Source organism: Oryctolagus cuniculus, chromosome 18 (assembly GCF_051225735.1).
Source record: "Oryctolagus cuniculus isolate XC-2025 breed Fujian yellow rabbit chromosome 18, ASM5122573v1, whole genome shotgun sequence".
Taxonomy (NCBI): domain Eukaryota; kingdom Metazoa; phylum Chordata; class Mammalia; order Lagomorpha; family Leporidae; genus Oryctolagus; species Oryctolagus cuniculus.
Window position 1 is genome coordinate 21202125 of NC_142884.1, and position 69851 is coordinate 21271975.

The 69851-nt window shown below is 54.7% G+C and overlaps 1 protein-coding gene across 1 annotated transcript; it reads left to right on the forward strand.

The window, feature by feature from the left end:
* The first annotated feature begins 33854 nt into the window (after positions 1-33854).
* Positions 33855-57217, forward strand: LOC138843142 (uncharacterized). Its single transcript, XM_089319081.1, has 5 exons — positions 33855-33861; positions 36098-36147; positions 37330-37485; positions 54463-54562; positions 55908-57217. The coding sequence occupies exons 1-5, from the start codon at positions 33855-33857 to the stop codon at positions 56657-56659; spliced, it is 1065 nt and encodes a 354-aa protein (XP_089175207.1). The 3' UTR covers positions 56660-57217.
* The last annotated feature ends 12634 nt before the right edge of the window (positions 57218-69851 follow it).

The following is a 69851-nucleotide window of genomic DNA, read 5'->3' on the forward strand; positions in this document are numbered from 1 at the left end:
CCACTTCCAGGACAGCTTCCTGCTAGTGCCCTAGGAGACAGCAAATGGTGGATCGAATCCTGAATACCTGCCACCTGTGAGGGAGACCTGAGTGGAGTTCCGGGCTCCTGGTTTCGGCATGGTCCAGGCCCAGTTGTTGGAGACATTTGGAGAGTGAACCAGTAGATAGAAGATTTCTCTCTCTCTCTTGCCCTCTCTGATGCTCTGCCTTTCAAATAAATAAAAATGAATAAACATTTAAAAAACTAAAATAACTCTTGAAGTATGGTGGTAGCATATCTGATAGATCCAAACAAGAGAAATGTAAAATATATTATTCTGATCTTGACTTTTTATTTTATTTTTATTCCTTCTAAATACTGGTTTCTCCTGATTTTCTACTGCCTATACCGTTTCCTATGATTTTCTTTCCAAAGCATAGGCGAGATGTAGAAAGGTTAAGTTGATAGAGATCAAATGGGAGGTGGCGAATGGGTGCTCTAGTGGGCAGAGTGAGGACCATAGCAGCCGCTTCCCCACAGCTGCCCCTACACTGTTGGCTTAGCCGACATGTACTGATCCTTCTCTGTGCCAGCCTGTGGAGACGCAGTGATCTCAGAATCGCTGCCCCAGGGAGCTTGTGTTTTGATTTGTCACAGGTAACTGATGTTGCAGCAGACAGTGCCAGGTGGTGAGCACAGGTCACCTCACTGGGGCCCTGGGATGTGAGTTTGTGTTGGTGCAAGCAGCAGTGTGGAGAGAGGTGTGTCACAGGAAGTAGCTGGGGTCTTTATCCACCCGGAGCAGGGCCAGAGCTATGCTCTCTGCTGTGTGCATCGTGTGCTTGATTGGTCATGCAGAAAGAGCCCTGTGTGTGGTTTACAGAGCAAGATAGTGTACTAACTAAAGTGTCCTTGGCCCTCACCGGAGTGTTGCAGTGTTCCCACTGGTTTCCTTTTTCTGGTCCAGGGTCTGAGCCAGGCCTCCAGCTTGCCTCCAGTGTCCTGTCTGGTTAGTCTCCCAGAGTCTGGGACAGTTCTTCAGTCTTCCTTCATGGCCTGGATGCTTCTGAAGAGTCCTGGTCAGTTATGCTGCAGAGGAACGTTCAGTTTGACTTGGCCTGATGTTCTCATGATCAGACTGAGGTTGTGCATGTTGGCAGAGAGAGAGAGGTCTTCCATCCACTGGTTCACCCCCCAGCTGGCTGCGACGGCTGGAGCTACGCCGATCCAAAGCCAGGAGCTTCCTCTGGGTTTCACACACAGGTGCAGGAGCCCAGGGACTTGGGCCATTTTCTGCTTTCCCAGGCCATAGCAGAGAGCTGGATCAGAAGTGGGGCAGCTGGGACTAGAACTGGCACCTGTATGCCATGCCAGCACTGCAGGCAGCAGCTTTACATGCAACACCACAGCGCCAGGCCCTATCAGGCATTCTGAATTTTCTTCAGTGAGGTTCACTTTTTCCATCATTCCTTCTACAGTTTTAAAACTTTAATTATCTTTTTTTAAAAAGATTTATTTATCTATTTGAAAGTCAGAGAGAGAAGGAGAGACAGAGAGAGAGGTCTTTCATCTACTGGTCCACTGCCCAACCAGCTGCAATGGCCAGAGCTGAGTTGACCTGAAGCCAGGAGCCAGGAACCTTCCCTGGGCCTCCCACATGGGCACAGGGGCCCAAGGACCCGGGCCATCCTCCAGTGCCTTCCCAGGTCATAGCATAGAGCTGGATTGGAAGTGGAGCAGCCAAGATCTGAACTAGCACCCACATGGGATGCGGGATGCTGGCACCACAGGCCTAGGCCCTAATCCGTTGAACCACAGTACTAGTCCTTTATTTATCTTTTTTTAAAAAGATTTTATTGGCCAGCCCTGTGGCTCACTAGGCTAATCCTCTGCCTGCAGCGGCGGCACCCTGGTTTCTGGTCCCAGTCAGGTCGCAGGATTCTGTCCCAGTTGCTCCTCTTCCAGACCAGCTCTCTGCTGTGGCCTGGGAGTGCAGTGGAGGATGGCCTGAGTGCTTGGCCCCTGCACCTGCATGGCAGGAGGAGGCACCGGCTCCTGGCTTCGGATTGGAACAGTGCGCCGGCTGCAACGTGCTGGCCGTGGCAGCCCCTTGGGGGGTGAACCAACGGAAAAAGGAAGACCTGTCTCTCTCTCTCTCCCTCTCTCTCTCTCTCTGTCCTACTCTGCTTGTCAAAAGAATAAAAATAAAAATAAAAATACTTTATTTTTTTTTAACTTTTATTTAATGAATATAAATTTCCAAAGTACAGCTTATGGATTACAATGGCTTCACCCCATAATGTCCCTCCCACCCGCAGCCCTCCCCTTTCCCACTCCCTCTCCCCTTCCTTTCACATCAAGATTCATTTTCGATCCTCTTTATATACAGAAGATCAGTTTAGCATACATTAAGTAAAGATTTCAACAGTTTGCTCCCACACAGAAACATACAGTAAAAAATAATGATTTTTTAAATGATGATGAAATCAGATCAGACCTATTGTCATGTTTCATCCCAGTGAGAGTCAAGTTGGGAATTGATAATTTCTTTTTTTTTTTTTTTACAGAAGATCAGTTTAGTATACATTAAGTAAAGATTTCAACAGTTTGCACCCCCATAGAAACACAAAGTGAAATATACTGTGTGAGTACTCGTTATAGCATTAAATCTCACTGTACAGCACATTAAGGACAGAGATCCTACATGAGGAGTAAGTGCACAGTGACTCCTGTTGTTGACTTTACAAATTGACACTCCTGTTTATGGCATCATAATCTCCCTATGCTCCAGTCATGAGTTTCCAAGGCTATGGAAGCCTTTTGAGTTCTCCAACTCCTATCTTGTTTAGACAAGGTCATAGTCAAAGTGGAGGTTCTCTCCTCCCTTCAGAGAAAGGTACCTCCTTCTTTGAAGACCTGTTCTTTCCACTGGGATCTCACTCACAGAGATCTTTCATTTAGGGTTTTTTGTTTTTGTTTTTTTTTGCCAGAGTGTCTTGGCTTTCCATGCCTGAAATACTCTCGTGGGCTTTTCAGCCAGATCCGAATGCCTTTAGGGCTGATTCTGAGGCCAGAGTGCTGTTTAGGACATCTGCCATTCTATGAGTCTGCTGAGTATCTCGCTTCCCATGTTGGATCACTCTCCCCTTTATTCTATCGGTTAGTATTAGCAGGTACTAGACTTGTTATGTGATCCCTTTGACTCTTAGACCTTTCATTATGATCAATTGTGAACTGAAATTGATCACTTGGACTAGTGAGATGGCATTGGTACATGCCACCTTGATGGGATTGAATTGGAGTCCCCTGGTATGTTTCTAACTCTACCATTTGGGGCAAGTCAGCTTGAGCATGTCCCAAATTGTACATCTCTTCCCTCTCTTATTCCCACTCTTATGTTTAACAGGGATCACATTTCAGTTAAATTTCAACACTTAAGAATAACTGTGTATTAATTACCGAATTAAACCAGTCATATTAAGTAGAACAGACAAAAAAAATACTAAGAGGGATAATGTATTAAGTTGTTCATTAACAATCGGGGCTATGCTGATCAAGTCACCGTTTCTCATAGTGTTCATTTCACTTCAACAGGTTTCCTTTTTGGTGTTCAGTCAGTTGTCACCGATCAGGGAGAACATATGATATTTGTCCCTTTGGGACTGGCTTATTTCACTCAGCATGATGTGTTCCAGATTCCTCCATTTTGTTGCAAATGACTGGATTTCATTGTTTCTTACTGCGGTATAGTATTCTAAAGAGTACATATCCCATAATTTCTTTATCCAGTCTACCGTTGATGGGCATTTAGGTTGGTTCCAGGTCTTGGCTATTGTGAATTGTGCTGCAATAAACATTAGGGTGCAGACCGCTTTTGTGTTTGCCAATTTAAATTCCTCTGGGTAAATTCCAAGGAGTGGGATGGCTGGGTCGAACAGTAGGGTTATCTTCAGGTTTCTGAGGAATCTCCAGACTGACTTCCATAGTGGCTTGACCAGTTTGCATTCCCACCAACAGTGGGTTAGTGTCCCTTTTTCCCCACATCCTCGCCAGCATCTGTTGTTGGTAGATTTCTGTATGTGGGCCATTCTAACCAGGGTGAGGTGAAACCTCATTGTGGTTTTGATTTGCATTTCCCTGAGTGCTAATGATCTTGAACATTTTTTCATGTGCCTGTTGGCCATTTGGATTTCCTCTTTTGAAAAATGTCTATTGAGGTCCTTGGCCCATCTCTTAAGTGGGTTGTTGGTTTTGTTGTTGTGGAGTTTCTTGATCTCTTTGTAGATTCTGGTTATTAACCCTTTATCTGTTGCATAGTTTGCAAATACTTTTTCCCATTCTGTCGGTTGTCTCTTCACTCTCCTGACTGTTTCTTTTGCAGTACAGAAACTTCTCAATTTGATGCAATCCCAGTAGTTGATTTTGGCTTTGACTGCCTGTGCCTCCCGGGTCTTTTCCAGAAACTCTTTGCTTGTGCCAATATCTTGAAGGGTTTCTCCAATGTTCTCTAATAACTTGATGGTGTCAGGTCGTAGATTTAGGTCTTTAATCCATGTTGAGTGGATTTTTGTGTAAGGTGTAAGGTAGGGGTCTTGCTTCATGCTTCTGCACGTGGAAATCCAGTTTTCCCAGCACCATTTAGTGAATAGACTGTCCTTGCTCCAGGAATTGGTTTTAGATCCTTGATCAAATATAAGTTGGCTGTAGATGTTTGGGTTGATTTCTGGTGTTTCTATTCTGTTCCACTGGTCTATCCATCTGTTTCTGTACCAGTACCATGCTGTTTTGATTACAACTGCCCTGTAGTATGTCCTGAAATCTGGTGTTGTGATGCCTCCAGCTTTGTTTTTGTTGTACAAGATTGCTTTAGCTATTCGAGGTCTCTTTTGCCTCCATATGAATTTCAACATCATTTTTTCTAGATCTGAGAAGAATGTCTTTGGTATCCTGATTGGAATTACATTGAATCTATAAATTGCTTTTGGAAGTATGGACATTTTGATGATGTTGATTCTTGCAATCCATGAGCATGGAAGATTTTTCCATTTTTTGGTATCCTCTTCTATTTCTTTCTTTAAGACTTTGTAATTCTCATTGTAGAGATCTTTAACGTCCTTGGTTAAGTTTATTCCAAGGTATTTGATTGTTTTTGTAGCTATTGTGAATGGGATTGATCTTAGCAGTTCTTTCTCAGCCATGGCATTGCTTGTGTATACAAAGGCTGTTGATTTTTGTGCATTGATTTTATATCCTGCCACTTTGCCAAACTCCTCTATGAGTTCCAATAGTCTCTTAGTAGAGTTCTTTGGATCCCCTAAGTAAAGAATCATATTGTCTGCAAAGAGGGATAGTTTGACTTCTTCCTTCTCAATTTGTATTCCTTTAATTTCTTTTTCTTGTCTGATGGCTCTGGCTAAAACTTCCAGAACTATGTTAAATAGCAGTGGTGAGAGTGGTCATCCCTGCCTGGTGCCAGATCTCAGTGGAAATGCTTCCAACTTGTCCCCACTCAATAGGATGCTGGCCATGGGTTTTTCATGAATTGCTTTGATTATATTGAGGAATGTTCCTTCTATACCCAATTTGCTTAGAGTTTTCATCATGAAAGGGTGTTGAATTTTATTGAATGGTTTCTCTGCATCAATTGAGATAATCATATGGTTTTTCCTTTGCAGTCTGTTAATGTGGTGAATCACATTGGTTGATTTGCGAATGTTGAACCATCCCTGCATACCAGGGATAAATCCCACTTGGTCTGGGTGGATGATTTTTCTGATGTGTTGTTGTATTCTATTGGTGCGAAATTTATTGAGGATTTTTGCGTCTATGTTCATCAGGGATATTGGTCTATAATTTTCTTTTAGTGCTGCATCTTTCTCTGGCTTAGGGATTAAGGTGATGCTGGCTTCATAGAAAGAATTTGGGAGGATTCCATCTTTTTCAATTGTTTGAATAGTTTGAGAAGAAATGGGATTAGTTCTTCTTTAAATGTCTGGTAGAATTCAGCAGTGAATCCATCTGGTCCTGGGCTTTTCTTTGTTGGGAGGGCCTTTATTACTGTTTCGATTTCTGTTTCAGTTATGGGTCTATTTAGGTTTTCTATGTCTTCATGGTTCACTTTTGGTAGATTGAATGTGTCCAGGAATCTATCCATTTCTGATAGATTTTCCTGTTTGCTGGCATACAAGTCCTTGTAGTAATTTCTGATGATTCTTTTTATTTCTTTTTTATGGTGTCTGTTGTTACATTTCCTTTGTCATCTCTGATTTTATTGATTTGGGTCTTTTCTTTTTTTAGTTAGTTGGGCCAATGGGGTGTCCATTTTGTTTATTTTTTCAAAAAACCACCTTCTCGCTTGGCTGATTTTTTGTAATGTTTTTTTTGGATTCAATCCTGTTAATTTCTTCTCTGCTTTTAATTATTTCTCTTCTCCTACTAGATTTGGGTGTGGTTTGGCTGCAGTTTTTCTAGGTCCTTGACACGCTGAAAGCTCATTTATTTGGTACCTTTCCAATTTCTTGATATAGGCACCTATTGCTATTAACTTGCCTCTCAATACTGCTTTTGCTGTATCCCATAAGTTTTGATATGTTGTGTTGTGAAAACTTCTAAATGTTCTTATCATAAATTTTTTGAAATCCATATCTTGCATTTCTTCTATCTCATCATCTTCATAATCTTGGCTTGGGGTGTTTTGTTTATTTGGAGGCATCATAGTGTCATCGTTGATCTTGTTCCCTCGATTTCTGTGTTTGTTGCTTGGCATAGTTAATTCTTCTTTCGTCACTGTGTGTGTGTGTTTGTGTTTTTTAATACTATGTCTGTGTTAAGTGGACTGCCTGCTGTTGGAGAAGCCTTGGAGGCTTGAGATGGGTGTGGCCTGAGAGCTCTGCTTGGTTCTTCTGGGTTACGGGTGTGCAAAGGTGACACCCTCAGGTTATGCGTGGTAAATCTCTCCTTTTTATTTATTTATTTATTTAGGAGGTAAGTAATACCGCACCGCACTGCTGTGCAGAATTGATGGTATTTAGCTTCCGATCTCTGGCTTCTACCCAAAGAGTCTGTGCAGGCTCTGTTTCTCCTCTGGACTCCCACTGGGTTGCCTAGGCTACTGAATTGTAGTGACTCAGTTCCTTAGCTCTCCCTAGTTGTTATCTAAATCCAGAGTGAAGGCCTGCTCTTTGTCTCTTGCTTGCCTTTGCAAGGTTGGCAGAGAGAGAAACTCCTCTGTACCAGTACCCCCCCACCTTTTTTCCTTCTCTCCTGTAGTCAGTCTGGTGAACTTTCCCGCTCCCCTCTAGATTCTGACCGCTATTTCCCCGCCAATGTCTCAGGTTACTGAGCTCACCTCCCCTTCCAGCACCGATGTGTGGACTCAGAGCCCTGGGCGTCCCTGCTCTCCCTGCTGGTGTCTGTGTGACATCCACTCCCCTTCCTGCACTGGCGCACAGACCATGCAGCTCCTGCAGCTCGGCTTCCGCACGGTGGGCGACCTTGTTCTCCCAGTAGGTCCTCCGAGTCACAGCCACTCGATCCGGAAGAGTTTCCTCTGCAGTTTTTTCCTGATCCTTTTTCTGAGGCTACCATAACTCCACTTTTATTAAACTAAATTTTCCTGGACTATCGGTGCGTGCCCTCACTATTCCACCATCTTGGCTCCACCCCGTCCTTCAATAAAAATATTTTATTTATTTGAGAGGTAGAGTTATAGACAGAGAAAGACATAGAGAAAGGTCTTCATCTGCTGGTTCACTCCCCAAATGGCTGCAGTGGCAGGAGCTGAGCTGATCAGAAGTCAGAAGCCAGGAGCTTCTTCCAGCTCTCTCACAGGGGTGCAGGGGCCCAAGCACCTGGGCTATCTCCCACTGCTTCCCAAGGCCATAAGCAGAGAGCTGGCTTGGAAGAGGAGCAGCTGGGATGCAAACTGGCCCCATACAGGATGCCGGTGTGGCAGGTGGAGGCTTAGCCTACTGTACAGAGCACAGGCCCCTATTGATCTTGCTATTTCTTTGAAAGGCAGAGAGACAGAGATCCTCAATATCCTGGGTCACTGCTCCTGGAGTCTCCCCCTGTCCCCTGTAGTGACACTGCACACCCACCCCTGTGGGCCCTGCTGAGGCCCTGACGGCGGGTCCTCCAATGCCTCTGTCCCCAGGTGCTGTTCCCCCTGGCTCTGAGGATGCGGGACATCTACATCCTGGAGGGCGAGCACGTGCTCCCAGCCATGGCATACACGGCCCTCAAGATCCATCGCAGTGAGTCCTCAGGGCCCACAGAGGCCCGATTGCTGGGGACGGAGGAGCTGGGGGTCCCCCTGCCTGTCCCTCGTGAGCAGGACTTGAGGGAGGGATGAGGGGGTTTGGGAGGCCTGGGTTCCCTTCAGGAGGGCACTGAGAATCCCCCTGTTGCATCCCCAATCCCAGGCCCCCACAGACCACAAGGAGAAGTGGCTAGGGTCATCCCACTGTCTATTGGCCCCTGAGCAGTCCCTCCAGTGCTTGGCTTGATACCCAAGACATACTGGCCCAATGACCACAACTGTCTGCACACAGGACCCTCCTAGGACAGGTGGGTGGGTTCCCACCTGGATGTGGGCAGGGCTAGAGGGAGGTGGGGCTGTGGGAGACCCTGTGCAATGAGGGGGAAACAGTCCGGCAGAGAATCCCCTTCAGCCATCTGAGAACTCCTGGAAGGCCCAGGTGCCCTGAGCCCAGTTGTGGGGGCCGAGTACACTCCTGTGAGCAGGGGTGGGCACAGAGGCAGGCGCTGGGGGCCCCCGCGGCAGAACTCAAGGGCAACTGAGTGTGGGCTCTGCAGCTCTAGCCTCGGGCCAACAGAAGTCAGCGGGACCCGGAGCATCACTGGCCTCTGGGCTCTGGTGGGGAGGGGTCCCTGTGCTCCTCCCCTGCTGCTGCTGCCATCAAGGACCTGAGCGCCTGGGTCCCCATGCAGAGCAGAGATGGGCTTGTCCCAGCTCTAGAGGCTCTAAGTGGGGGTCCAGGTGCAGGCTGTCCAGGCACTGGGAAGACCCCACTGCGCCTCCAGATGCTGCCTCCTTGGGTGCTCATGGGACAGTAGCAGTGACAGCCCAGTCTCACCAGGAAAGAGACAGTGGTCCAGGGGCAGAGGACACAGGGCACCCCTGCCACCTCTTTAGAAACTGCATTCCCTGTTCCCAAGGGCCTAATCCGATCTCCATGTCTGCCCCACAACCCCAGCTCTCACCCCCATCATCTTAGGCTCAGTTCCTTTCCAGCCATGTAGGAGGGACTCAGATGCGGGAAATCAGCCAATGCACTGTTAGGGCGCAGCAGGTCAGGTGGGGTAGGTGACGGAGTCCTGAGTTGGTGCCTCAGTCCCCAGAGATGAGAGTGAGGTGGGGAGTTCAGGGCCATCCACCCTGTGGGGCTGTGCAGGAGGAGCCGGTGGTGTCCCAGGGCTCCCCTGGCCCGGGCTGCACACACCCTCCCGTCTGGGGCCAGCAGCCTGGAAGAGTCCTCAGCATCACACGTGGTGATGGGGACCCCAGGGTTTTGTCGGGGCAAGCACCGAGCAGGCCAGACCGGGGCTGTGGTAAACAAACCGTGTCTCTTCTTGCAGCCAAGGCTATAAAACGGTGCAGCAGGCCCCTGGGGCAGGCACGCGTCTCCCAGATGCACGTTCCTGCCCCCACTGCTCCGAAGGCCAAAATCACCATTCAGGACACAGTGGCAGTGTGGGAGCAGACCAGGGGTCCCGCTACCCGTGCAGTGATGATCCGTCCTCCAGGAAGCTTTGGCCTCCGCATCACCAAGAGGGAAGGCATGGAGGAGGAGGAGAGCTGGGAAGGCAGCCCAGAGCCCCTCGGCCTGGGCTCCCCTGTGGGGACCGCAGAGTCTCCAGGTTCTGCCAGCCCCACGGAGTCTCCAAAGTGCTCGAGGTGGGGAGGCCTGTGCCAGTGCGCCAGTCTCCCTAACCTGAGCGGGCCAGAGCACAGGGAGGACGACTCCTCCAACGCTGGCAGCCGGGAGGGCCTGTGGATGTGGGCTCCTCCACGGGCCTCAGAGCCCCCGGAACCAGGGCCCATGCAGGCTGTCCCCGCCTGGGGGCCACGGCTGAAGACTCCCCACTACTGGCATGGCAGCCCCACGCACTCTGGGGAGAGTCACGGGCTGGAGCCGGCCAGAGCCAGCCCTGGGCTGGGACACCAGGCCCACGTGCCCTCCCTGGCCAGAGGCCTCCTTACCTCTTATTCCTTGGGGCACCTGGATGATGGGTGCCTCCTAGAAGAGAGGCCGAGTCCAGCATCTGTCCTGCCCAGGCTGGGCAGCAGCCTTCCGTGTGTCTTCACGGCATCCTATGCACTTGGTTGAGCCCCCACCGCCCAGGCTCTTCCTGGGGCCAGGACACCCTGACACTGGAAGACAACAGCCATGCCAGGAGCCACTGTACTCTCCTCCCCGCCCCCTCCCCCACCACCACCCTCAGGTGGTGCTGAGCCTGTATTAAATTGTCCCATGGAAAGGAGTTTGCTCCAGTTTGTGACCCCGGTGCCCAGCGGCAGCAAGCTTCCCCGTGTTCCTGGGGAGATGGGTGGTTCCACAGCCCCCATCCTCAGGCAGAGACCCGCTCAGGACCCTGCAGGCACAGAAGAAACTCCTGGCTCCTGGCTTTGGATCGGCACAGCTCTGGCGGTTGTGGCCATCTGGGGAGTGAACGAGCAGATGGAAGACCTCTCTCTCTGTCTTTGCCTCTCCTCTCTCTGTGTAACTCTGACTTTCAAATAAATAAATAAATCTTTTAAAAATGTATTATGTAAAAAATGAATTATGTATTCAAAATGTAGAGTGGCAGTGAAAGAGAGACAAATCCTTCATCTACTGGTTGATTCCCCAGAAGTCCTTGAGGTCCAGTTCTATGCCAAGCGAAGGTCAGGAACCAGAATTCCAACTGTGACTCCCATACGGGAGCAGCGGCCTACATATTGGGGCCGTCTTCCACTGCTTTCCCAGGCCTGTTGGCAGAGAGCTGGAGCCGAAGCTGAGCAGCTGGGACTCGAACCAGCTCTCCACTATGGGATGCCATCATTGCAAGTTAGCACCACCCTGGCCCGTGCACTTTAAATGCTAATATCCATGAACTTATTGAAGTCCTCTCCTACCCATGTGAACGTGTCCTTGTTTAGAGACTTCGGAGAAGCAGGCCACGCCCTCAGCTCCTCTGACAGCCCTCATGTTCCTGGTGTGGAGGGAAACCATGGAGAACTGAAGACAGGAGGGCGAGCCCAAGCGCACAGGGGCGAGTGTGCACTGGGGCTGAGCCTGGCTGTCACTCCTACTGGCCTCCCAGCTCCTGCTGGGCTGCACCCTGGGGAGCCCCAAGCACATCAGCGCTCCCCACCAGGCCCTCTTGCTGCTCCTGGCCACAGTGGACAGCAGAAGGCAAGCGTGTGCAGGTGGACGAGAGCAGAGCAAGCCAAGGAAGCGGAACTCGCCTTAGCACAAGCTTCCCTCTACCAGCCCAGTCCTGCCACAGCAAGAACTCACGTGCGGGGCAGGTGCTGGGGCACAGCGGGTTCCACTGCTGCTTAGGATGTGGGCATCACAGGTCAGAACGCCTAGAGTCCTGTCCCACTGCTGCTTCCTGGCCAGCTTCCGGCCAGCCTCAGCTGTGCTCCCCTGTGTGGGGGAGGTGAACTTGCAGCTGCAAGACTTCCCTCACCATATGGGTGGTGGTTCCAGTCCCAGGCATTCCTCTTCTGATCTAGCTCTCTGCTATGGCCTGGGAGAGCAGTAGAAGATGGCCCAGGTCCTTGGGCCCCTGCACCCACATGCGAGACCCTGAAGAAGCTCCTGGCTTCGGATCGACGCAGCTCCGGCTGTTGTGGCCATCTGGGGAGTGAACCAGCGGGCAGAAGACCTCTTGTTCTCTGACTCTGTCAATGCTTCTCTGCAACTGTGGCTTTCAAATAAATTAAAAAAAAAAAAAGGGAAGGAGGCCATGGAGGGAGGGAGACTGGGGCAGGAGGTGGCAGAGGCAGCAGGGTGGGAGAGGGTGTGTGCGGGGAAGCCAGGGACAGAAGGGAGCTGGGCTCCCCTGGGGCGTCTTTCGGGGAGCACAGGTGCGGGAAGAGATGGAGAAGTCGTGCACGACCCCTGCCTTTTGACAAGGCTCCACTTCTCTGTGTGTCCTGGTTCTGTTCTCCCCACGGGAAGACAAGGACCTGGGCATCTCTCCCAGCCCAGTCAGGGTCCTCGACACCCAAAGAACAGAATGTGGTCAAATGCCAAGTAGGTGTTTAGAGACAACTGGTCTACCCCGTGTCCCCTAGCCTTCAGAGCCATGAGTGCAAGAGAGAAGCAGAGGAGCTGTACTCCGGCCTGCCCGCCACACTGGCACTGGGTGTCCTGCAGTTCCCATAGTCACAGCAGCCAGTCGTCAGGGTCCCAGCCAAGGTGCGAGAGGCTGAGCTGGCCCAGGGCTCCAGAGGCCCTGTGTGGTGCTTTCTCCCCTTGCCCAGGCAGGGTTTCCACTGGTTCTGCACCTTCCCTGCACCCAGGCATGGGCCCATGGTCAGGTCCCTGGGAAGAGAGAGGGAGAAGGAGCTAAGCCCTGTGTTAATCCAGGGCTGGACTTGGCCAGTATCAACACACACACACGTGCGCCCTCTGCAACTGCAGGTCATGCAAGCTGTGGCCTGGGTTGGGCGTGGAGCCCCCCATCCCCGGGAGGACAGGCCCCTCCTGTCCCACTGGGGACACAGAGCAGGTATAAAGGGCCCCGCGATGGCAGCGGCTGTCCCTGCACCATGAAGCCTGCTGCTTGCCTGGTGCTGCTCGGCGCTGCCTGGCTCCTGTTCTCTCTTGCCAGTGGGTGCCAGCCACGGACGCCTGGGCTGGGGGTGCTCTGGGGGCAGGGGCCAGCTTTCCAGGGCAGTGCTGGCTCCCAGGGCGGGTGAAGGGACGCACCTGCCATGACCCATGCCTTCCATTTCTCTTCAGATTGTGACATCTGCCGGCTGTGCAGACAGCTGTTTATGAATTTCTGTCAGGACCCTCCGATGAGTATATTTCCTATGTGCAAAATTACCAAAGTGACCCGCTAGTGCTGCAAAACGCCCTTGCGCTGAAGCAGTGGGAGATGGGAAACTGACAGCAGAGGAGAAGGGGCACGCGATCAGTGCTGTGGTGAGTCCAGCTGGGCCTGGCCCAACACCGGCTCCTTCCGGGGCCCTGGGGAGGGGCACTGCTCGTGCCCACCACAGCCCAGCCTGGGACTCTGTGGGAAGAACCTCCAGATGAGGACGCAGAGTTGGGGGCCGCCCCCCCCCCCACGGTGCGGGAAAGGACAGGGAGGGAGACTGTGTGGACCCGGAGCCCTGGGCTCCATGGCTGTTCAGCTCCCCCAGGCAGGCCCAAGACCCTCCAGGGCCGCTGTCCCCACGGCAGCCCTGCCTCTGTGTAAAATCTCAGCTCTGGCCTCCCTGGACACAGCCTCTCCAGCGCCCGAGTCGAATCTTCTCCAAGCGGTGACCACTGGGTGCTGTCTGCCTTCAAATCTCACTAACTCACCCTGACCCCTCAGGTGCCCTCCTCCACCCCCAGACCTCATGTTTCCTTCTCCCTGGACCCCAAACGGCCATCTGGGGCTCCGGAGCCTGGAATTAGACCTCCAACAGCCCTTCCTGTCCTCCCGGGCCTGGCAACAGCTGGGGAAAAAGCAGACCAAACCCTGACTGCAGGTGGAGCACAGTTGGGGACGGGTACTGCTAGGCTGCAAGTGTGCCAGAGACAGAAGGGGCCAGCGGACTGGGGTCTGTGCATTCCTGGAGGCCCCCGGTGCCACTGCCACCTTGCCAGGCCTTCTGTGTAGCCCCTGCCTGTCCCAGCCTCGCCTGCACCCCCCACAGAGAACCTCCCCCCTCATTCCTCATCAAGGGAGGGATTTTTAGGAGAGCTTCTCAGGCACCCAGGGTGTAGGAGAGGATCTGACTTCAGCTGCCCAGATCCAGTGCCAGGCTGCAGCTCCTCCCCAGGAAGTGCCCTGTGCCTGTGCCCTGCAGGTGTCTCTAGGCCCCGGCCTCACCAGGTGTCCCGACTTCTCTTTGCAGAGTAAAATCTTCTCAGATCCTCTTTGTTAAGGGAGCCCTCCTGGCCAGAAGACCCAGGGCCACCCTGGGCCTACATTCTCAGCAGGTGCAGCCCCGCGCACTGGCGGCCTCTCAAAGGAGGAGGCAACAATAAAAGCCCGCATTGCACAGAGTCTGCTCAGTGCTGGACCGGGCACCGGGCAAGGGTGTGGGAGGCGGGCGGTGCAGCGGGGCCGGCTGCCGTGACTGCCAGTGGCGGCTGGATCCAGGGCTGTCCGTGTTGTTCCTGCAGGGGTGCAGTGTGGGGCGGGGTGGGGGGGTTGTGGTCTCCGTCGGCATGGCCGAGATCCGCAGGACACACGCTTCACTGACCAGGCGTAGCCGGCTAGCCAGCTTCAGAGCGGCAGTGAGAGTCCCAGCGTCACCGTGAGCACACTGCGGCTCAGAGCCGGGGCGCGTGCCCAACTGCACAGCAGCTGCCACTCTGCTGTCCCGCCCTCTGCAGGGAGACCCGCTCGGCTGCTCATTTTGTGGCCGTGCACGGTGGCAGTGGTGCCCAACTATAGATGGATATGAGACCTCCCACCTCCAGGCCCAAGGGACATAAGGGGTGGGAAGGGGTCCCTGACCAGACAGAAGGACCTAATGGTCAGGGGGCATGAACGCCCCTGGCCATGATCCAGAAATCCTCTCTCGTGCCTCAGCTGGTCCCAGTGCTAACCCCCAACTGTGGACGCAGCTGTGACCCCGCAAACACACCCCGCGTGGGGTCTCCCGCACAGTGGGCCCAGGGTCTGGGTGTCTGCGGTGGCTCAGCCCTGTGGTCATGATGCTGCCGCCTGTCTCAGGCCCCCCGCATTCCTGTCTGTGCCCTCTGGGCCTGGATCTGCCACCTGCCCCCTGCTCTGTCACAACTCACTGAGGGCACTCGGCACAGGGCTGTCTCGGGAGGAACATCTGTGTCATCCTGGTGACCAAGGAGCTGCTGGGAGGCCCAGACAGTGGCCGCTCCTGTCACCGGTGGCTTGCTGGAGGGGGGCAGGGTGGGCTGATTCTTTTCCTGTTTCTCCCACACTTGTACCTGGGCTGGCTTCACAGAGAGAAGAGGTCGGGGTGGGCGCTCCAGGCAGCGGTGAAGTCCCGGATTGGGGTGCCCACATCCCCAGTCAGAGGGCCTGGTTCTACTCCCAGCTCCTTGGCTGCCATTCCAGCTCCCCGCTAATGCACACTCGGGGGTTCAGGTGGCACCTGCAGGTGGTGGTCCAAGCACTGGGGTTCCATCACCCAGGAGGGAGGGAGACCCAGATGCATTTCCTGCCTTTGGCTGGCCCAGCCCTGATTCTGGGAGCCCAGCACTCATGCCTTCCCAGGGCCCCACCCCATCTCACCTAGCAACCTCCTACTCTGCCCACCTCTTAAAGGTCCCACACCCCTCTTGGTGCCACAAACTCTGTCTAAAGCACTTACCCCAGGGGAGACCTGCTCTTTGTGCTCACTGAGCTCTCTCCACAGAGGAGCAATGGGGGACCCCTGCCTCTGCAGGAGTGAAAAGGAGCCCAGGCGACGGGAGGGCTTGGGGAGCAGAGACCCCCTCATTACCCCACCTCTGGGACCCTGGGGCTGTGTCCCACCAGACTCCGTCCGACAGATGCAAATCTATGTGCAGTGAGGACACAGGCGACACCAGGTGTCTCGGTCAGCTCTCTGCTGCTGTGACAGAATCCCACAGACTGGGGCGATGTCCAAGCCACACGAGCTGATTGGCTCACGTCTCTGGAGGGCCTTCATGCTGCATCCAACATGGTGGCCAACATCCCATGGGGGTGCAGGGAGAGGCGGGTAGAGTCAAAGATGTAGAGAGAAAGAGGGAGAGAAGTAGAGGAACTTGCTTTTATTTTGAACTTTAATTTTTATTGTTTAAAGATTTATTTATTTTAAGGCCTCAGCCACTGGCCACTGCAGGCCCATGCTGAGGGGAACAGTGGATGGAAGCAACCACACCCCAAGATCCATGAATTAAACATATGTAACAACACCTTGATGATAAGGAAACATTTGTAGCAACAACAATGGGAACTCACCCCTGTGCACCCTAAGCCACCCCAGGAGGCCAGCATCAGTCCATGCAGGAGCTGGGTTGGGGCCCATGCACCCATGCTCCCTGCACACGGACTCTGGGAAACAAACCTCCCCCCGAGTGAAGGAAAATGCAATGTGGAGAACACTAAGCCTAGGCATCTGGAGTTTGAACTCAGGCAGAGAAAGGAAAACGAATGGGCGTCTTCCACCCAATTAGGAACATTACACTGCTGAAGCTGAGTGGTCCCCATTCAGCACTCGCTGTGTTATTTTACAGCACTTTGTGAGTCTTCCAAAGAGTTTACAATGCAATTTAAAGCAGAGACGCTGAGTGGGGAGGGGGAATAAAAGAATCAGTTAAAACCCAAGTGTTGCTGGACAGCATCTCTGGACACGACACAGCGGTGCACTCATTCACACTCCACAGAGGAGGCCAGCAGGTGTGTGGGTGACCAGGGCCCTGCACCCTGTGGTCTCCATGCCAGGGCAGGGGAAGTGGGCAGGGAGGCAGAGCAGTGGGCCCTTGAAGGGAAAAGAACCGACTGTGGCCCCCAGGTGGCAGCCTAGGGGCAGTGTGGGGCCCAGGACCAAGGAGGTGCTGGGGGAGGGCTGAGCCACTTTCCCAGGGGGAGCAACCTTGCGATCAGCACCCCGGGGAGCCGCGGGCTTGTGGCTACTCCTGCCTGCGGCCTGACGCGTGCTGTCCCTGTCCTTATGGTCAGCAGCAGCCCGGTGTTACCAGCATGCGGCTCAGGTGCTGGTGCCCAGGAGTTCTCAGTGCTCTGTGCCTGAAGCCCTGGCCCGTGTCCAGGACAGGGCCCTGGTTCCCGCTCTGGACAGGCTGGGCCATGCTGGCTTGAGGTGCTCAGTGGGAGGCTCCCCTGCCTCCATCCCAGAGGACCCCTGTGTCCACCTCCTACAACTCCAGGGGAGAAGGGCTGGAACAGAGCAGGAGGGGCAGCAGAGGGTGGCAGTGCTGGGGTGGGGCCTGTGGTAGGACAGGAGGCTGCTCCCCCGGGAGTCTCAGTTCAGGTCATGGCAGGGCAGCCCCGAGTGTGGGGACAGGTCTATGTGGGACTCCCTATGCGACCTTCTGTTCTAAGAAAGAGGCCTTCACAGTTGGGCTGTAATACAATTGCAGAGGCAGAAAGGAGGGGCGGGAGGTGCCGGTTGCCTGAGACTTGGGACCGTGACGGCAGGTGGCAGAGGGCCCTGGCACCCCTGGTTCCAGGGCAGTTCTGCCAGAGCCCTGCCCTCTTCACCTGGGCCCTGGGGAGAACACAGGCCCCACTTGTGGTGACCTTTAATGAAGCCAGGCCTGAGGACCCTGAGCCCTGCCACAGCAGAGCCACTAGGGATTGGCTGGCAGGCTTCTGTGATGTCACAGTCACTGAGATGCGCACTCTGGGCTGGGAGGCGACCAGAGGCCAGTAGTGCGTCTACTGCCCAACTGACCAGTTGGTAGTGTAGGCAGCAGGCGCATTTCAGAGAATCACATGGATTCGCGATGGAAGTGAGTGGCACTTGCTCTAACGAGCTGTGGCGTGGGGAAGGTCCCGCCAGGGGGGCGGCCCTGGTCTCCCACACCGGATTCCATGGGCGATGTGGTGGAGCTCTGAGTGCTGCCCCTGTGTGCAGAGTGTGTACACAGTCGTCTCATTCCTCCCGCTCTGCTGGTCACCAGTGTTGAATGGGCCTGGGTGTGAGTCTGTGTCTGGACACGGGTTCAAGACTAGGTGTCGGGTCAGCTGGTATCAGGTGGGCAGGGAGGCCGGCTCTGAGAGCCCCAGAGATGCGGGAGCTGGGAGCAGGCCAGGGAGCCCCGTAGACTTGGGCCCCCTGGAGGACACGTGGCTGCCAGCCTGGGGGAGGAGCATCCTTTCCAAGGGCAGGGGAGGCAAGGTGGGGGCTGTCCTTCCCCAACCGTCCGTAGTCAATGAGCTCTGCACAAGTCATAATCCAAGGACCCGGCCACCAGGTGCCCGCCTGCCTGGCTGTGTGGCTGCCCCACCTCTGACCAGGGGGACAGCCCTCAAAGCAGCATTCCTGTGGGCTCCCCAGTGCTGGCTCCCATGTGCGTGTGTGTCTTACAGATTGGATATGAACGCCCTGAGGTCCCGGAGGGCCCAGGAGCGAGCAGAGCTCATCAATAAATATGAGCAGGTACTGGCCAGGGTGCTGGGGGAGGAGGTGGGGCCCTGCCTCAAGGACTGTGCCTGTGAGAGCCAGACCCCGCCTCCCTGGGGACACGGGGGAGGGGGCAGGTGGACAGCTCCCCCAGTGACTTCTCATCCGGGTCCCCTCTCGGCTGCAGGGACGCCGAGGAGCGGCACTGTTGGTGCCCGAAGAAGAGGACGATGAGGGCGGCTGCCTCGTCCCAGACAGGCTTGGGTTCCTGCAGTGAGTCCTCCACACCCCAGCTCACCCCAGGGCGGGACTGGGGTCAGAAACCCCAACATGAGGCGGCACACCTGTCCCCGGCCCCGACCTTGAGCCCAGCTGTGGTCACAGGCAGTCACTGGTCAGCATTTGGGGGCAGGAGTCGGACGTGGAGGCTGTTCCCACAGATGTCGGGGAGAGAGGCCCCGTTGCTGGAGGGTGGGCTCCGGTGACCTGGAGGGATGGAGCCATCTCGGGCCATCTCTGGCATGACTCAGCAGCCCACCTTAGCACGGGGATAAGGGCTTCTGCCTCCATGTTGTGCCAGAACCTGGAGAAAAAGCAGGAGCAGAGTGGTGGAGAGATGGCCAGGGTCCGGGCTGACAGAGGAGGGGGTGAGGTGGGGCGCATGACCTCAGGAGGCCAGGGCACGGGGGGAGGGTGGGCAGTGGGGGACCCTGAGGGGTGTGGGGGTCCCAGGTGCCTCGAGCCCCAGGTGCACACTCACAGCACTGAGCATCTCTCAGGCAGGCCACCCAGACTCGGTCAGTTCCAGGGTGACGTCCTGGGCAGAGCTGATGTGGGGATATAGCTGCCTCAGCCCTGGGCAGCCTGGCCCTGCTCAGGACAGCCAGCCCCCAACCGCTGTGGGGGGCTGCCACACACCCACGAAGGTGGACCTCTGACAGGCCTGGAGCCCCCCACTGGCAGCAAGGGCCCCTGCCTGGCCCTAGGCTCCCTGTGCTCATGGTCACCAGCCCCTCCCTCCCCATCTCAGTCCCCTGGGCTGAGAGGATGAAGCTGGTCCTTCCCTGGCCCACTAGGGAGGTTGCGGTGCCTGTTGTGGTCCTGTCCTCACCTCTCCGCCTCCCTTGCTTTCCAGTGAGCAGAAGCTGCCCCAAGACAGCACCCCGGGGGCAAAGGTAAGGACAAGTCCTTGGCCATGGGCCAGTCATCTGGAAGCAGAGCTGGGCAGAGGGGGCACGTGGGGCTCGGCAGTGGTGAGTGGGAGCGCCATAAGGTCCTGCGATGCGGTACTTATACGGCACCTGCTGACATCTTACCACACTCACCTGTCCCAGAAGTGAGCCGCAGCTCAGGGGTGTCTGCTGTCGGCCGCCCTGACTCATTGGCATGGTTGGGAGTGACCTGGCTGGAGCTCAGGGGCTCTCCTTGACGAAGGGGCAGCTCGGGTCAGAGGCCAGGCCACCGATGCTCCCCCAGACAGAAGATCTGGGGCTCACGGTCTGTGCCTTTTCTGGCTCCTTCCATTTGAGCGCCCACAGAGCTCCTGAGCTGCATCCGAGGGCCCCTCTCAGAGCCCCAAGCTGGGCTCACGCCATCCTGTCTCGTTTTCCAGCGTAAACAGGAGGTAAGAAGGATCCAGAAGTGGATAAAGATGATCAAGAACCATAGTAAATACCGCGGCAGTGACAAGGTACCGTGGCGATGAGGGCCCCTCGGGAACACTGAGAGCTGAATTGGGGTTTGAGCAGTGCCCATTCCTGTGCCAGGCACCGCCTGCCTCTCAGATGCCCAGGGGCAACTGTCCAGTCCCTAGAGACACAGGTCATGGGCACACCTCCCCATACACACAGGACACTGTCCTGGTAGAAAATCTGAAGTCACTGCTGAAGACAATCCCGGATGCAGGGCAGGCGTGGTTCCAGGAGCCCTGTAGCGGCCACTCCGTACACGGCAGAGCCGGTGCCCCTGAGCCCTTGGCCCTCCAGTCACTGTGGGTCATAAGGCCCCCATCTGGGCAGATACTCCCTCTGCCAATACACAGGGAGCCCCTGGCTTCTCCCTCTGCTGTCTCACCCTGCGCTGCCTCCACGAGTGGCCACGTTCAGCACTCACCAGAGCCTCCTCTCTCCTGTAGTTTCAGCGCAGAATCTACAAAGGCATCCCTGCCCAGGTGCGCGGGAAGGTGTGGGCCGTGATGCTGGAGGTGGACAAGAGGAAGGCCCAGAATGCGGGCAAATACGCGGTACGGCTCTGCACTCAGCCCAAGGGGGCCCGGCCTGCTCGGGCCTGCTCAGGAGCCTGAGTCTCCGTGGAGGACCGTCCCTCACTGAGCCCTCGGGAGCCTCCTCCCCATCCTGCCTTCCTCTCCCTAGATCCTAGTCAGTGCCTCCTCCACGTCTCCTCAGACCCAGCTGGGACTGGACAGGTGTGTTTTGTGCCAGAGGCTTTAACCTGCTCTCTGCTGAGCTCACCTGGGCAGCTTGGCATACGGCCAGAAGAGAGGACTTGCTGGTCCCTGATGGGCGGGGGTCTCCCAGGATGAGATCACAATGGTGTGAGGTAGGGAGCCCCACAGGCTCTGTGCTAACATGGCCTGCCCGCAGCTGGCCGGCCCTCACCTAGGCCTGCCCACAGCTGGCCCTGCCTTCACATGGACTTGCAGCCCCTGGCATTGCCCTTGCCTGGAGAGGCCGCTCCAATGGTCAGACAGCTCTCAATGCTTCTGGGAAAGGAGGGAGTGAGGACTGGTGTGGGCAGAGGGCTGTCAGCTGCAGCTGGCTCTCATGGCCCCTGGCTGCCATCAGGGAGCAGGGCCCAGCTGTGTGGCCCACCCTGCCTCCCCCAAGTCTGCAGTCTGGGGCTGGCCCTGGGAGCTGGGCCTGGAGACAGTCATTGCCCAGGCTCAGCTCCAAGCCAAGGGCGGCTTGCAATGTCGAGATGGAGATGGGCCCCTCCAGCAGGGGGCAGCATGGAGCAGTGGTCAGGCTGTGGCTGACTCCTGGAGGGCAGGGCCTGAGATGTCAGTGAGAAGGCTCAGAAGCCTGCCTGGGGGCAGACCACGTCGTGCTGAGAGCTGAGGCAGGCAGGGGGAGTGCACAGGGACCTTTCAGAGCCCCTGTCTGCTGCTGACCGTCAGGGTTACGTGGGCACTGAGGCAAGTTAGGGAGCCCATGACCCTCCCTCAAGGCGGGACCCAGAAAGGAATGAGCGCTTGCAGGGAACTCCCTGTCAGCCAGAAGAGCTGACGTGGACTTGAGGTCCTTGTGTGGCAATGGGGCTTGTGCAGTTCTTGAGGCTGCCCCTCCCCCTCGTCCCTGCCCTGCAGGAGATGAAAGAGCTGGCCAGGCTGGGCGCCACTCACTTCCATCACATCGACTCCGCCATCGCATGGACTTTCAGAAACCACCTCATGTTCCGGGAACGTTACGGAATGAAGTGAGGCCTCTGGGCTGGGGAGGACCCGCGGGTGGGAGGAGCAAGGGTCCTGGGGCACATGGGGTCCCTAGGGAAGATTGGGTGCAAGCCTAAAACAGTTCATTGAGCACAGAAAACAAACTTGCCTTTTCTATAGTACACAAACTTTCCCAAAGACACTGTGGAGAGAATGAAATGAAAAGAAACACCAGGGGAGACAATAGTAGCAATCTATCTAATAAAGGTGTTGTTTCCAGAATATTCAAGGAGCCCTTCAACTCAGTCACAAGGAAGCAGTGGGCAGCCCCCCAGTACCCCGGGAACACAGGCTCGGGGGGGACCCTTCATGAAAGCACACACAATTCACCTCCTCAGCGCATGAACACACGCTTATTCCCTACACCACAAAGGGGCACCAGCGCACAGCTGTGGGAGGGGGGAACTAAAACCACTGAGGACGCCGGGTGCTGCTCCCTACAAGGCTGAACGTGCATGGGAGGCTGACTCTCCACAGCTTGGACACACGGGACTGCACTCCCACAGTGGGACGCTCACCTGTGCCCTGAACACCCACCTGGGAAATGAAAGTGCACGTGACTGCGCCCTGGGAGGTGTGCGTGTCCCTGCAGGCGGCGCTCACCCACATGGTGGACAACACGCAGGTGCCCTGACGACGTCACTGCACATGAGCAGAGTGTCACGGGCCCTGCGTGTGGCTGTCAGGCTCTGTTAGGCAGAGCTGCACTGAGAGCCTCGGCAGCACAAGACACACGGCCTCTGTCCTCTCTCTTCCAGCCAACAGGCCTTATTCCACATACTGATGGCCTATTCCGTCTACAATCCTGTGAGTATTCTGGGATCATAGCGCAGGTGCTATCCCGGCAGTCCCTGCAGGGCACCCCTGGTCACAAAGATCCCAGCCTGGGTTGAGGGGGCCTCGCTCATCCACAGCTCTGAGGAAGAGCGGTGGAGGCCAGGCTCTGAGCCTCTTGGACCCAACCTCAAGTTCTGGGAGGAGAAAGGCAGCCTTCTCCTGGCTGGTCTCCAGACCCCAGGAGCTTGGCCGTGTTGGGAAGCCCCTCCCAGGACTAGCATTCCACGCAGTGGGGCGGGGGGCGAAGGCAGGGCAGATCAGGTGTACGACTTTGCTCTGGGTCCCACTGATGCCATTACACCCACCAGCCCTGTGGTTGGACCCATGGGCCTGAATCCCACTCTGTACAGCGCCACTGCCACAACCACCCACTCAGACTTTCCCATGAGTGGAGCAGGCGCAGGGCTCCATGGGTGACCCAGCAAGGCCTGGACATCCCCACCCCCCTGACCTGCCACTGGCCAACCCTGCCTGGTGCCCTGGTTCCCAGGGGGGCCTGGCATTCAGGAAGCCCAGGCCTGCACCCATGCCAGAGGCACACCTCCTGTTCCGGTCCTGGTAGCACTTCCTGGCTTACTTCTTCCTCATGTGAGAAAGGGCCACCGGCTCACCTGCAGAGCTCAGGGGTCCAGAAGCTTCCATGGGCATGGATCTGGATTCCCACAGCAACCTGGCCCATGCTGACATCTTGGGGGTAACAGGTGTCCATACTTGAGCTCTCCCCCTGTGCTGCCTAAGCTCAGGCCCTGCAGGATTCCCTCCAGGAACTTGGAGAACTTCTCTGGGCTCCAATTCTTGGGCAGCTGACACCAAGTGGCAGGATTCAGGCACAGGGGCTCCCTGTGCCTAAATCTTCCTGGACCCTTCAGTGGGTGACCCTGATCTGCCTGAGAGGTGGGCCATCCTAGGATATCATTCTTGCCAGGGGAGGTCTCCTAAAGGTATTCTGGGATCTTGCAGGAGGTGGGCTACAGCCAGGGTCTGAGCCATGTGGTGGCGCTGTTGCTCATGTATATGCCCGAGGAGGACGCTTTCTGGGCCCTGGTGCAGCTCATGGAAAGCAGGAAGCACGCGATGCACGGTAGGTGGATGGCGTGTGGGGCCCAGTGCATGCAAGTCCGTGCACGGCCCTTACTGGCTCCTGAATGTGCAGGACAGTGTCACAGTGTGGGGGGGGGGGGGCTCCCAGGAAGCCAGGGCTGGCAGAGGCCTCCCAGACTGAGCCAGCCCCCTTCTTTTACCACCACCCAAAGGCCCTGCAGCTTGGCCATGGCCGTCCTGGGTGTGAGAACCTTCAGAACAAGGGGTCCTGTCCTTGTCCAGTGACTCAGGTCGATTCTGACTCTTCTGCCTCACATGTCTGTACACAACTCTCAAGCACAGAGCCACACCCAGGGAACTTGTGGAAGGCAGCATCCCCTGTAGGGTCACCCCTCCTCGCTCCTGAGTCTTGGAATGGTCAGGAGGCACCCAGTCTGACTTGCACCCACCCCAGCGGGCTCCAGGGGGCAGCCAGGCCTGGGCTGCACACAGTCACCCACCTGCACCCACCTCCCAAGCAGATCCTCTGCCCTGGCCACGTTCATCCCCACCTGCCCCTGGTCCAGCCTCCCCTGACCCTCAATGCTCAGAAGCACCCCACCCAGGCCTGGGGCTCTCCAGCCTTCCTAGGAGGAGGCTCTCACATGAGGGTGTGGCTGATTCTACTCAGGTTTCTACAAACCAAACACCCCCAAACTGGAGCGATTCCAGCAACACCTGGGGCTCATTGTGCATCGCGTGCTCCCCTCCCTGGAGAAACACCTGGTAAGTTAAGCATCTCCTTTCTCCTCTTGGGGGCTCTGGGCTCATGGGACTGCTTCCTGAGCCAGGGGAGGCCACATCCTCACCAAAACTTTCCTTGGTTACGGGGGTCCACGGCAGCTTGGGTGTTGGTTTGTTGTCCAGCACTTGGTCCCCCAGAGTTGGCGTAGATTGAAGGGAGACGCTGTCCCCAGAGCAGAGTGGAAGGAGGGACCTGTGTCCCTTCAGGAACCTGCATGGCTGGGAGGGGGGATGCCCCTGCTGCTGGGCTTCCTGCACCCAGGGGCTCTGCCCCAGGGCTCAGATTAGAGGGAGTCAGGCCTGGGCCCTGGGCCCTGGGCCCTGAGCCCCCTCTGCCTCTGCCTTTTCTTAGGAGAAGGAGGGTGTGTGCCTGGAGGACTCCACCACCCACTGGTACATCCAGTGCTTCCTGGATGGGGTAAGTGCCCCGGGGACCCCTTGCCCAGGGAAGCTCCTGCCCCAGTGCCTGGTTCTCTGGTGCTGGTGGCCTGTGACTCTGAGCTCCCCCAGCCCCAGCAGACACAGGAGGGAGCCTGCTGTGCAGACCAGGCAGGCCCTGTCCAGCCCTGCTAAGGGTGGTCCAAGCTGAGGCTGAGCCTCAGAGCCAGCAAGGAGGGGACAGGTCCCACCAGGACCTATCCAGAGAGCCTGGCAAAGGCCAGAGCCCTACAGTGAGAGGCAGGAGATCCATAGACCCCCCGAGGCAGAGGCTGGTGGCAGCACAGCCCAAGGGCTGACCCCTCCCCAGGTCCCTGGGGTGTCTGGCATCTCCAGTGTGGCTTCCAAAGTGTGCAGACCCCCAGGGTCCAGGACAGGACATGGTCATCCTCTGTGGGTCTGGTTCGCTGAGTGGGCAGGGATGTGGCCATGAGGCATGGCCTCCCCTCCCCTCCCAGGAGGAGCTCTGGCCTTCTTGTGTGATCAGCCTCCTGGAGTCTCCCTCTGTCCTAGGGGAGTGACACTGCACACCCACCCCTGTGGGCCCTGCTGAGGCCCTGATGGGCGGGTCCTCCAATGCCTCTGTCCCCAGGTGCCATTCCCCCTGGCTCTGAGAATATGGGATATATACATCCTGGAGGGCGAGCACGTGCTCCCGGCCATGGCATACACGGCCCTCAAGATCCATAACAGTGAGTCCTCAGGGCCCACAGAGGCCCGGGTGCTGGGGACGGAGGAGCTGGGGGTCCCCTGCCTGTCCCTCGGGAGCAGGGCTTGAGGGAGGGATGAGGGGGTTTGGGAGGCCTGGGTTCCCTTCAGGAGGGCACTGAGAATCCCCCTGTTGCATCCCCAATCCCAGGCCCCCACAGACCACAAGGAGAAGTGGCCAGGGTCATCGCACTGGAAATTGGCCCCTGAGCAGTCCCTCTAGTGCTTGGCGTGACACCCAAGGGTGTCCAAGGGTGTCTGCAGCCCATGTCTGGTGCTGGGACAGGGCTTGGAGCAGCCATGGTGGCTGCGCCATCCCTAGGGCCCCTCCCAGCCTGACACCCACCCCCATGTCTAGAGCGCCTGCTGAAGATGCCCCGGGACCACCTCCGGGAGTTCCTGCAGGTGACCCTGAAGCAGGCCTGGTCTCTGAGCGAGGACGCGGTCATCAGGCAGCTGCGGGCCTCCATGCGTGAGCTGGGGAAGCTCCAGTGCCTCCTGCCTCCCGAAGGTGAGTCCAGCACACGGCCCCGTCCCATGCTCCCTTGGGGGAGTCAGTAGTGGGAGTGCCAGGCCCTGACATCCCCGCCCAGGGCCTCACCTCTTCCTGGTCCTCCTTGTCCTCCGCGGGCTCAGCAGTTCTGCTTTCTGAAGCTCTGTCAGCATGGCCTGGCAGGGCCTCGGGCAGCTTCCCAGAATCCTCCTGTGGGTGCCGGCTCTCCCCCCACCACTCTGGGGCCGGGCCGTGGAGCTGTCCTCAGGACATTTGTGGCTCTGGCTCCTCGGCTGACCCCCACTCTGGAGTGGATTGGAGGCCCCGCCTTGAGCTACCCTGCCCAGGTCTGGAGCAGGTGCCCTGGCTCAGTGCCCCCAGGAGCCTGGAGCACAGCTGGACCCCCACTCCAGCAAGATGAGAAGTGGCCCTGCCTGCCCAGGGGGCCCCTCCCCAACTGACCCCACACAGGCTCCTGGCCCGATGACCACAGCTGTCTGCACACAGGACCCTCCTAGGACAGGGGTGGGCGGGGCTCCCACCTGCATGTGGGCAGGGCTAGAGGGAGGTGGGGCTGTGGGAGACCCTGTGCAGTGATGTAAAGGCTACCGGCACTGGATCCCCTTCAGCCATCTGAGAACCCCTGGAAGGCCCAGGTGCCCTGAGCGCAGTTGTGGGGGCCGAGTGCACTCCTGCGAGCAGGGCTGGGCACAGAGGCAGGGCTGGGGGCCCCACGGCAGAAAACAAGAGTGTGGGCTCTGCAGCCCTAGCCTCGGGCCAACAGAAGGCAGCGGGACCCGGAGCATCGCTGGCTTCTGGGCTCTAGTGGGGAGGGGTCCCCGTGCTCATCCCCTGCTGCTGCTGCCATCATGGACCTGAGCGCCTGGGTCCCCATGCAGAGCAGAGATGGGCTTGTCCCAGCTCTAGAGGCTCTAAGTGGGGGCCCAGGTGCAGGCTGTCCAGGCACTGGGGAGGCCCCACTGTGCCTCCAGGTGCTGCCTCCTTGGGTGCTCCTGGGACAGTAGCGGTGACAGCCCAGTCTCACCAGGAAAGAGACAGTGGCCCAGGGGCAGAGGACACAGGGCACCCCTGCCACCTCTTTAGAAACTGCATTCCCTGTCCCCAAGGGCCTGAACCAGACTCCATGTCTGCCCCACAGCCCCAGCTCTCACCCCCATCATCTTAGGCTCAGTTCCTTTCCAGCCATGTAGGAGGGACTCAGATGCGGGAAATCAGCCAATGCACTGTTAGGGCGCAGCAGGTCAGGTGGGGTAGGTGATGGGGTCCTGAGTTGGTGCCTGGGTCCCCAGAGATGAGAGTGAGGCAAGGAGTTCAGGGCCATCCACCCTGTGGGGCTGTGCAGGAGGAGCCGGTGGTGTCCCAGGGCTCCCCTTGCCCGGGCTGCACACACCCTCCCCTCTGGGGCCAGCAGCCTGGAAGAGTCCTCAGCGTCACACGTGGTGATGGGGACCCCAGGATGAGGTCGGGGCAGGCACCCTGCAGGCCAGACGGGGGCTGTGGAGAAGCAAACCGCGTCTCTTCTTCTTCCAGCCAAGGCCATCGAACAGTGCAGCAGGCCCCTGGGGCAGGCACGCGTCCCCCAGATGCACGTTCCTGCCCCCACTGCTCCGAAGGCCAAAATCACCATTCAGGACACAGTGGCAGTGTGGGAGCAGACCAGGGGTCCCGCTACCCGTGCAGTGATGATCCGTCCTCCAGGAAGCTTTGGCCTCCGCATCACCAAGAGGGAAGGCATGGAGGAGGAGGAGAGCTGGGAAGGCAGCCCAGAGCCCCTCGGCCTGGGCTCCCCTGTGGGGACCGCAGAGTCTCCAGGTTCTGCCAGCCCCACGGAGTCTCCAAAGTGCTCGAGGTGGGGAGGCCTGTGCCAGTGCGCCAGTCTCCCTAACCTGAGCGGGCCAGAGCACAGGGAGGACGACTCCTCCGACGCTGGCAGCCGGGAGGGCCTGTGGATGTGGGCTCCTCCACAGGCCTCAGAGCCCCCAGAACCAGGGCCCATGCAGGCTGTCCCCGCCTGGGGGCCACAGCTGAAGACTCCCCCCTACTGGCATGGCAGCCCCACGCACTCTGGGGACAGTCACGGGCTGGAGCCGGCCAGAGCCAGCCCTGGGATGGGAGACCAGGCCCGCGTGCCCTCCCTGGCCAGAGGCCTCCTTACCTCTTATTCTGTGGGGCACCTGGATGATGGGTGCCTCCTAGAAGAGAGGCCGAGTCCAGCATCTGTCCTGCCCAGGCTGGGCAGCAGCCTTCCGTGTGTCTTCACGGCATCCTATGCACTTGGTTGAGCCCCCACCGCCCAGGCTCTTCCTGGGGCCAGGACACCCTGACACTGGAAGACAACAGCCGTGCCAGGAGCCACTGTACTCTCCTCCCCGCCCCCTCCCCCACCGCCACCCTCAGGTGGTGCTGAGTCTGTATTAAATTGTTCCATGGAAACGAGTTTGCTCCAGTTTGTGACCCCGGTGCCCAGCGGCAGCAAGCTTCCCCGTGTTCCTGGAGAGCGTAGGCAGCTCCACAGCCCCCAGCCCCAGGCAGAGACCCACTCAGGACCCTGCAGGCAATGCCTGAGATTCAGCTGTGCCCTGTGGGAACTGGGTCAGGGTGGGAGAGCAGCAGCTGTGAGTGCCCATGACCTCTGGGACAGATCAGCACAATAGGAACAGCCGTGGTTGGAGGGCCTGTGTCACCTCTGTGCTCTCCCCTAGACCTGGGCGGCCGTGGCTGCAGCATCCCTGGCTTGACCCCACATGTCTCTCACAGGTATGGGATACCTGTGTCACACTGTATGTTCCAGGACCTCAGGAAGGAATTAAATTCCTGTGGTGTATACGCTGGCCCGTTATCAGTCTTTATTTTCCAGGGGACACCGAGGACCAGCAGGGCTGACTTAACCGCCTTTATCACATTTCTAGCCTTTTCTCCGGATTGGGCTGCTGCAAATACAGCCTTTGAATAAGTATCTCCCACCACTTGGACAAACTTAAGTTGACCCAAGGAGTGAATGTGGGTGAAGTCCACTTGCCAGAGCTTCTTAGGAGCAAGTCCTCGCGGGTTCACTCCTGCTTGTAGCAGTGGGGCTGACGGGGTGAGGGGGCACAATTCTTGCAAGAGTGCACTAGGTGTTTGCATTGGCTCATTGTTAGCTCCGGGAAAAGTGATTTTGTGTTGCTTTCTGCCATATGAAGTTTTTGGTGTAGAATAGGGGCTTGTTCTAGGTGTCTGATGGCAGCCAAGTTGCAGGAGATAAGATGATCGACCTTTTCATTGCCTTGGGAAACTCACATAACAAGCAGCAAGTATGACCTGCAAACCAGCGTAAGCACAGCAATGGAGTTTTTTTTCTGAACTTGAGCCTTGAACCCCCTGGGCGGTTTAAAGGGCCCTGTGCCTCCATCAGCACCAGCAGGTGGTATCGGGAGAGAGGCATCTCCCCAGACTGAGTTGTCCCGAGCCCTTCCAGCCCCTGAGGCTGCAGCCCTACAGGCCCACACGCCGGGTCACCAAGGGGCGGTGCTGCTCTGCCTAGACCCTCCAGAGAGCTCCCCCAGCCTCCGATGCAGGAGCACAGTGTGTTGGCTCCAACAAGACGAGGGTGTCCATGGAAACGCTAGCAGAAGCGAGCCCAAGACAGCTGCTTGTGCTCTTATCTGGAACCCGGTGAGCAGCAAGAGGAGTAACTTAATATCGGGTTATAACCATGAATAAAACCCCACATGTGAGTGCATCCTGATACAAACAGATAACTGCATAAGCAGACGGATGGAGAAGAGACAAATACTCCTGAGAGAGACCCTAAGTAGTCAATGGCTGACTCCGCTCCAGCAGGGGGAGCTACTGCCCCTCCCTGACAGATGTGGACAGTCCTCTGGTGATAACCCGTGGTCAGCCACAGCTGTCATGCACCTGGATGCCAGGTGACAAGAAGGGACCTGATTTCTTTGGTTTTCTTTCCAAACTCCCCAACCCTAGTCCAAACTCCAAAGAGAGCACAGTGTAGGGGACATTGGGTCATCCCTGGCCAGGCCTCCCCTAGAGTGGCAAGGTCAGAAAACCCAGGACAGGCTGAGAAAGCTCCCAGCCCCAAGGACAGGTGGACAACGGGCAGCTGGCACTCAGCTCTGGGTGCTTCTTTGCCTAAAGCAGTTGCCGGATGTGAATCCTGTTTGGCACAGGGTTCTCCCTGGGCTCGAAATAATTGTGTGTCTTTTCTGCTCTGATGCCCAGCAAACCGTATTCTGTCATTGTTGGTGATAGAGTGCCTCCAGCCAAAACAAAACAAAAGTGCTTAATCTTGAATTCACTTGGAAGGCAGAGTCACAGAGAGGCAGAGAGAGAGAGAGAGCGAGCGAGAGAGAGAGAGAGCAAGAATTTCAGTCCGTTGGTTCACTCCCCAAATGGCTGCAATGGCAGCTGGGCCTCCTCTGGGTCTCCCATTTGGGTGCAGGGGCCCAAGCACTTGGGTCATCTTCCACTGCTTTCCCAGGCCATTAGCAGAGAGCTGGATGGGAAGTGGAGCAGCCGGGACTGGAACTGGAGCCCACATGGGATACCGGCACAGCAGGCAGCAGCTTTACCCATTAAGCCACAACATGGACCCTAATTTTGACATATTGTGACATGTAAAACCTGCACTTTTAAAAATGTGAGGGGCTGGCTTGTGGCTCAGTGGGTTTAAAGCCCAGGCCTGTGGTGTTGGCATCCCATATGGGTGCTGGCCAAGTCTGGCTGTTCTGCTTCCAATCCAGCTCCCTGCCATGGCCTGGGAAAGCAGTAGAAGATGGCCCAAGTCCTTGGGCCTCTGCACCTGCGTGGGGGACCCAGAAGAAGCTCTTGGCTTCTGGCTTCTAATCAGCACAGCTCCGGCCATTTTGGTCATTTGGGGAGTGAATCAGCAGATGGAAGACATTTCTCTCTCTCTCTTTCTCTATCTCTCTAACTCTGTCTTTCAAATAAATAAAATAAGTCTTTTTTTTTTTAAAAATTAATGTGAGGCAATATCTACACATTCACAAAAGACCTTCAAAAACGTAGTGGGAGCTGCATTTTATGAAAAAGTCATGTGACTTTCGAAATTTTTGCACTGAAATAAGCTTACTGTTTTTTTTTTTTTTAAGATTCGTTTATTTATTTGAAAGTCAGAATTACACACAGAGAGGAGAGGCAGAGAGAGAAAGAGAGACAGAGGTCTTCGATCTGCTGGTTCACTCCTCAACTGGCCCCCATAGCCACAGGTGTGCCGATCCGAAGCCAGGAGCCAGAGCTTCTTCCTGGTCTCCCACGCAGGTGCAGGGGCCCAAGGACTTGGGCTATCTTCTACTGCCTTCCCAGGCCATAGCAGAGAGCTGGATGGGAAGTGGAGCAGCTGGGACTCAAGCTGGCTCCCATATGGGATGCCAGCACTGCAGGAGGAGGCTTTAACTCACTACGCCAGAGCCACAGCACCAGCCCCAGCTTACTGTGTTTAAAAAGGAATTATTGGGGCCAGCGCAGTGGCCCAGTGGGTTAACGCCCTGGCCTTAGGGACCGGTGCCCCATATGGGCACCGGTTCTAGTCCCAGCTGCTCCTCTTATGATCTAGCTCTCTGCTATGGCCTGGGAAAGCAGTAGAAGATGGCCCAAGTCCTTGGGCCCCTGCACCCGTGTGGAAGGCACAGAAGAAGCTCCTGGTTCCTTGCTTCAGATCGGCTCAGCTCTGCCTGTTGCGGCCATCTGGGGAGTGAATCAGTGGATGGAAGACCTCTCTCTCTCTCTCTCTCACTGTCCACTCTGCCTGTCAAAGAAAAAAAAATAGAGTAATTATCCAGACTTACTTCCTATAATTAATTGACTTTGACACTTATTATCAGGACTTCTACCATGCACTGCTCATTCAAAATATTTGATTCTGATTAATTTTTAGAAGCCTATAGTATTTCTTTTTTGTTTGTTTTTTCATCTATAGTATTTTGAGCAGGAGAATCTTCAGAGCCCATGATCCAGAGAATTCTTTCTGTGACTATCACATATTGGTTTTTTTGTTTTCCTTTTTAAATATTTATTTATTTATTTATTTATTTGAAAGGCGTAGTTACAGAGAGGCAGAGATAGAAAGAGAAAGAGAGAGAGAGAGAGAGTCTGCAAAATTACTCTTTTTTTTTTCTTTGACAGGCAGAGTGGACAGTGAGAGTGAGAGAGAAAGAGAGAGAGAGAGATAAAGGTCTTCCTTTGCCGTTGGTTCACTCTCCAATGGCCACTGCGGCTGGCGCACCACGCTGATCCGATGGCAGGAGCCAGGTGCTTCTCCTGGTCTCCCGTGGGGTGCAGGGCCCAAGCACTTGGGCCATCCTCCACTGCACTCCCGGGCCACAGCAGAGAGCTGGCCTGGAAGAGGGGCAACTGGGACAGAATCCGGTGCCCCGACCGGGACTAGAACCCGGTGTGCCGGCACCGCTAGGTGGAGGATTAGCCTGGTGAGCCGCGGTGCCAGCCTGGATAATTGCTCTAGATAAAGACACTGTAGGGGCTGGCACTGTGGCGTATTGAGTAAACCCGCTGCCTGCAGTGCCGGCCTCCCATACGGGCACTGGTTCCAATCCAGCTCCTCTCTTTTTTTTTTTTTTTTAAAGATTTATTTATTTATTTGAAAGAGTTATATAGAAAGATAAGGAGAGAGAGAGAGAGAAAGAGAGAGAGGTCTTCCATCTGCTGGTTTACTCCCCAACTGGCCGCAACAGAGTGAGCTATTCCAATCCGAAGCTAGGAGATAGGAGCTTCCTCTGGGTTTCCCACATGGAAACATGCAGAGAGCTGGATTGGAAGTGGAGCAGCCGGGACTGGAACCAGCACCTCTGCTGTGGCCTGGGAAAGCAGAAGATGGCCCAAGCCCTTGAGAAACTGCACCGCATGGGAGACTGTGGGGAGCAACTCGGACTAGACTGTTACTGGAATTAAGACTTATTCTATGCATCTGCTCTCCCACAATATGGCGCTGAGAAGGGAGAAACAGCTTCTACGCAGCTGCCTCCAGTTCAACCAATAAACTGTAGGACCTGCTCCTGATTGGAGGAGAGCAGCGTACTCGGCGTGTGGGTAGCAGAGTTGGGATTGGCGGAAAAGGACTATAAAGGAGGAGAGAGACAACATGCACCAGGAACATCTATCTGAAGGAACACCTGTGCAGCCCCTGAGAGAGCCGGCCGGCGGTGTGCCGCTCCCCCGCGGAAGTGGGGAAGGTGGCAGGGGGAACTGCCCTTCCACAGAGGTGGAAGGGACGGTAGCCAACCCGGGAAGAACCAGCAGCAAACCCGGGGAGGGCCGAGCAGACAAAAGAACAGCGCAGGGTCCTGTGTCGTTCCTCCACAAAGAGGGGCAGCGACAGGAGACTGGTAAGAAGCTCTTGGCTCCTGGCTTCAGATTGGCACAGCTCTGGCTGTTGCGGCCAACTGGGGAGCGAACCAGCAGATGGAAGACCTCTCTCTCCCTGCCTCTGCTTCTTCTCTGTGTAACTCCGACTCTCAAATAAATAAATAAATCTTTTTTAAACAAGACATTGCAAATGTTAAAAATTAAAATTTAACCTGTTTTGTTAAAAACAACCTTTTAAAGATAAAAATAACGTGGTTTTTGTTCAATTATTCCAGACTATATTCTCACATATAGGGGTAGTGCTAGAAAGAATAGGAAAAAACATGAGAGGACAGAGTAAATACCTGAGATAATAGAGAAATATCTGTTCAAGTGCTTTTCAGTGCAAGAGTAGCTGGTAGAATTAAAGACAGCGTGTGATGTTACAAATCAGTCAGAAACAAGAGTGTAACTCCTCATGCAAAAGGGAGAGCACTGAAAGTAGCCATGAAACGTAAGCCAAAACCTTAGAAGAGAGTGACTGAAATTAGAACACACCAACCACAACCACAAAAAATGGGTTAAATTTATTATAAAAATCTCAGAGTAAAATTTTTTTTTTGACAGGCAGAGTGGAGAGAGAGAGAGAGAGAGAGAGAGTGAGATCTTCCTTTGCCGTTGGTTCACCCTCCAGTGACTGCTGCGGCTGGCGTACCACGCTGATCAGATGGCAGGAGCCAGGTAATTGTCCTGGTCTCCCATGGGGTGCAGGGCCCAAGCACCTGGGCCATCCTCCACTGCACTCCCGGGCCACAGCAGAGAGCTGGCCTGGCAGAGGGGCAACCGGGACAGAATCCGGTGCCCCGACAGGGACTAGAACCCAGTGTGCCGGCACCGCAAGGCGGAGGAATAGCCTAGTGAGCCAGGATGCCGGCCTGAACTCAGGTATTCTTATATAGGACCTGGCTGCAGCGGCTTTACCACTGCACCAAGGGCCTGCCCCCAATGTTTTTCTTAAGGTTTAGGTGTCTTCGCATCAGGAAAGGAGTGGCAAATCCAGACCCAAAATGCAAAGTCATCGTAATCAGTCATTGCTTTCTTTTTCCACTTAACGTGGCCAACTCTTCCCTGGGCTCTTCTGGGGGTTCCTACAGACCACAGAGCCTGAACCCCAGCTACTCTGCTCCAAAGTGGCCCAGACACCCAATGGGGACGATATGGCAGCACCATACTACGTCTTCCTTTTTTCCACAACCTTGTTCTCTTTCTACCTTTTTATGTTGTAAAGTTTTAGAATTTTTATTTACATTTGTTTATTTGAAAGGCAGAGAGACAGAGATCTCCTGGCCACTGATCCATTCCCCAAATGTCTGCAACAGCCAGGGCTGGGCCAGGCTGAAGCCAGGAGCCCCAAACTCAATTTGGGTCTCCTGTGTGGGTGACAGGGATCCAAATATTTGGGCTGTCACTTACTCCCTCCCAGGGTCTAGGCGAGCAGGAAGCTGGAATTCAAAGTGGAGCCAGGCCTCAAATCCAGGCACTCTGATAGGGGCTACCAGCATACCAAGCTGTGTCTTAACTGCTGCACCAAATGTCCAAAACAATGGTGCAAGGTCTTTTAAAAAACAAACAAAAAATCTGCCCATTAGCATCAGAGTTGGGGGAGGGGGGAGCAGGTTACAGGTACAGATTCTGAAACTCTGCAGTCTTAAGAGACTGGGTGGCTGCAGCCTCATTTTGAGTATCCATCCCAGTGCAACAGGAGAGAAACAGGACTCATTTAGAAAAATATCAAGCTCCTCACAACTGGACACGTGTCCATTTCTAGCTCCAAACCAATCAGGAGCGAGGAGTGTCAGATCCTCACCGGCAGTGACCCCTGCTGCCCTGGTAGGGACTCCTGAACGTTCAAGCATGCCCAAAATGGCCTCATGTGAACTTTCCGGGGTGATGGTATCAAGCACCATTGCTGTGGTGTGTCGTGTGCAAAAACAGTGAAAGCCAAATCAGCGGTGCCTGTGCAGATCACCTAGCTGGGTGCCAAATGCTGTCCTGTGCCCAGGGGTTTGAGCCAGATTGAAGTGCCGTGTGTACTGGGGGAACGGGCATGCCTTCCCACCCCCATGAAAGCACCTGTTCGGCTCCCATAGGACAGCAAGTTGATGGAAGCTCACCCTGCTGTGCTGTCCCTGTGTTGGAGCATGAGCGCCCCATAAACCCTTCTGGGCTGCATATTGGCCCCTTGTCAATTTCTATCTGCAAGTGAGCCAAAGACCCTGGGCTTGGTAAGGCCACTGTGATGTACAAATAGTTCCACTTTCTGGAAGCAGGTTTGTGACAATGTTTCAGGATCACCTTTTGCAGCATGAGTTAATCAAAGAAAAAAAGACAAAGGTTGTCCCTTGCATTCTTCATTAAAAAAATTTTATATATTTGAAATGCAAAATGAGAGAGAGAGAGAGAGCAGGAAGGAGGAAGGGAGGGAGGCAGGGAGGGAGAGAGAGAGAGAGAGCTTTCATCCACTGGTTCATTCCCCAAGTGCCCTCAGTAGCAGGGCCGAGTCGGGCTGAAAGCAGGAAATACAGCTGCATCTCCCACGTGGGTGGCAGGAACCCAGCACCTGGGCCTTCCCCTGCTGCTTCTCCTGCACATCGCAGGAAACTGAATGCAAGTGCAGACGGACACCGCACGCAGGGGCTCCAGCCACCGCGCTGGCACATCGCCTGCCCGTGTTCTCCACCTCCTTTCAGGCTCGGGACCTTCCACGTCTCACCTGTCGACAGGTGTGCTGGCCTGCCAGGTATGTAGCCTGCTTCCTCGCCACCCCCCCCCCCAGCACCAGGTGAACACCATGCTCCCCATCAGCAGCTTCCTGCCTGACTCGCAGGCGCACACCTGTCCTTTCCCAAGGTCCTCCTGGGGGACGTCAAGCACACACCTGTGGGGCCTGTAGAATCAAGCTTTTTTTTTTTCCTTGAATTTTTATTTTTTTTAAAGGTTTACTTGAAAGTCAGTTACCGAGAGAGTCGAGCTTATTTTTTAAAACTAGAGGCTTACCTGAACATCTTGCTCCCCCAAGCACAGAACCTAACAATTCCCATGCTCTCTCTAATCTGGTCTTCTACTATTTTGTTGGTTGCCCCAATCAATTAACACATTTCCACATAGAGCTTAAGAAACCTTGTGCCCACCCCCACCCCCCATTGAAATATTAAGGAATTCAGCTGTAAAAGCTTCCTGGCCCAGGATTTGTGGGGGGGGGGGTGTCGAGGTTTCTTTCATTTTTTAAAAAAATATTATTTATTTGAGTGCTAGTTAGAGAGAGAGGGAAAGACAGAGAGAAAGGTCTTCCATCAGCTGGTTCACTCCCCAGATGGCCAGAGCTGGGCCAATCAGAAGCCAGGAGCTTCTTCTGGGTGCGGGGACAGAGCCTTCCAAGTGAGAACTCTGGTGGCTGCTTCAGTCACAGGAGCTGCAGACCCCGGCCCACTCAGAGGACGGGGTCGTGCACACTTCCGCTAAGACAAGCAAGCCCAGCACAGAGACCTGGGGAGCGCGGCCCGCTGGACGCTGGGGGTGGACAGCCCAGCAGGCCCCGCGAGCTCCCGGCGGGGAGGCCAGCCCAGGTCCCCAAGCCCCCGGGCGCCCGGCGGCCCAGGAAGCGAGCCGCGCGCCCAGCACCGCGGGGCCCCACGCCCCTCCCCGCCGCACGGCGGCGCTGCGCAAGGCCGGCCGTTGTCCGGGCCGTTGGGCGCCCACGTGGCTTCTGGACGCCTCGAGGCCGGCGCGGGGGCGGGCGCCATTACGAGAGGCCGGGGGCGCGGGGTGGAGCCGACCAGGAGCCCAGAGCGCGCCCGCGGCGGCGGCGTCGGGTGGGAAGACGAGGCGCGGCACTGGGGGGCGTGGCGGCCGGCCTGCAGGCGGGCGCGTCCAGGGCAGGAAGCTGGAGTCCCCGTCGAGCTGGTGGGCGCGGCCCCCGCAGAGGCCTGAGGCGTCTGGCGCGACGGCAGGGGCCGCCCCCGGGGCGACGGCAGGGGCCGCGCGGCTCGCCACGCCCGCCACGCCCGCCGCCGGGCGCGTCGTCCAGGGCGAGCGGGCCAGAGGCGCGGCGAAGATGCTCCAGGTCCTGGTGCTCCAGGTGAGCGAGCGGCCCGCGCACGGACGGTCGGGCCCGGGTCGGTGCAGGCGGGGAGGCTGGAGTGCGGGTGGGGGTCGCTTCAGAAGGGGGCGCGTGCGCTGTTCCCGACGACCCCGGAGGGCGGTTGCTGCGAGCTGTCCCGTACTAGGTGTGCGTTCCTGACTCGAGCACGTTGGCAGGTGTGTCGGAGCCCCGCACACCCCAGCCCACGTCCGCCCTAGGTTAGGGCCCTCGCGGGGAACCCTGGACCTGGCTCCCGCCCTTCCCCCGCCGCCCTCGGGGCTCGGCTTCCGGACCCCCCCCACCCTCTCCTCACGCGGGTGTCCTGGTCCCCGGGCGGGCATGGGCCGCCACCTTGGAGACTTGAGGTGCAGGGAGGGCTCCCGAGGAAGCCGGAGGGGAGGCGCTGGAGGAGGGAGTTTACAAACCGGAGCCAGGGTGTGGGATGGGGAGGGGCGCCGCGAAGGAGGGGGATGGGTGGTGTTTGTGTTCTGTGGATTCACCCGACCAGAGCATCACACACCCCCGAAGCCACTGACTCCTTGCAAGGAGGCCTGGCTCTCAGACTTTTCAATCTGTTTTATTTATTTGACAGAGTTACAGACAGTGAGAGAGACAGACAGACAGAAAGGTCTTCCTTCCTTGGTTCACCCCACAAATGGCCGCCACGGCCGGGGCACCGCGCTGATCCGATGGCCGGAGCCAGGAGCCAGGTGCTTTTCCTGATCTCCCATGGGGTGCAGGGCCCAAGCACCTGGGCCATCCTCCACTGCACTCCCTGGCCACAGCAGAGAGCTGGCCTGGAAGAGGGGCAACCGGGACAGAATCCGGCGCCCCGACCGGGACTAGAACCCGGGGTGCCGGCGCCGCTAGGCGGAGGATTAGCCTAGTGAGCCGCGGCGCCGGCTATATTGTTTTTAGATAAATAGTATACCTTTATGGTTGCAAATACCTAACACAAGTGCAACTTGTTTGACCAGCAGACCCAAATGCAAACATGTCAATAACTTAAAAAAAATTTTTTTTTTAGTTTTTCTGTACCAACAAATTGAGAACAGCCTATTTATCATATTTATTTAAGTCAGGTGCACCAGAAAGGTAATTTGTGTTAAATTAGCCGTTTTTAATAATTTTTATATAGACACACAATCTGCACATAAGTATCTGGCTCCTGCCATCGGATCAGCCCGGTGCGCCGGCTGCAGCGGCCATTGGAGGGTGAACCAACGGCAAAAAGGAAGACCTTTCTCTCTGTCTCTCTCTCACTGTCCACTCTGCCTGTCGGAAGAAAAAAAAAGAAAAGAAAAGACAAAAAAAAAAAAACAATTAATGGGGCTGGCTCTGGTGCAACAGGTTAACGCCCTGGCCTGAAGCGCGGACATCTCACGTGGGCGCCGGCTCCTGGCTTCAGATTGGCACAGCTCCGGCCATTGCGGCCAATTGGAGAGTGAACCAGCAGATGGAAGACCTCTCTCTCTAACTCTGACTTTCAAATAAAGAAATCTTAAGAGTGTTAATTTTTTTTATCTATGACGTCAGTAACCACCCGAGGCTCTTGACATGAGCTGCATAGGTTAAGGAAGCCTTTTGAGTCCACAACTCTCAGTATTTGGACAAGGCCAGAAGCAAAGTGGAAGTTCTCTCCTCCCTTTAGAGAAAAGTACATCCTCTTTTGATGGCTGCTGCTTTCCACTGGGGCCTCACGGAGATCCTTCACGTAGAACATTTTTTGCCACAGTGTCTTAGCTTTCTATGCTTGACATGTAAAACAAGTCCATATTTAAACAGACTTTTAAAACTTTGAAACTTAGCCGGCGCCGTGGCTCAATAGGCTAATCTTCCACCTTGCGGCGCCGGCACACCGGGTTCTAGTCCCGGTTGGGGCGCCGGATTCTGTCCCGGTTGCCCCTCTTCCAGGCCAGCTCTCTGCTGTGGCCAGGGAGTGCAGTGGAGGATGGCCCAGGTGCTTGGGCCCTGCACCCCATGGGAGACCAGGAAAAGCACCTGGCTCCTGGCTCCTGCCATCGGATCAGCGCGGTGCGCCGGCTGCAGCGGCGGCCATTGGAGGGTGAACCAACGGCAAAGGAAGACCTTTCTCTCTCTGTCTCTCTCTCTCACTGTCCACTCTGCCTGTCAAAAATAAAAAAAAAGAACTTTGAAACTTTTAGAACTCAGCTGTTTTTAAAACAAGTAGAACTTAATGAGACAAGGATTATCTCAGTAGGATACAAAAAGACTATTTTCCCAAATATCTATTAACACATGTATTTCATCAATCTCATTGCTTTTACAGAGGATCAGATTTTAACCTTACGTCAAAAAAAAAAAAAAAACAGATTGATAACTTTTGAAGCTAAAAAAAAAATTTTATAACCATGTAAGGCTTCCACACACCTTTTGCAGCTTACCTAAACCGTTTTATCTTTTCCATTCCAATTTACAATCTATGTCCTTTCTTTATTATTTCACTAAGAAGCACAGTTTTGACTTGGCAACCTTTTTTCCATCTGTTGATTTTCTTGATTTACATTGAAAATAGCAATTTAAAAGCATATCCCGAATTTCAACCTTAGTTACTTCTGAGCAGTCTTGAATTATGTTTACTTATAGACACCTTATGAAAACCTATTTGTCAACAAATCCAGAGTTTTTCATAGACTGTAAGGTGTTAAGAGTACCTAAGTTTACATGTAGACACATGTATCTCATTTACCTTTACCCAATTTACATTTAGCAACTACACAGATTGTTAGGGTTGGAGTAGCTGGGGTTCTGGCCTTTTGTACCCCACCCCCCCCTGCCGCCCCGGGATGAGAGAACTGACATCAACGGAGACAGGTCACTTCATTAAGGCAAAGAGGGAAAAGCATCCTGTTCTAGAAAAGTCTGGTCTGGAGTGCACTTGGGGCTGGGGTTTTACCTGGTTAAGGAGGGAGTTTGCCACTGTCGCTGTGGGGGAGGGAGAAGACTTTGCAGCTGGTGGAAAGTGGAACTGGGGGCTCTGGGAAGCCTTGGGAACTTTCCTCAAATCTAATTAGAAAGCTGCCGTGTGCAGCTCATCTATTTAATTAGTTGTTTTGCAAGAAGTCTGGGGGAGGTTGCACCTGGTTCCCCAACCAGAGGAGGTTGCACTGGTTGTCAGAAGGAAGGGAGGAAATGGGGAGGGGGTGGGCTGAGGGCAGAAGGAATGCGGAAGGGGCGATGAGCCCTTTACAGATGACTGAAGATACTGGCATTGTATCATACTTTGTCTGAATTAATGTCAGAATTACATTTATATGGAATTTTGTTTTTTATAAAACTGGAAATCAGTTTTATCAACCTGAGATCTGTTAAATGGCCATTTTTCATTTCGTCACCTGCTGTCTGGCAAGGGTTAGCATCATTGCAGAACCTGTAATGGTTGCATAGAAGCCAATAGGGATAACAGTTGAAGCCTTCATAGGTAAGCAGATGACAGCCACATTTCATTCCCAGGACAGATTTCTCTTTCTTCTTTGGACCTTGGGAAAGCCTCTAGCACAACTTCAATGGTGTCAGCTAGAAACAAGTTTAAGTAAAAGACAGAGGCCTCTGCCACACTTGGGGAGGCTCGGTTCCTGCACCCTGCTTGGCTGTTGCCGTGAGAGCACACGCTCTTGTTCTGCAGGGAGGGCTCTGCTCCGGCACTGAACCCTGAGCTGCTTCCCGCCCTCTGCTTGGCGGGCTCCACTCTTTCCTTGGGGTGAGTGTCCAGGCTTTTTTGTTTGTTTGTTTGTTTGTTTGTTTTTTGTTTGGAGGCCAGAGACTAGTTAAAGCAGTGAAAACAGATTTTATTCAGTACCTCCTGAGGAGAGCTGAGCTCCATCACCAGTGGTGCGGAGGTGCCTGGGTGTTTTAAAGGGAGGGCTGGGGTTGGCACAGCTCAAGGGAAGAGTGAGAAGAGGTCATTCAGGGTAAATGCGGTGATCCCAGCTGTGTGTGCTAGCTGGAAGTTATGGAAGTTAGCACGCTGTCTTCTTGCAGAAACTGGCATGGCGGCCCTGGCCTCATAGGAGTGGCTACTGAGCAGGGACACACTTCCAGATTTGTAAGCTTTTTTGAGTGAAGCCTCTAAGAACGGAAGGTTGGGGCCTGCCTCAGATGATAGCCTGAACAGTCAGTTCTTCTGGCATTGTGGAGCTTTCTCAGGCAGGCAGGCAGGCAGGCAGGCTTGCTTATTTATTTATCAGTTTTATTTAAGAGTGACAGGGGGTGGGGGAGAGAAATAGCTCTTATCTACCGATATACTTCCCAAACGCCTACCATAGCCAGGACTGGACTGAAGCCAAAGCTGGCAGTAGGGAACCCATTCCAGGTCTCCTGCATGGGTAGCAGGAACCCAGTTGGGCCATCACTGCCGCCTCCCAGGCTCTGCATTAGCAGGAAGCTGGAGTCAGGAGCTGGAACTGAATATTGAATCTTTAGCACTCTGGCGGGGGGATTCAGTGAGTGTCATGACTGTTAGGCCACATGCTCACCACTCAAGTGAGCACTTTAATGAATAATTGCAGTCATCCCAGGGTTGTGGCCTTGTGCTGCTGGAAGCCGGAATCTGGTTGTCTCTGAGTGCGAAGGACTGAATGGAGCCACATGCCCGGAGTGCTGTTTCTAGGGGCAGCAGCTGTAACTGCGTGCTCCTCTGAGCCCTGCACTGCTCACTTACTCAGTACTCCTTGCTGTCTCCCCCATTGCCGTTCAGGACTTGGCAAGGGTGGGAGGGGTGTTGATGTGCAGACATCAGGGCTCCCTCTATGGCTCTATTTCAGAATTTCTCCCCCTAATCCTCACTGGCACCGACAGCTCTGATTCCTCGAGCCACAGTGTGACTTTGTGTTGCGTTGTTGCCACTCTGTACAACTGGGAGGTGTTCTGGGATAGTGCCCAGTGAAGTTCCTTCTTTCGAGGGTCAGCTCTCCAGTGTCTGTTGCTTATGCTAGCTCTTCATTTATTTTGTGTTTTTTCAGGGTTCATAATTGTGCTGTGTGTGTAACTTATACACTATTTTGCCCTTGCCAGAATGACTGCTGTTCATTTTCCAGTTATTTATTATGAGAATAGTCAAACATTCAGAAAAATAATACGATTACTAAGATGAACTCTTCTATTCCTGCCACTGGTAACTTAGACTCCACATCTCTGGGTGTTTCTGCTTCCATACCTTTTCAGTAGACAGAGTTAGGAAAAACCTCTGAAAACTCGTGCGTTCTGGCCGGCGCCGTGGTTCACTTAGCTAATCCTCCGCCTGTGGCGCCGGCACCCCAGGTTCTAGTCCCAGTTGGGGCGCTGGATTCTGTCCCAGTTGCTCCTCTTCCAGTCTAGCTCTCTGCTGTGGCCCGGGAAGGCAGTGGAGGATGGCCTATGTCCTTGGGCCCAAAACCTGCATGGGAGACCAGGAGGAAGCACCTGGCTCCTGGCTTCAGATCGGCGCAGCATGCTGGCTGTAGCGGCCATGTGGGAGGTGAGCCAACAGAAGGAAGACCTTTCTCTCTCTCTGTCTCTCACTGTCTAACTCTGCCTGTCCAAAAAAAAAAAAAAATCATGAGTTCTTTTTTAAAATTTAATTTTATTTATTTGAAAGAGTTACAGAGAGAGGTAAAGACAGAAAGAGTGTTCTTCCATCTGCTGGTTCATTCCCCAGATGGCTACAACGGCCGGAGCTGTGCCAATCCGAACCCAAAAGCTTCCTCCAGGTCTCCCACATGGATGCAGGGGCCCAAGGACTTGGGCTATCTTCTACTGCTTTCCCAGGCCACAGCCGAGAGCTGGATCAGAAGTGGAGCAGCTGGGACTCGAACCGGCACCCATATGGAATGCTGGTGCTTCAGGCCAGGGCTTTAACCCACTGCACCACAGCGTCTGCCCCAAATCATGAGTTCTTAGTGATGTTGTCAATCAAACTTAATTTTGGGGGGCTGGTGCTGTGGCATAATAGGCTAAGCCTTTGCCTGTGGTGCGGGCATCCCTTATGGGAGCCAGTTCATGTCTTAGCTACTCCTCTTCTATCCAGCTCTATTGTATGGCCTGGAAAAGCAGTAAAAGATGGTCCAAGTATTTGGGCCCCTGCACCTGCATGGGAGACCCAGAAGAAGCTCCTGGCTCCTGGTCTCGGATCTGCCCAGCTCTGGCCATTGTGGGCATTTGGGGAGTGAACTAGCGGATGAAAGACCTTTGTCTCTGTCTCTCCCTCTCTCTGCAACTCTACCTCTCAAATAAATAAAATCTTTTTAAAAATTTAATTTTCCATTTTATAATTCTTTTCCCTAACAATAAAAATCTTGGTTTCTAATAACAAGAGTAGATAAGACCCATTCAGAGAATTCAGTCGAAGTTTCATCCTTATTCTTTCTACTCCATTCTTTTCTCCTGTAGGAGGTAATCTGTATTTGTTTTGGTTCATCTGCTGTCATTTAAAAAATATGAGCAGGCTGTATATATATTCATACTTATTTTTCTTACACAAAAAGAATACTAAAAATGTTCTGAACCTTTTATATATATGGATGTTTTAATAGGTATTTTAATAATAAGAATATTTTTAATATTTATATTTTTAAGCTACAGGAGACCAAATAGAACTGATTGCTTTATGAGTTGTACTACATAATTGAGAATTACATATTATTGATTACATGTTTTAAATTTTATCTTTGGCTCTTTGGTATGACCATTTAAGATAAAGGTAGTTGTCAAAAATGATAGATCACTTAAATTAGAAAGTTACATGGTTCTGAGGTTTATTTGGTTTTAAAAGAAATCATGCATGATTTTATAATCTTTTAAAAATTCTGCAGGTTGAAGACCCAGATTGCTTCTGGGTTATTGTAAAAGGATGTAGTCCCTTTTTGGATCATGAAGTCGACTATCAAAAACTAAATAGCGCCATGAATGGCTTCTATAACAGCATGTGTAAAGATACAGAAATAGGGCCGGCGCCGCGGCTCACTAGGCTAATCCTCCGCCTAGCTCGCCGGCACACCGGGTTCTAGTCCCGGTCGGGGCGCCGGATTCTGTCCCGGTTGCCCCTCTTCCAGGCCAGCTCTCTGCTGTGGCCAGGGAGTGCAGTGGAGGATGGCCCAGGTGCTTGGGCCCTGTACCCCATGGGAGACCAGGAAAAGCACCTGGCTCCTGGCTCCTGCCATCGGATCAGCGCGGTGCGCCAGCCGCAGCGCGCCGGCCGCGGCAGCCATTGGAGGGTGAACCAACGGCAAAAGGAAGACCTTTCTCTCTCTGTCTCTCTCTCTCACTGTCCACTCTGCCTGTCAAAAAAAAAAAAAAAAAAAAAAAAAAACAAAAACAAAAAAAAAGATACAGAAATAAAACCATCAGTGTTGGAAGAAGGACAGGTATGTATCTGAATGCACTTTATTTATTGTATCTTTATTATTTATTTATGTGCCATCAGTTACCCGTAAGCAGGTTTTGAAGATCTGGGTTCTGCAGGAGGCAGCCTGTGAGTTGGTGCTGGTCAAACTGGCTGTGAGTAGTATTCTCTGGCACCCCCTCCCGGGCCTGAGCTCTGTGCCTTTTGACTTAAAAAAGCAACTTATAAAAAGTAGTAGCAGCCAGGACTTGAACTGACACACATATGTGATGCCAGCACTGCAGGCAGTGGCTTTACCTGCTGCACCACAGCACCGGCCCTGTTAATAGGCTTTTTAATTTCTGCTTGTTTGCTGGGTGAACATGATCTCTTGTTTTAACTTGCATTTTTTCACTTGCAAAGTTGGGTATCTCTTTAGTGTTTATTGTGTGTGTGTGGAGAGAGACTGATTTACCTGTTATTTTAGATTGATATTTCTCTTTAGTTATTTGACTTATTAGAAATCTAATATTTGTTAAAAAAGAAAAGCTCATTAAGTATTTTTTATGTGAATAGTTTTAGAACTGCTATATTGTACTTTATCCTTGTAATTTTTTTTATTCGAAAGTCAGAGTTAGAGAGAGAGAGAGAGAGAGAGAGAGAAATATCTTCTATCTACTGGCTTACTCCCCAGATGGCCACAATGGTTGGTTCTGGGCCCGGTGGAATCTGGGAGCTCCATCTGGGTCTCCCATGTTGGTAGCAGTGGCCCAAGCACTTGGGCTACATTCTGCTGCTTTTCCTAGGCCATCAACAGGGAGCTGGATTGGAAGTAGAGCGGCCTGGAAATGAACCGGTGCCCATAATGGGATGGTGGCTTCACAGATGGTGGCTCCACCTGGGACCCCGTAACACCTGCCCCTGTAATTATCTAGATGTAGTGTAGATACTACCTTTCTTAGTAAAAATAAAAATAACTACTACTTTTGAACATTGATTATGTCTAGGCTGTGGGGTAAATGTTCTCTATATACTTCCTCGTTTTTTTTTGTTTGTTTGTTTGTTTGTTTGTTTTGTAAGAGTTAGAAGTAGAGTCAGCGAGAGAGCGAATCCATTCCTTCCATTGGTTCTCTCACCAAAAATCCGCAGTGGCCAGAGCTGAGCTGATCCAAAGCCAGGAGCCAAGAGTTTCTTCCAGGTCTTCCACGCAGGTGCAGAGACCCAAGGACTTGGGCCATCCTCTACTGCTTTCCCAGGCCATAGCATAGAACTGGATCAGAAGAGGAGCAGCCAGGACATGAACCACTGCCCATATGGGATGCCAGCACTGTAGGCTGGGCTTTAACCCACTGCACAACAGCACGCCTCCCCCCCCCCCCCATTTGATCTTTAAAACAACTCTTGGAAGGAATGGATCTTGTGATACAGCCGAGTAAGCCACTGCTTGGGGCACCTTTGGTTCCATACTGGAGTACCTGATGTAAGTCCTGGCTGCCCACTTCCAGGACAGCTTCCTGCTAATGCCCTAGGAGACAGCAAATGGTGGATCGAATCCTGAATACCTGCCACCTGTGAGGGAGACCTGAGTGGAGTTCCTGGCTCCTGGTTTCGGCATGGTCCAGGCCCAGTTGTTGGAGACATTTGGAGAGTGAACCAGTAGATAGAAGATTTCTCTCTCTCTCTTGCCCTCTCTGATGCTCTGCCTTTCAAATAAATAAAAATGAATAAACATTTAAAAAACTAAAATAACTCTTGAAGTATGGTGGTAGCATATGTGATAGATCCAAACAAGAGAAATGTAAAATATATTATTCTGATCTTGACTTTTTATTTTATTTTTATTCCTTCTAAATACTGGTTTCTCCTGATTTTCTACTGCCTATACCATTTCCTATGATTTTCTTTCCAAAGCATAGGCGAGATGTAGAAAGGTTAAGTCGATAGAGATCAAGTGGGAGGTGGCGAATGGGTGCTCTAGTGGGCAGAGTGAGGACCATAGCAGCCACTTCCCCATAGCTGCCCCTACATTGTTGGCTTAGCCGACATGTACTGATCCCTCTCTGTGCCAGCCTGTGGAGATGCAGTGATCCCAGAATCGCTGCCCCAGGGAGCTTGTGTTTTGATTTGTCACAGGTAACTGATGTTGCAGCAGACAGTGCCAGGTGGTGAGCACAGGTCACCTCACTGGGGCCCTGGGATGTGAGTTTGTGTTGGTGCAAGCAGCAGTGTGGAGAGAGGTGTGTCACAGGAAGCAGCTGGGGTCTTTATCCCCACCCAGAGCAGGGCCAGAGCTGTGCTCTGTTGTGTGCATCGTGTGCTTGATTGGTCATGCAGAAAGAGCCCTGTGTGTGGTTTACAAAGCAAGGTTAGTGTACTAACTAAAGTGTCCTTGGCCCTCACCGGAGTGTTGCAGTGTTCCCACTGGTTTCCTTTTTCTGGTCCAGCGTCTGAGCCAGGCCTCCAGCTTGCCTCCAGTGTCCTGTCTGGTTAGTCTCCCAGAGTCTGGGACAGTTCTTCAGTCTTCCTTCATGGCCTGGACGCTTCTGAAGAGTCCTGGTCAGTTATGCTGCAGAGGAACGTTCAGTTTGACTTGGCCTGATGTTCTCATGATCAGACTGAGGTTGTGCGTGTTGGCAGAGAGAGAGAGAGAGAGGTCTGCCATCCACTGGTTCACCCCCCAACTGACTGTGACGGCTGGAGCTACGCCGATCCAAAGCCAGGAGCCAGGAGCTTCCTCTGGGTTTCACACACAGGTGCAGGAGCCCAGGGACTTGGGCCATTTTCTGCTTTCCCAGGCCATAGCAGAGAGCTGGATCGGAAGTGGGGCAGCTGGGACTAGAACTGGCACCCGTATGCCATGCCAGCACTGCAGGCAGCAGCTTTACCTGCAACACCACAGTGCCAGGCCCTAGCAGGCATTCTGAATTTGCTACGGTGAGGTTCACTTTTTCCATCATTCCTTCTACAGTTTTAAAACTTTAATTATCTTTTTAAAAAAGATTTATTTATCTATTTGAAAGTCAGAGAGAGAAGGAGAGCCAGAGAGAGAGAGAAGTCTTTCATCTACTGCTTCCCTGTCCAACCAGCTGCAATGGCCAGAGTTGAGTTGACCTGAAGCCAGGAGCCAGGAACCTTCCCTGGGCCTCCCACATGGGCACAGGGGCCCAAGCACCCGGGCCATCCTCTGGTGCCTTCCCAGGTCGTTGCATAGAGCTGGATTGGAAGTGGAGCAGACAAGATCCGAACTAGCACCCACATGGGATGCAGGATGCTGGCACCACAGGCCTAGGCCCTAAGACGTTGAACCACAGCACTGGTCCTTTATTTATCTTTTTTGAAAAAGATTTTCTTGGCCAGCCCCGTGGCTCACTAGGCTAATCCTCTGCCTGCAGCTGTGGCACCCCGGGTTCTAGTCCCAGTCAGGGCGCCGGATTCTGTCCCAGTTGCTCCTCTTCCAGGCCAGCTCTCTGCTGTGGCCTGGGAGTGCAGTGGAGGATGACCTGAGTGCTTGGCCCCTGCACCTGCATGGGAGACCAGGAGGAGGCATCTGGCTCCTGGCTTCAGATCGGAACAGTGCGCCGGCTGCAACGTGCTGGCCGTGGCAGCCCCTTGGGGGGTGAACCAACGGAAAAAGGAAGACCTTTCTCTCTCTCTCTCTCTCTCTCTCTCACTCTCTCTCTCACTCTCTCACTCTCACTGTCCTACTCTGCTTGTCAAAAAAAATAAATAAAATAAAAAATATTTTTTTTAACTTTTATTTAATGAATATAAATTTCCAAAGTACAGCTTATGGATTACAATGGCTCCCCCCCATAACGTCCCTCCCACCCAGAACCCTCCCCTTTCCCACTCCCTCTCCCCTTCCATTCACATCAAGATTCATTTTCGATTCTCTTTATTTACAGAAGATCAGTTTAGCATATATTAAGTAAAGATTTCAACAGTTTGCTCCCACACAGAAACATAAAGTGAAAAATAATAGATGATTTTTAAATGATGATGAAATCAGATCAGACGTATTGTCATGTTTCATCCCAGTGAGAGTCAAGTTGGGAATTAATTTCTCTTTTTTTTTTACAGAAGATCAGTTTAGTATACATTAAGTAAAGATTTCAACAGTTTGCACCCCCACAGAAACACAAAGTGAAATATACTGTGTGAGTACTCGTTATAACATTAAATCTCACTGTACAGCACATTAAGGACAGAGATCCTACATGAGGAGTAAGTGCACAGTGACTCCTGTTGTTGACTTTACAAATTGACACTCCTGTTTATGGCATCAGTAATCTCCCTATGCTCCAGTCATGAGTTTCCAAGGCCATGGAAGCCTTTTGAGTTCTCCAACTCCTATCTTGTTTAGACAAGGTCATAGTCAAAGTGGAGGTTCTCTCCTCCCTTCAGAGAAAAGTACCTCCTTCTTTGAAGACCTGTTCTTTCCACTGGGATCTCACTCACAGAGATCTTTCATTTAGTTTTTTTTTTTTTTTTCTGCCAGAGTGTCTTGGCTTTCCATGCCTGAAATACTCTCGTGGGCTTTTCAGCCAGATCCGAATGCCTTTAGGGCTGATTCTGAGGCCAGAGTGCTGTTTAGGACATCTGCCATTCTATGAGTCTACTGTGTATCTCGCTTCCCATGTTGGATCACTCTCCCCTTTATTTATTCTACCGGTTAGTATTAGCAGGTACTAGACTTGTTTATGTGCTTCCTTTGACTCTTAGTCCTTTCATTATGATCAATTGTGAACTGAAATTGATCACTTGGAGTGGTGAGATGGCATTGGTACATGCCACCTTGATGGGATTGAATTGGAGTCCCCTGGTATGTTTCTAACTCTACCATTTGGGGCAAGTCAGCTTGAGCATGTCCCAAATTGTACATCTCTTCCCTCTCTTATTCCCACTCTTATGTTTAACAGGGATCACATTTCAGTTAAATTTCCACACTTAAGAATAACTGTATTAATTACAGAATTAAACCAGTCATATTAAGTAGAACAGACAAAAAAAATACTAACGGGGATAATGTATTAAGTTGTTAACAGTCGGGGCTATGCTGATCAAGTCACCATTTCTCATAGTGTCCATTTCACTTCAACAGGTTTCCTTTTTGGTGTTCAGTCAGTTGTCACCGATCAGGGAGAACATATGATATTTGTCCCTTTGGGACTGGCTTATTTCACTCAGCATGATGTGTTCCAGATTCCTCCATTTTGTTGCAAATGACTGGATTTCATTGTTTCTTACTGCGGTATAGTATTCTAAAGAGTACATATCCCATAATTTCTTTATCCAGTCTACCGTTGATGGGCATTTAGGTTGGTTCCAGGTCTTGGCTATTGTGAATTGTGCTGCAATAAACATTAGGGTGCAGACCGCTTTTGTGTTTGCCAATTTAAATTCCTCTGGGTAAATTCCAAGGAGTGGGATGGCTGGGTCGAACAGTAGGGTTATCTTCAGGTTTCTGAGGAATCTCCAGACTGACTTCCATAGTGGCTTGACCAGTTTGCATTCCCACCAACAGTGGGTTAGTGTCCCTTTTTCCCCACATCCTCGCCAGCATCTGTTGTTGGTAGATTTCTGTATGTGGGCCATTCTAACCAGGGTGAGGTGAAACCTCATTGTGGTTTTGATTTGCATTTCCCTGAGTGCTAATGATCTTGAACATTTTTTCATGTGCCTGTTGGCCATTTGGATTTCCTCTTTTGAAAAATGTCTATTGAGGTCCTTGGCCCATCTCTTAAGTGGGTTGTTGGTTTTGTTGTTGTGGAGTTTCTTGATCTCTTTGTAGATTCTGGTTATTAACCCTTTATCTGTTGCATAGTTTGCAAATACTTTTTCCCATTCTGTCGGTTGTCTCTTCACTCTCCTGACTGTTTCTTTTGCAGTACAGAAACTTCTCAATTTGATGCAATCCCAGTAGTTGATTTTGGCTTTGACTGCCTGTGCCTCCCGGGTCTTTTCCAGAAACTCTTTGCTTGTGCCAATATCTTGAAGGGTTTCTCCAATGTTCTCTAATAACTTGATGGTGTCAGGTCGTAGATTTAGGTCTTTAATCCATGTTGAGTGGATTTTTGTGTAAGGTGTAAGGTAGGGGTCTTGCTTCATGCTTCTGCACGTGGAAATCCAGTTTTCCCAGCACCATTTAGTGAATAGACTGTCCTTGCTCCAGGAATTGGTTTTAGATCCTTGATCAAATATAAGTTGGCTGTAGATGTTTGGGTTGATTTCTGGTGTTTCTATTCTGTTCCACTGGTCTATCCATCTGTTTCTGTACCAGTACCATGCTGTTTTGATTACAACTGCCCTGTAGTATGTCCTGAAATCTGGTGTTGTGATGCCTCCAGCTTTGTTTTTGTTGTACAAGATTGCTTTAGCTATTCGAGGTCTCTTTTGCCTCCATATGAATTTCAGCATCATTTTTTCTAGATCTGAGAAGAATGTCTTTGGTATCCTGATTGGAATTGCATTGAATCTATAAATTGCTTTTGGGAGAATGGACATTTTGATGATGTTGATTCTTGCAATCCATGAGCATGGAAGATTGTTCCATTTTTTGGTATCCTCTTCTATTTCTTTAAGACTTTGTAATTCTCATCGTAGAGATCTTTAACGTCCTTGGTTAAGTTTATTCCAAGGTATTTGATTGTTTTTGTAGCTATTGTGAATGGGATTGATCTTAGCAGTTCTTTCTCAGCCATGGCATTGTTTGTGTATACAAAGGCTATTGATTTTTGTGCATTGATTTTATATCCTGCCAGTTTGCCAAACTCCTCTATGAGTTCCAATAGTCTCTTAGTAGAGTTCTTTGGATCCCCTAAGTAAAGAATCATATTGTCTGCAAAGAGGGATAGTTTGACTTCTTCCTTCTCAATTTGTATTCCTTTAATTTCTTTTTCTTGTCTGATGGCTCTGGCTAAAACTTCCAGAACTATGTTAAATAGCAGTGGTGAGAGTGGTCATCCCTGCCTGGTGCCAGATCTCAGTGGAAATGCTTCCAACTTGTCCCCATTCAATAGGATGCTGGCCATGGGTTTTTCGTGCATTGCTTTGATTATATTGAGGAATGTTCCTTCTATACCCAATTTGCTTAGAGTTTTCATCATGAAAGGGTGTTGAATTTTATCGAATGCTTTCTCTGCATCAATTGAGATAATCATATGGTTTTTCTTTTGCAGTCTGTTAATGTGGTGAATCACATTGGTTGATTTGCGAATGTTGAACCATCCCTGCATACCAGAGATAAATCCCACTTGGTCTGGGTGGATGATTTTTCTGATGTGTTGTTGTATTCTATTGGTGCGAAATTTATTGAGGATTTTTGCGTCTATGTTCATCAGGGATATTGGTCTATAATTTTCTTTTAGTGCTGCATCTTTCTCTGGCTTAGGGATTAAGGTGATGCTGGCTTCATAGAAAGAATTTGGGAGGATTCCATCTTTTTCAATTGTTTGAATAGTTTGAGAAGAAATGGGATTAGTTCTTCTTTAAATGTCTGGTAGAATTCAGCAGTGAATCCATCTGGTCCTGGGCTTTTCTTTGTTGGGAGGGCCTTTATTACTGTTTCGATTTCTGTTTCAGTTATGGGTCTATTTAGGTTTTCTATGTCTTCATGGTTCACTTTTGGTAGATTGAATGTGTCCAGGAATCTATCCATTTCTGATAGATTTTCCTGTTTGCTGGCATACAAGTCCTTGTAGTAATTTCTGATGATTCTTTTTATTTCTTTTTTATGGTGTCTGTTGTTACATTTCCTTTTTCATCTCTGATTTTATTGATTTGGGTCTTTTCTTTTTTTAGTTAGTTGGGCCAATGGGGTGTCCATTTTGTTTATTTTTTCAAAAAACCACCTTCTCGCTTGGCTGATTTTTTGTAATGTTTTTTTTTTTGGATTCAATCCTGTTAATTTCTTCTCTGCTTTTAATTATTTCTCTTCTCCTACTAGATTTGGGTGTGGTTTGGCTGCAGTTTTTCTAGGTCCTTGACACGCTGAAAGCTCATTTATTTGGTACCTTTCCAATTTCTTGATATAGGCACCTATTGCTATTAACTTGCCTCTCAATACTGCTTTTGCTGTATCCCATAAGTTTTGATATGTTGTGTTGTGAAAACTTCTAAATGTTCTTATCATAAATTTTTTGAAATCCATATCTTGCATTTCTTCTATCTCATCATCTTCATAATCTTGGCTTGGGGTGTTTTGTTTATTTGGAGGCATCATAGTGTCATCGTTGATCTTGTTCCCTCGATTTCTGTGTTTGTTGCTTGGCATAGTTAATTCTTCTTTCGTCACTGTGCTTTTTTTTTTTTTTTATACTATGTCTGTGTTAAGTGGACTGCCTGCTGTTGGAGGAGCCTTGGAGGCTTGAGATGGGTGTGGCCTGAGAGCTCTGCTTGGTTCTTCTGGGTTACGGGTGTGCAAAGGTGACACCCTCAGGTTATGCGTGGTAAATCTCTCCTTTTTATTTATTTATTTATTTAGGAGGTAAGTAATACCGCACCGCACTGCTGTGCAGAATTGATGGTATTTAGCTTCCGATCTCTGGCTTCTACCCAAAGAGTCTGTGCAGGCTCTGTTTCTCCTCTGGACTCCCACTGGGTTGCCTAGGCTACTGAATTGTAGTGACTCAGTTCCTTAGCTCTCCCTAGTTGTTATCTAAATCCAGAGTGAAGGCCTGCTCTTTGTCTCTTGCTTGCCTTTGCAAGGTTGGCAGAGAGAGAAACTCCTCTGTACCAGTACCCCCCCACCTTTTTTCCTTCTCTCCTGTAGTCAGTCTGGTGAACTTTCCCGCTCCCCTCTAGATTCTGACCGCTATTTCCCCGCCAATGTCTCAGGTTACTGAGCTCACCTCCCCTTCCAGCACCGATGTGTGGACTCAGAGCCCTGGGCATCCCTGCTCTCCCTGCTGGTGTCTGTGTGACATCCACTCCCCTTCCTGCACTGGCGCACAGACCATGCAGCTCCTGCAGCTCGGCTTCCGCACGGTGGGCGACCTTGTTCTCCCAGTAGGTCCTCCGAGTCACAGCCACTCGATCCGGAAGAGTTTCCTCTGCAGTTTTTTCCTGATCCTTTTTCTGAGGCTACCATAACTCCACTTTTATTAAACTAAATTTTCCTGGACTATCGGTGCGTGCCCTCACTATTCCACCATCTTGGCTCCACCCCGTCCTTCAATAAAAATATTTTATTTATTTGAGAGGTAGAGTTATAGACAGAGAAAGACATAGAGAAAGGTCTTCATCTGCTGGTTCACTCCCCAAATGGCTGCAGTGGCAGGAGCTGAGCTGATCAGAAGTCAGAAGCCAGGAGCTTCTTCCAGCTCTCTCACAGGGGTGCAGGGGCCCAAGCACCTGGGCTATCTCCCACTGCTTCCCAAGGCCATAAGCAGAGAGCTGGCTTGGAAGAGGAGCAGCTGGGATGCAAACTGGCCCCATACAGGATGCCGGTGTGGCAGGTGGAGGCTTAGCCTACTGTACAGAGCACAGGCCCCTATTGATCTTGCTATTTCTTTGAAAGGCAGAGAGACAGAGATCCTCAATATCCTGGGTCACTGCTCCTGGAGTCTCCCCCTGTCCCCTGTAGTGACACTGCACACCCACCCCTGTGGGCCCTGCTGAGGCCCTGACGGCGGGTCCTCCAATGCCTCTGTCCCCAGGTGCTGTTCCCCCTGGCTCTGAGGATGCGGGACATCTACATCCTGGAGGGCGAGCACGTGCTCCCAGCCATGGCATACACGGCCCTCAAGATCCATCGCAGTGAGTCCTCAGGGCCCACAGAGGCCCGATTGCTGGGGACGGAGGAGCTGGGGGTCCCCCTGCCTGTCCCTCGTGAGCAGGACTTGAGGGAGGGATGAGGGGGTTTGGGAGGCCTGGGTTCCCTTCAGGAGGGCACTGAGAATCCCCCTGTTGCATCCCCAATCCCAGGCCCCCACAGACCACAAGGAGAAGTGGCTAGGGTCATCCCACTGTCTATTGGCCCCTGAGCAGTCCCTCCAGTGCTTGGCTTGATACCCAAGACATACTGGCCCAATGACCACAACTGTCTGCACACAGGACCCTCCTAGGACAGGTGGGTGGGTTCCCACCTGGATGTGGGCAGGGCTAGAGGGAGGTGGGGCTGTGGGAGACCCTGTGCAATGAGGGGGAAACAGTCCGGCAGAGAATCCCCTTCAGCCATCTGAGAACTCCTGGAAGGCCCAGGTGCCCTGAGCCCAGTTGTGGGGGCCGAGTACACTCCTGTGAGCAGGGGTGGGCACAGAGGCAGGCGCTGGGGGCCCCCGCGGCAGAACTCAAGGGCAACTGAGTGTGGGCTCTGCAGCTCTAGCCTCGGGCCAACAGAAGTCAGCGGGACCCGGAGCATCACTGGCCTCTGGGCTCTGGTGGGGAGGGGTCCCTGTGCTCCTCCCCTGCTGCTGCTGCCATCAAGGACCTGAGCGCCTGGGTCCCCATGCAGAGCAGAGATGGGCTTGTCCCAGCTCTAGAGGCTCTAAGTGGGGGTCCAGGTGCAGGCTGTCCAGGCACTGGGAAGACCCCACTGCGCCTCCAGATGCTGCCTCCTTGGGTGCTCATGGGACAGTAGCAGTGACAGCCCAGTCTCACCAGGAAAGAGACAGTGGTCCAGGGGCAGAGGACACAGGGCACCCCTGCCACCTCTTTAGAAACTGCATTCCCTGTTCCCAAGGGCCTAATCCGATCTCCATGTCTGCCCCACAACCCCAGCTCTCACCCCCATCATCTTAGGCTCAGTTCCTTTCCAGCCATGTAGGAGGGACTCAGATGCGGGAAATCAGCCAATGCACTGTTAGGGCGCAGCAGGTCAGGTGGGGTAGGTGACGGAGTCCTGAGTTGGTGCCTCAGTCCCCAGAGATGAGAGTGAGGTGGGGAGTTCAGGGCCATCCACCCTGTGGGGCTGTGCAGGAGGAGCCGGTGGTGTCCCAGGGCTCCCCTGGCCCGGGCTGCACACACCCTCCCGTCTGGGGCCAGCAGCCTGGAAGAGTCCTCAGCATCACACGTGGTGATGGGGACCCCAGGGTTTTGTCGGGGCAAGCACCGAGCAGGCCAGACCGGGGCTGTGGTAAACAAACCGTGTCTCTTCTTGCAGCCAAGGCTATAAAACGGTGCAGCAGGCCCCTGGGGCAGGCACGCGTCTCCCAGATGCACGTTCCTGCCCCCACTGCTCCGAAGGCCAAAATCACCATTCAGGACACAGTGGCAGTGTGGGAGCAGACCAGGGGTCCCGCTACCCGTGCAGTGATGATCCGTCCTCCAGGAAGCTTTGGCCTCCGCATCACCAAGAGGGAAGGCATGGAGGAGGAGGAGAGCTGGGAAGGCAGCCCAGAGCCCCTCGGCCTGGGCTCCCCTGTGGGGACCACAGAGTCTCCAGGTTCTGCCAGCCCCATGGAGTCTCCAAAGTGCTCGAGGTGCGGAGGCCTGTGCCAGTGCGCCAGTCTCCCTAACCTGAGCGGGCCAGAGCACAGGGAGGACGACTCCTCCGACGCTGGCAGCCGGGAGGGCCTGTGGATGTGGGCTCCTCCACGGGCCTCGGAGCCCCCGGAACCAGGGCCCATGCAGGCTGTCCCCGCCTGGGGGCCACGGCTGAAGACTTCCCCCTACTGGCATGGCAGCCTCACGCACTCTGGGGACAGTCACGGGCTGGAGCCGGCCAGAGCCAGCCCTGGGCTGGGAGACCAGCCCCGTGTGCCCTCCCTGGCCAGAGGCCTCCTTACCTCTTATTCTGTGGGGCACCTGGATGATGGGTGCCTCCTAGAAGAGAGGCCGAGTCCAGCATCTGTCCTGCCCAGGCTGGGCAGCAGCCTTCCGTGTGTCTTCACGGCATCCTATGCACTTGGTTGAGCCCCCACCGCCCAGGCTCTTCCTGGGGCCAGGACACCCTGACACTGGAAGACAACAGCCATGCCAGGAGCCACTGTACTCTCCTCCCCGCCCCCTCCCCCACCGCCACCCTCAGGTGGTGCTGAGCCTGTATTAAATTGTTCCATGGAAAGGAGTTTGCTCCAGTTTGTGACCCCGGTGCCCAGCGGCAGCAAGCTTCCCCGTGTTCCTGGGGAGATGGGTGGTTCCACAGCCCCCATCCTCAGGCAGAGACCCGCTCAGGACCCTGCAGGCACAGAAGAAACTCCTGGCTCCTGGCTTTGGATCGGCACAGCTCTGGCGGTTGTGGCCGTCTGGGGAGTGAACGAGCAGATGGAAGACCTCTCTCTCTGTCTCTGCCTCTCCTCTCTCTGTGTAACTCTGACTTTCAAATAAATAAATAAATCTTTAAAAAATGGAATTATTTATGTATTCAAAATGTAGAGTGACAGTGAAAGAGAGACAAATCCTTCATCTACTGGTTGATTCCCCAGAAGTCCTTGAGGTCCAGTTCTATGCCAAGCGAAGGTCAGGAACCAGAATTCCAACTGTGACTCCCATACGGGAGCAGCGGCCTACATATTGGGGCCGTCTTCCACTGCTTTCCCAGGCCTGTTGGCAGAGAGCTGGAGCCGAAGCTGAGCAGCTGGGACTCGAACCAGCTCTCCACTATGGGATGCCATCATTGCAAGTTAGCACCACCCTGGCCCGTGCACTTTAAATGCTAATATCCATGAACTTATTGAAGTCCTCTCCTACCCATGTGAACGTGTCCTTGTTTAGAGACTTCGGAGAAGCAGGCCACGCCCTCAGCTCCTCTGACAGCCCTCATGTTCCTGGAGCTCCTGTCCCTCCACAAGGGAGGGAAACCATGGAGAACTGAAGACGGGAGGGCGAGCCCGAGCGCGCAGGGGTGAGTGTGCACTGGGGCTGAGCCTGGCTGTCGCTCCTACTGGGCTCCCAGCTCCTGCTGGGCTGCACCCTGGGGAGCCCCAAGCACATCAGCGCTCCCCACCAGGCCCTCTTGCTGCTCCTGGCCACAGTGGACAGCAGAAGGCAAGCGTGTGCAGGTGGACGAGAGCAGAGCAAGCCAAGGAAGCGGAACTCGCCTTAGCACAAGCTTCCCTCTACCAGCCCAGTCCTGCCACAGCAAGAACTCACGTGCGGGGCAGGTGCTGGGGCACAGCGGGTTCCACTGCTGCTTAGGATGTGGGCATCACAGGTCAGAACGCCTAGAGTCCTGTCCCACTGCTGCTTCCTGGCCAGCTTCCGGCCAGCCCCAGCTGTGCTCCCCTGTGTGGGGGAGGTGAACTTGCAGCTGCAAGACTTCCCTCACCATATGGGTGCTGGTTCCAGTCCCAGGCATTCCTCTTCTGATCTAGCTCTCTGCTATGGGCTGGGAGAGCAGTAGAAGATGGCCCAGGTCCTTGGGCCCCTGCACCCACATGCGAGACCCTGAAGAAGCTCCTGGCTTCGGATCGACGCAGCTCCGGCTGTTGTGGCCATCTGGGGAGTGAACCAGCGGGCGGAAGACCTCTTGTTCTCTGACTCTGTCAATGCTTCTCTGCAACTGTGGCTTTCAAATAAATTAAAAAAAAAAAAAAGGGAAGGAGGCCATGGAGGGAGGGAGACTGGGGCAGGAGGTGGCAGAGGCAGCAGGGTGGGAGAGGGTGTGTGCGGGGAAGCCAGGGACAGAAGGGAGCTGGGCTCCCCTGGGGCGTCTTTCGGGGAGCACAGGTGCGGGAAGAGATGGAGAAGTCGTGCACGACCCCTGCCTTTTGACAAGGCTGCACTTCTCTGTGTGTCCTGGTTCTGTTCTCCCCACGGGAAGACAAGGACCTGGGCATCTCTCCCAGCCCAGTCAGGGTCCTCGACACCCAAAGAACAGAATGTGGTCAAATGCCAAGTAGGTGTTTAGAGACAACTGGTCTACCCCGTGTCCCCTAGCCTTCAGAGCCATGAGTGCAAGAGAGAAGCAGAGGAGCTGTACTCCGGCCTGCCCGCCACACTGGCACTGGGTCTCCTGCAGTTCCCATAGTCACAGCAGCCAGTCGTCAGGGTCCCAGCCAAGGTGCGAGAGGCTGAGCTGGCCCAGGGCTCCAGAGGCCCTGTGTGGTGCTTTCTCCCCTTGCCCAGGCAGGGTTTCCACTGGTTCTGCGCCTTCCCTGCACCCAGGCATGGGCCCATGGTCAGGTCCCTGGGAAGAGAGAGGGAGAAGGAGCTAAGCCCTGTGTTAATCCAGGGCTGGACTTGGCCAGTATCAACACACACACACGTGCGCCCTCTGCAACTGCAGGTCATGCAAGCTGTGGCCTGGGTTGGGCGTGGAGCCCCCCATCCCCGGGAGGACAGGCCCCTCCTGTCCCACTGGGGACACAGAGCAGGTATAAAGGGCCCCGCGATGGCAGCGGCTGTCCCTGCACCATGAAGCCTGCTGCTTGCCTGGTGCTGCTCGGCGCTGCCTGGCTCCTGTTCTCTCTTGCCAGTGGGTGCCAGCCACGGACGCCTGGGCTGGGGGTGCTCTGGGGGCAGGGGCCAGCTTTCCAGGGCAGTGCTGGCTCCCAGGGCGGGTGAAGGGACGCACCTGCCGTGACCCATGCCTTCCATTTCTCTTCAGATTGTGACATCTGCCGGCTGTGCAGACAGCTGTTGATGAATTTCTGTCAGGACCCTCCGATGAGTATATTTCCTATGTGCAAAATTACCAAAGTGACCCGCTAGTGCTGCAAAACGCCCTTGCGCTGAAGCAGTGGGAGATGGGAAACTGACAGCAGAGGAGAAGGGGCACGCGATCAGTGCTGTGGTGAGTCCAGCTGGGCCTGGCCCAACACCGGCTCCTTCCGGGGCCCTGGGGAGGGGCACTGCTCGTGCCCACCACAGCCCAGCCTGGGACTCTGTGGGAAGAACCTCCAGATGAGGATGCAGAGTTGGGGGCCGCCCCCCCCCCCCACGGTGCGGGAAAGGACAGGGAGGGAGACTGTGTGGACCCGGAGCCCTGGGCTCCATGGCTGTTCAGCTCCCCCAGGCAGGCCCAAGACCCTCCAGGGCCGCTGTCCCCACGGCAGCCCTGCCTCTGTGTAAAATCTCAGCTCTGGCCTCCCTGGCCACAGCCTCTCCAGCGCCCGAGTCGAATCTTCTCCAAGCGGTGACCACTGGGTGCTGTCTGCCTTCAAATCTCACTAACTCACCCTGACCCCTCAGGTGCCCTCCTCCACCCCCAGACCTCATGTTTCCTTCTCCCTGGACCCCAAACGGCCATCTGGGGCTCCGGAGCCTGGAATTAGACCTCCAACAGCCCTTCCTGTCCTCCCGGGCCTGGCAACAGCTGGGGAAAAAGCAGACCAAACCCTGACTGCAGGTGGAGCACAGTTGGGGACGGGTACTGCTAGGCTGCAAGTGTGCCAGAGACAGAAGGGGCCAGCGGACTGGGGTCTGTGCATTCCTGGAGGCCCCCGGTGCCACTGCCACCTTGCCAGGCCTTCTGTGTAGCCCCTGCCTGTCCCAGCCTCGCCTGCACCCCCCACAGAGAACCTCCCCCCTCATTCCTCATCAAGGGAGGGATTTTTAGGAGAGCTTCTCAGGCACCCAGGGTGTAGGAGAGGATCTGACTTCAGCTGCCCAGATCCAGTGCCAGGCTGCAGCTCCTCCCCAGGAAGTGCCCTGTGCCTGTGCCCTGCAGGTGTCTCTAGGCCCCGGCCTCACCAGGTGTCCCGACTTCTCTTTGCAGAGTAAAATCTTCTCAGATCCTCTTTGTTAAGGGAGCCCTCCTGGCCAGAAGACCCAGGGCCACCCTGGGCCTACATTCTCAGCAGGTGCAGCCCCGCGCACTGGCGGCCTCTCAAAGGAGGAGGCAACAATAAAAGCCCGCATTGCACAGAGTCTGCTCAGTGCTGGACCGGACACCGGGCAAGGGTGTGGGAGGCGGGCGGTGCAGCGGGGCCGGCTGCCGTGACTGCCAGTGGCGGCTGGATCCAGGGCTGTCCGTGTTGTTCCTGCAGGGGTGCAGTGTGGGGCGGGGTGGGGGGGTTGTGGTCTCCGTCGGCATGGCCGAGATCCGCAGGACACACGCTTCACTGACCAGGCGTAGCCGGCTAGCCAGCTTCAGAGCGGCAGTGAGAGTCCCAGCGTCACCGTGAGCACACTGCGGCTCAGAGCCGGGGCGCGTGCCCAACTGCACAGCAGCTGCCACTCTGCTGTCCCGCCCTCTGCAGGGAGACCCGCTCGGCTGCTCATTTTGTGGCCGTGCACGGTGGCAGTGGTGCCCACCTATAGATGGATATGAGACCTCCCACCTCCAGGCCCAAGGGACATAAGGGGTGGGAAGGGGTCCCTGACCAGACAGAAGGACCTAATGGTCAGGGGGCATGAACGCCCCTGGCCATGATCCAGAAATCCTCTCTCGTGCCTCAGCTGGTCCCAGTGCCAACCCCCAACTGTGGACGCAGCTGTGACCCCGCAAACACACCCCGCGTGGGGTCTCCCGCACAGTGGGCCCAGGGTCTGGGTGTCTGCGGTGGCTCAGCCCTGTGGTCATGATGCTGCCGCCTGTCTCAGGCCCCCCGCATTCCTGTCTGTGCCCTCTGGGCCTGGATCTGCCACCTGCCCCCTGCTCTGTCACAACTCACTGAGGGCACTCGGCACAGGGCTGTCTCGGGAGGAACATCTGTGTCATCCTGGTGACCAAGGAGCTGCTGGGAGGCCCAGACAGTGGCCGCTCCTGTCACCGGTGGCTTGCTGGAGGGGGGCAGGGTGGGCTGATTCTTTTCCTGTTTCTCCCACACTTGTACCTGGGCTGGCTTCACAGAGAGAAGAGGTCGGGGTGGGCGCTCCAGGCAGCGGTGAAGTCCCGGATTGGGGTGCCCACATCCCCAGTCAGAGGGCCTGGTTCTACTCCCAGCTCCTTGGCTGCCATTCCAGCTCCCCGCTAATGCACACTCGGGGGTTCAGGTGGCACCTGCAGGTGGTGGTCCAAGCACTGGGGTTCCATCACCCAGGAGGGAGGGAGACCCAGATGCATTTCCTGCCTTTGGCTGGCCCAGCCCTGATTCTGGGAGCCCAGCACTCATGCCTTCCCAGGGCCCCACCCCATCTCACCTAGCAACCTCCTACTCTGCCCACCTCTTAAAGGTCCCACACCCCTCTTGGTGCCACAAACTCTGTCTAAAGCACTTACCCCAGGGGAGACCTGCTCTTTGTGCTCACTGAGCTCTCTCCACAGAGGAGCAATGGGGGACCCCTGCCTCTGCAGGAGTGAAAAGGAGCCCAGGCGACGGGAGGGCTTGGGGAGCAGAGACCCCCTCATTACCCCACCTCTGGGACCCTGGGGCTGTGTCCCACCAGACTCCGTCCGACAGATGCAAATCTATGTGCAGTGAGGACACAGGCGACACCAGGTGTCTCGGTCAGCTCTCTGCTGCTGTGACAGAATCCCACAGACTGGGGCGATGTCCAAGCCACACGAGCTGATTGGCTCACGTCTCTGGAGGGCCTTCATGCTGCATCCAACATGGTGGCCAACATCCCATGGGGGTGCAGGGAGAGGCGGGTAGAGTCAAAGATGTAGAGAGAAAGAGGGAGAGAAGTAGAGGAACTTGCTTTTATTTTGAACTTTAATTTTTATTGTTTAAAGATTTATTTATTTTAAGGCCTCAGCCACTGGCCACTGCAGGCCCATGCTGAGGGGAACAGTGGATGGAAGCAACCACACCCCAAGATCCATGAATTAAACATATGTAACAACACCTTGATGATAAGGAAACATTTGTAGCAACAACAATGGGAACTCACCCCTGTGCACCCTAAGCCACCCCAGGAGGCCAGCATCAGTCCATGCAGGAGCTGGGTTGGGGCCCATGCACCCATGCTCCCTGCACACGGACTCTGGGAAACAAACCTCCCCCCCAGTGAAGGAAAATGCAATGTGGAGAACACTAAGCCTAGGCATCTGGAGTTTGAACTCAGGCAGAGAAAGGAAAACGAATGGGCGTCTTCCACCCAATTAGGAACATCTGACTGCTGAAGCTGAGTGGTCCCCATTCAGCACTCGCTGTGTTATTTTACAGCACTTTGTGAGTCTTCCAAAGAGTTTACAATGCAATTTAAAGCAGAGACGCTGAGTGGGGAGGGGGAATAAAAGAATCAGTTAAAACCCAAGTGTTGCTGGACAGCATCTCTGGACACGACACAGCGGTGCACTCATTCACACTCCACAGAGGAGGCCAGCAGGTGTGTGGGTGACCAGGGCCCTGCACCCTGTGGTCTCCATGCCAGGGCAGGGGAAGTGGGCAGGGAGGCAGAGCAGTGGGCCCTTGAAGGGAAAAGAACCGACTGTGGCCCCCAGGTGGCAGCCTAGGGGCAGTGTGGGGCCCAGGACCAAGGAGGTGCTGGGGGAGGGCTGAGCCACTTTCCCAGGGGGAGCAACCTTGCGATCAGCACCCCGGGGAGCCGCGGGCTTGTGGCTACTCCTGCCTGCGGCCTGACGCGTGCTGTCCCTGTCCTTATGGTCAGCAGCAGCCCGGTGTTACCAGCATGCGGCTCAGGTGCTGGTGCCCAGGAGTTCTCAGTGCTCTGTGCCTGAAGCCCTGGCCCGTGTCCAGGACAGGGCCCTGGTTCCCGCTCTGGACAGGCTGGGCCATGCTGGCTTGAGGTGCTCAGTGGGAGGCTCCCCTGCCTCCATCCCAGAGGACCCCTGTGTCCACCTCCTACAACTCCAGGGGAGAAGGGCTGGAACAGAGCAGGAGGGGCAGCAGAGGGTGGCAGTGCTGGGGTGGGGCCTGTGGTAGGACAGGAGGCTGCTCCCCCGGGAATCTCAGTTCAGGTCATGGCAGGGCAGCCCCGAGTGTGGGGACAGGTCTATGTGGGACTCCCTATGCGACCTTCTGTTCTAAGAAAGAGGCCTTCACAGTTGGGCTGTAATACAATTGCAGAGGCAGAAAGGAGGGGCGGGAGGTGCCGGTTGCCTGAGACTTGGGACCGTGACGGCAGGTGGCAGAGGGCCCTGGCACCCCTGGTTCCGGGGCAGTTCTGCCAGAGCCCTGCCCTCTTCACCTGGGCCCTGGGGAGAACACAGGCCCCACTTGTGGTGACCTTTAATGAAGCCAGGCCTGAGGACCCTGAGCCCTGCCACAGCAGAGCCACTAGGGATTGGCTGGCAGGCTTCTGTGATGTCACAGTCACTGAGATGCGCACTCTGGGCTGGGAGGCGACCAGAGGCCAGTAGTGCGTCTACTGCCCAACTGACCAGTTGGTAGTGTAGGCAGCAGGCGCATTTCAGAGAATCACATGGATTCGCGATGGAAGTGAGTGGCACTTGCTCTAACGAGCTGTGGCGTGGGGAAGGTCCCGCCAGGGGGGCGGCCCTGGTCTCCCACACCGGATTCCATGGGCGATGTGGTGGAGCTCTGAGTGCTGCCCCTGTGTGCAGAGTGTGTACACAGTCGTCTCATTCCTCCCGCTCTGCTGGTCACCAGTGTTGAATGGGCCTGGGTGTGAGTCTGTGTCTGGACACGGGTTCAAGACTAGGTGTCGGGTCAGCTGGTATCAGGTGGGCAGGGAGGCCGGCTCTGAGAGCCCCAGAGATGCGGGAGCTGGGAGCAGGCCAGGGAGCCCCGTAGACTTGGGCCCCCTGGAGGACACGTGGCTGCCAGCCTGGGGGAGGAGCATCCTTTCCAAGGGCAGGGGAGGCAAGGTGGGGGCTGTCCTTCCCCAACCGTCCGTAGTCAATGAGCTCTGCACAAGTCATAATCCAAGGACCCGGCCACCAGGTGCCCGCCTGCCTGGCTGTGTGGCTGCCCCACCTCTGACCAGGGGGACAGCCCTCAAAGCAGCATTCCTGTGGGCTCCCCAGTGCTGGCTCCCATGTGCGTGTGTGTCTTACAGATTGGATATGAACGCCCTGAGGTCCCGGAGGGCCCAGGAGCGAGCAGAGCTCATCAATAAATATGAGCAGGTACTGGCCAGGGTGCTGGGGGAGGAGGTGGGGCCCTGCCTCAAGGACTGTGCCTGTGAGAGCCAGACCCCGCCTCCCTGGGGACACGGGGGAGGGGGCAGGTGGACAGCTCCCCCAGTGACTTCTCATCCGGGTCCCCTCTCGGCTGCAGGGACGCCGAGGAGCGGCACTGTTGGTGCCCGAAGAAGAGGACGATGAGGGCGGCTGCCTCGTCCCAGACAGGCTTGGGTTCCTGCAGTGAGTCCTCCACACCCCAGCTCACCCCAGGGCGGGACTGGGGTCAGAAACCCCAACATGAGGCGGCACACCTGTCCCCGGCCCCGACCTTGAGCCCAGCTGTGGTCACAGGCAGTCACTGGTCAGCATTTGGGGGCAGGAGTCGGACGTGGAGGCTGTTCCCACAGATGTCGGGGAGAGAGGCCCCGTTGCTGGAGGGTGGGCTCCGGTGACCTGGAGGGATGGAGCCATCTCGGGCCATCTCTGGCATGACTCAGCAGCCCACCTTAGCACGGGGATAAGGGCTTCTGCCTCCATGTTGTGCCAGAACCTGGAGAAAAAGCAGGAGCAGAGTGGTGGAGAGATGGCCAGGGTCCGGGCTGACAGAGGAGGGGGTGAGGTGGGGCGCATGACCTCAGGAGGCCAGGGCACGGGGGGAGGGTGGGCAGTGGGGGACCCTGAGGGGTGTGGGGGTCCCAGGTGCCTCGAGCCCCAGGTGCACACTCACAGCACTGAGCATCTCTCAGGCAGGCCACCCAGACTCGGTCAGTTCCAGGGTGACGTCCTGGGCAGAGCTGATGTGGGGATATAGCTGCCTCAGCCCTGGGCAGCCTGGCCCTGCTCAGGACAGCCAGCCCCCAACCGCTGTGGGGGGCTGCCACACACCCACGAAGGTGGACCTCTGACAGGCCTGGAGCCCCCCACTGGCAGCAAGGGCCCCTGCCTGGCCCTAGGCTCCCTGTGCTCATGGTCACCAGCCCCTCCCTCCCCATCTCAGTCCCCTGGGCTGAGAGGATGAAGCTGGTCCTTCCCTGGCCCACTAGGGAGGTCGCGGTGCCTGTTGTGGTCCTGTCCTCACCTCTCCGCCTCCCTTGCTTTCCAGTGAGCAGAAGCTGCCCCAAGACAGCACCCCGGGGGCAAAGGTAAGGACAAGTCCTTGGCCATGGGCCAGTCATCTGGAAGCAGAGCTGGGCAGAGGGGGCACGTGGGGCTCGGCAGTGGTGAGTGGGAGCGCCATAAGGTCCTGCGATGCGGTACTTATACGGCACCTGCTGACATCTTACCACACTCACCTGTCCCAGAAGTGAGCCGCAGCTCAGGGGTGTCTGCTGTCGGCCGCCCTGACTCATTGGCATGGTTGGGAGTGACCTGGCTGGAGCTCAGGGGCTCTCCTTGACGAAGGGGCAGCTCGGGTCAGAGGCCAGGCCACCGATGCTCCCCCAGACAGAAGATCTGGGGCTCACGGTCTGTGCCTTTTCTGGCTCCTTCCATTTGAGCGCCCACAGAGCTCCTGAGCTGCATCCGAGGGCCCCTCTCAGAGCCCCAAGCTGGGCTCACGCCATCCTGTCTCGTTTTCCAGCGTAAACAGGAGGTAAGAAGGATCCAGAAGTGGATAAAGATGATCAAGAACCATAGTAAATACCGCGGCAGTGACAAGGTACCGTGGCGATGAGGGCCCCTCGGGAACACTGAGAGCTGAATTGGGGTTTGAGCAGTGCCCATTCCTGTGCCAGGCACCGCCTGCCTCTCAGATGCCCAGGGGCAACTGTCCAGTCCCTAGAGACACAGGTCATGGGCACACCTCCCCATACACACAGGACACTGTCCTGGTAGAAAATCTGAAGTCACTGCTGAAGACAATCCCGGATGCAGGGCAGGCGTGGTTCCAGGAGCCCTGTAGCGGCCACTCCGTACACGGCAGAGCCGGTGCCCCTGAGCCCTTGGCCCTCCAGTCACTGTGGGTCATAAGGCCCCCATCTGGGCAGATACTCCCTCTGCCAATACACAGGGAGCCCCTGGCTTCTCCCTCTGCTGTCTCACCCTGCGCTGCCTCCACGAGTGGCCACGTTCAGCACTCACCAGAGCCTCCTCTCTCCTGTAGTTTCAGCGCAGAATCTACAAAGGCATCCCTGCCCAGGTGCGCGGGAAGGTGTGGGCCGTGATGCTGGAGGTGGACAAGAGGAAGGCCCAGAATGCGGGCAAATACGCGGTACGGCTCTGCACTCAGCCCAAGGGGGCCCGGCCTGCTCGGGCCTGCTCAGGAGCCTGAGTCTCCGTGGAGGACCGTCCCTCACTGAGCCCTCGGGAGCCTCCTCCCCATCCTGCCTTCCTCTCCCTAGATCCTAGTCAGTGCCTCCTCCACGTCTCCTCAGACCCAGCTGGGACTGGACAGGTGTGTTTTGTGCCAGAGGCTTTAACCTGCTCTCTGCTGAGCTCACCTGGGCAGCTTGGCATACGGCCAGAAGAGAGGACTTGCTGGTCCCTGATGGGCGGGGGTCTCCCAGGATGAGATCACAATGGTGTGAGGTAGGGAGCCCCACAGGCTCTGTGCTAACATGGCCTGCCCGCAGCTGGCCGGCCCTCACCTAGGCCTGCCCACAGCTGGCCCTGCCTTCACATGGACTTGCAGCCCCTGGCATTGCCCTTGCCTGGAGAGGCCGCTCCAATGGTCAGACAGCTCTCAATGCTTCTGGGAAAGGAGGGAGTGAGGACTGGTGTGGGCAGAGGGCTGTCAGCTGCAGCTGGCTCTCATGGCCCCTGGCTGCCATCAGGGAGCAGGGCCCAGCTGTGTGGCCCACCCTGCCTCCCCCAAGTCTGCAGTCTGGGGCTGGCCCTGGGAGCTGGGCCTGGAGACAGTCATTGCCCAGGCTCAGCTCCAAGCCAAGGGCGGCTTGCAATGTCGAGATGGAGATGGGCCCCTCCAGCAGGGGGCAGCATGGAGCAGTGGTCAGGCTGTGGCTGACTCCTGGAGGGCAGGGCCTGAGATGTCAGTGAGAAGGCTCAGAAGCCTGCCTGGGGGCAGACCACGTCGTGCTGAGAGCTGAGGCAGGCAGGGGGAGTGCACAGGGACCTTTCAGAGCCCCTGTCTGCTGCTGACCGTCAGGGTTACGTGGGCACTGAGGCAAGTTAGGGAGCCCATGACCCTCCCTCAAGGCGGGACCCAGAAAGGAATGAGCGCTTGCAGGGAACTCCCTGTCAGCCAGAAGAGCTGACGTGGACTTGAGGTCCTTGTGTGGCAATGGGGCTTGTGCAGTTCTTGAGGCTGCCCCTCCCCCTCGTCCCTGCCCTGCAGGAGATGAAAGAGCTGGCCAGGCTGGGCGCCACTCACTTCCATCACATCGACTCCGCCATCGCATGGACTTTCAGAAACCACCTCATGTTCCGGGAACGTTACGGAATGAAGTGAGGCCTCTGGGCTGGGGAGGACCCGCGGGTGGGAGGAGCAAGGGTCCTGGGGCACATGGGGTCCCTAGGGAAGATTGGGTGCAAGCCTAAAACAGTTCATTGAGCACAGAAAACAAACTTGCCTTTTCTATAGTACACAAACTTTCCCAAAGACACTGTGGAGAGAATGAAATGAAAAGAAACACCAGGGGAGACAATAGTAGCAATCTATCTAATAAAGGTGTTGTTTCCAGAATATTCAAGGAGCCCTTCAACTCAGTCACAAGGAAGCAGTGGGCAGCCCCCCAGTACCCCGGGAACACAGGCTCGGGGGGGACCCTTCATGAACGCACACACAATTCACCTCCTCAGCGCATGAACACACGCTTATTCCCTACACCACAAAGGGGCACCAGCGCACAGCTGTGGGAGGGGGGAACTAAAACCACTGAGGACGCCGGGTGCTGCTCCCTACAAGGCTGAACGTGCATGGGAGGCTGACTCTCCACAGCTTGGACACACGGGACTGCACTCCCACAGTGGGACGCTCACCTGTGCCCTGAACACCCACCTGGGAAATGAAAGTGCACGTGACTGCGCCCTGGGAGGTGTGCGTGTCCCTGCAGGCGGCGCTCACCCACATGGTGGACAACACGCAGGTGCCCTGACGACGTCACTGCACATGAGCAGAGTGTCACGGGCCCTGCGTGTGGCTGTCAGGCTCTGTTAGGCAGAGCTGCACTGAGAGCCTCGGCAGCACAAGACACACGGCCTCTGTCCTCTCTCTTCCAGCCAACAGGCCTTATTCCACATACTGATGGCCTATTCCGTCTACAATCCTGTGAGTATTCTGGGATCATAGCGCAGGTGCTATCCCGGCAGTCCCTGCAGGGCACCCCTGGTCACAAAGATCCCAGCCTGGGTTGAGGGGGCCTCGCTCATCCACAGCTCTGAGGAAGAGCGGTGGAGGCCAGGCTCTGAGCCTCTTGGACCCAACCTCAAGTTCTGGGAGGAGAAAGGCAGCCTTCTCCTGGGCTGGTCTCCAGACCCCAGGAGCTTGGCCATGTTGGGATGCCCCTCCCAGGACTAGCATTCCACGCAGTGGGGCGGGGGGCGAAGGCAGGGCAGATCAGGTGTACGACTTTGCTCTGGGTCCCACTGATGCCATTACACCCACCAGCCCTGTGGTTGGACCCATGGGCCTGAATCCCACTCTGTACAGCGCCACTGCCACAACCACCCACTCAGACTTTCCCATGAGTGGAGCAGGCGCAGGGCTCCATGGGTGACCCAGCAAGGCCTGGACATCCCCACCCCCCTGACCTGCCACTGGCCAACCCTGCCTGGTGCCCTGGTTCCCAGGGGGGCCTGGCATTCAGGAAGCCCAGGCCTGCACCCATGCCAGAGGCACACCTCCTGTTCCGGTCCTGGTAGCACTTCCTGGCTTACTTCTTCCTCATGTGAGAAAGGGCCACCGGCTCACCTGCAGAGCTCAGGGGTCCAGAAGCTTCCATGGGCATGGATCTGGATTCCCACAGCAACCTGGCCCATGCTGACATCTTGGGGGTAACAGGTGTCCATACTTGAGCTCTCCCCCTGTGCTGCCTAAGCTCAGGCCCTGCAGGATTCCCTCCAGGAACTTGGAGAACTTCTCTGGGCTCCAATTCTTGGGCAGCTGACACCAAGTGGCAGGATTCAGGCACAGGGGCTCCCTGTGCCTAAATCTTCCTGGACCCTTCAGTGGGTGACCCTGATCTGCCTGAGAGGTGGGCCATCCTAGGATATCATTCTTGCCAGGGGAGGTCTCCTAAAGGTATTCTGGGATCTTGCAGGAGGTGGGCTACA

What these genes read in the sequence shown, in the direction of transcription:
- LOC138843142 (XM_089319081.1), top strand. An exon ending in CAGGTGTGCTGGCCTGCCAG is followed by an intron (nt 36,148 to 37,329) that starts GTATGTAGCCTG and finishes CGGCCCCCGCAG; the next exon opens with AGGCCTGAGGCGTCTGGCGC. An exon ending in GGCCCTCAAGATCCATCGCA is followed by an intron (nt 54,563 to 55,907) that starts GTGAGTCCTCAG and finishes CTCTTCTTGCAG; the next exon opens with CCAAGGCTATAAAACGGTGC.